General features: G+C 46.6%; 1 protein-coding gene, 2 long non-coding RNA genes and 1 other non-coding gene across 4 annotated transcripts; 3 read left to right on the top strand and 1 right to left on the bottom strand.

Moving 5' to 3' along the window:
- Positions 1-11,920: 11,920 nt before the first annotated feature.
- LOC134760898 (uncharacterized) lies at positions 11,921-46,713 on the bottom strand. Its single transcript, XR_010138963.1, has 2 exons — positions 46,483-46,713; positions 11,921-13,207 (listed from the first exon to the last, which is right to left on the bottom strand). It is a non-coding gene; the product is annotated as an uncharacterized LOC134760898 (long non-coding RNA).
- On the top strand, positions 14,785-33,253 carry LOC129053024 (uncharacterized). Its single transcript, XR_008518157.2, has 3 exons — positions 14,785-15,972; positions 23,013-23,205; positions 31,989-33,253. It is a non-coding gene; the product is annotated as an uncharacterized LOC129053024 (long non-coding RNA).
- A 105-nt stretch (positions 46,714-46,818) lies between the features above and the next one.
- Positions 46,819-52,017, top strand: RPL39 (ribosomal protein L39). The gene is made up of 3 exons (XM_009235208.4): positions 46,819-46,928; positions 48,497-48,600; positions 51,790-52,017. Exons 1-3 carry the CDS (start codon positions 46,926-46,928, stop codon positions 51,836-51,838), a joined length of 156 nt encoding a protein of 51 aa, XP_009233483.1. The 5' UTR covers positions 46,819-46,925; the 3' UTR covers positions 51,839-52,017.
- Positions 51,057-51,188, top strand: LOC112131154 (small nucleolar RNA SNORA69). Its single transcript, XR_002913293.1, has one exon. It is a non-coding gene; the product is annotated as a small nucleolar RNA SNORA69 (small nucleolar RNA).
- Positions 52,018-64,311: the final 12,294 nt, after the last annotated feature.

The following is a 64,311-nucleotide window of genomic DNA, read 5'->3' as shown; positions in this document are numbered from 1 at the left end:
TATGGGAAGTGAGGAGCGCCTCTGCCTGGCCACCCCGTCTGGGAGGTGAGGAGCGCCTCTGCCCGGCTGCCCCGTCTGGGAAGTGAGGAGTGCCTCTGCCCAGTCGCCCAACGTCTGGGAAGTGAGGAGCACCTCTGCCCGGCCGCCCCGTCTGGGAGGTGAGGAATGCCTCTGCCCGGCCGCCACCCCGTCTGGGAGGAAGTGAGGAGCGCCTCTGCCCGGCCGCTGCCCCGTCTGGGAAGTGAGGAGTGCCTCTGCCCGGCCGCCACCCCGTATGGGAAGTGAGGAGCGCCTCTGCCTGGCCACCCCGTCTGGGAGGTGAGGAGCGCCTCTGCCCGGCTGCCCCGTCTGGGAGGTGAGGAGTGCCTCTGCCCGGCCGCCACCCCGTCTGGGAGGAAGTGAGGAGCACCTCTGCCCGGCTGCCCCGTCTGGGAGGTGAGGAATGCCTCTGCCTGGCCGCCACCCCGTCTGGGAGGAAGTGAGGAGCGCCTCTGCCCGGCTGCCCCGTCTGGGAAGTGAGGAGCGCCTCTGCCCGGCCGTCACCCAGTATGGGAAGTGAGGAGCGCCTCTGCCTGGCCACCCCGTCTGGGAGGTGAGGAGCGCCTCTGCCCGGCTGCCCCGTCTGGGAGGTGAGGAGCGCCTCTGCCCGGCCGCCACCCCGTCTGGGAGGAAGTGAGGAGCGCCTCTGCCCGGCTGACCATCTGGGAGATGAGGAGCACCTCTGCCCGGCCGCCCCGTCTGGGAGGTGAGGAACGCCTCTGCCTGGCCGCCACCCCGTCTGGGAGGAAGTGAGGAGCGCCTCTGCCCGGCTGCCCCATCTGGGAAGTGAGGAGCGCCTCTGCCCGGCCGTCACCCCATATGGGAAGTGAGGAGCGCCTCTGCTTGGCCACCCCGTCTGGGAGGTGAGGAGCGCCTCTGCCCGGCCGCCATCCCGTCTGGGAGGAAGTGAGGAGCACCTCTGCCCGGCCGCCCCGTCTGGGAAGTGAGGAGCGCCTCTGCCCGGCCACCCCGTCTGGGAAGTGAGGAGTGCCTCTGCCTGGCCGCCACCCCGTCTGGGAGGAAGTGAGGAGCACCTCTGCCTGGCTGCCCCATCTGGGAAGTGAGGAGCGCCTCTGCCCAGCCACCACCCCGTCTGGGAAGTGAGGAGCGCCTCTGCCTGGCCACCCCGTCTGGGAGGTGAGGAGCACCTCTGCCCGGCCGCCCTCTCTGGGAGGTGAGGAGCGCCTCTGCCTGGCTGCCACCCCGTCTGGGAGGAAGTGAGGAGCGTCTCTGCCCAGCCGCCCCGTCTGGGAGGTGAGGAGTGCCTCTGCCCGGCCGCCACCCCGTCTGGGAGGAAGTGAGGAGCGCCTCTGCCCGGCCGCTGCCCCGTCTGGGAAGTGAGGAGCGCCTCTGCCCGGCCGCCACCCCATATGGGAAGTGAGGAGCGCCTCTGCCTGGCCACCCCGTCTGGGAGGTGAGGAGCGCCTCTGCCCAGTCGCCCAACGTCTGGGAAGTGAGGAGTGCCTCTGCCCGGCCGCCACCCCGTCTGGGAGGAAGTGAGGAGCACCTCTGCCCGGCTGCCCCGTCTGGGAGATGAGGAGCACCTCTGCCCGGCCGCCCCGTCTGGGAGGTGAGGAATGCCTCTGCCTGGCCGCCACCCCGTCTGGGAGGAAGTGAGGAGCGCTTCTGCCCGGCTGCCCCATCTGGGAAGTGAGGAGCGCCTCTGCCTGGCCACCCCGTCTGGGAGGTGAGGAGCGCCTCTGCCCGGCCGCCCCGTCTGGGAGGTGAGGAGCGCCTCTGCCCGGCCGCCACCCCGTCTGGGAGGAAGTGAGGAGCGCCTCTGCCCGGCTGCCCCATCTGGGAAGTGAGGAGCGCCTCTGCCCGGCCGCCACCCCGTATGGGAAGTGAGGAGCGCCTCTGCCTGGCCACCCCGTCTGGGAGGTGAGGAGCGCCTCTGCCCGGCTGCCCCGTCTGGGAGGTGAGGAGTGCCTCTGCCCGGCCGCCACCCCGTCTGGGAGGAAGTGAGGAGCACCTCTGCCCGGCTGCCCCGTCTGGGAGATGAGGAGCACCTCTGCCCGGCCGCCCCGTCTGGGAGGTGAGGAACACCTCTGCCCGGCCGCCACCCCGTCTGGGAGGAAGTGAGGAGCGCCTCTGCCTGGCTGCCCCATCTGGGAAGTGAGGAGCGCCTCTGCCCGGCCGTCACCCCGTATGGGAAGTGAGGAGCGCCTCTGCCTGGCCACCCCGTCTGGGAGGTGAGGAGCGCCTCTGCCCGGCCGCCACCCCCTCTGGGAGGAAGTGAGGAGCACCTCTGCCCGGCCGCCCCGTCTGGGAAGTGAGGAGCGCCTCTGCCCGGCCACCCCGTCTGGGAAGTGAGGAGTGCCTCTGCCTGGCCGCCACCCCGTCTGGGAAGTGAGGAGTGCCTCTGCCTGGCCGCCACCCCGTCTGGGAGGAAGTGAGGAGCATCTCTGCCTGGCTGCCCCATCTGGGAAGTGAGGAGCGCCTCTGCCCAGCCACCACCCCGTCTGGGAAGTGAGGAGTGCCTCTGCCTGGCCACCCCGTCTGGGAGGTGAGGAGCGCCTCTGCCCGGCCGCCCTGTCTGGGAGGTGAGGAGCGCCTCTGCCTGGCTGCCACCCCGTCTGGGAGGAAGTGAGGAGCATCTCTGCCCGGCCGCCCCATCTGGGAAGTGAGGAGCGCCTCTGCCCGGCTGCCCCCTCTGGGAAGTGAGGAGCGCCTCTGCCCGGCCGCCCCGTCTGGGAGGTGAGGAGCACCTCTGCCTGGCTGCCACCCCGTCTGGGAGGAAGTGAGGAGCGCCTCTGCCCGGCCGCCCTGTCTGGGAAGTGAGGAGTGCCTCTGCCCGGCCGCCCTATCTGGGAGATGAGGAGCGCCTCTGCCCAGCCGCCCTGTCTGGGAGGTGTACGCAAGAGCTCCGAAGAGACAGCGACCATCGGGAGCGGGCCATGAGGACGATGGCGGTTTTGTTGAAAAGAAGGCGGGGAAGTGTGGGGAAAGGAAGGAGAGATCAGATGGTTGCTGTGTCTGTGTAGAAAGAGGTGGGCATAGGAGACTCCATTTTGTTCTGACTAGGAGAAATTCTTCTGCCTTGGGATGCTGTTGATCTATGGCCTTTCCCCCAGCCCCGTGCTCTCTGAAACATGTGCTGTGTCAACTCAGGGTTCAATGGATTAAGGGCGGTGCAAGATGTGCTTTGTTAAACAGATGCTTGAAGGCAGCATGCTCTTTAAGAGTCATCACCACTCCCTAATCTCAAGTACCCAGGGACACAAACACTACAGAAGGCCGCAGGGTCCTCTGCCTAGGAAAACCGGAGACCTTTGTTCATGTGTTTATCTCCTGACCTTCTCTCCACTATTATCCTATGACCCTGCCATATCCTCCTCTCCGAGGAACACCCAAGAATGATCAATAAATACTTCATAAATTAAAAAAAAAAAAAAAAAGTCAGGCATGGTGTCACGCCTGTAACACCAGAACTTTGGGAGGCTGAGGCAGGCGGATCATCTGAGGTCAGGAGTTCCAGACCAACCTGGCCAACATGGTGAAACCTCATCTCTACAAAAATAAAAAAACAAAATTAGCTGAGCATGATGGTGGGTGCCTGTAATAGCAGCTACTCGGGAGGCTGAGGTGGGAGAATTGCTTGAACCCGGGAGGTGAAGGTTGCAGTGAGCTCAGATCGCACTGCTGCACTCCAGCCTGGGTGACACTGTGAGACTCCATCTCAAAAAAATAAAGAGGAAAAAAAACCCAAGAGCGTATGGAAAGTAGAAATAAAAAGCCGGGCGCGGTGGCTCGCGCCTACAATCCCAGCATTTTGGGAGGCCGAGGCATGCGGATCACAAGGTCAAAAGACCGAGACTATTCTGGCCAACATGGTGAAACCCCGTCTCTATTAAAAACACAAAAATTAGCTGGGCGTGGTGGCACACCTGTAGTCCCAGCTACTCAGGAGGCTGAGGCAGGAGAATCGCTTGAACCCAGCCACTGCACTCCAGTCTAGGTGACAGAGTGAGAGTCCGTCTCGAAAATATATATATATGGGTGTGTGTTTGTGTGTATATATATTTCTCATAAGCTCCACCAAGGTCAAGACACTTTGTAAGCAGTGATACTAGCCATTTATTTATATATTTATTTTTGTCTCTTGCTCGCAGCACCTAGATACTAGCCATTTCATCCATCCCCAAGGAATTGGAGATCGTGGTAATTTAACCACATCAATGCGATCTTTTTTACATTATTTACTGAAGAGAAATGGTTGCCCTTTACAGATTTTTTAAGATGAGGAAACAAAAAGAAGTCAGAGGGTACTAAATCCTGACTGTGAGGTGGATGCCTAATGGTTTTCCATGGAAACTCTCAAAATTGCTCTTGTTTGATGAGAGGCATAAGCAGGAGCATTGCCGTGGTAGAAAAGGACTCTCTGGTGAAACTTTCCTGGGCATTTTTCTGCTAAAGAGTTAGCTAACTTTCTCAAGACACTCTCATAATAAGCAGATGTTATTATTTTCTGGCCCTCCAGAAAGTCAACAAGCAAAATTCCTCAAGCAGCTCAAAAAGCTATTGCCATGACCTTTGCTCTTGGCTAGTCCATTTCACTTTGACTGGATCACTTTCACCTCTTCAGAGTCATTGCTTTGATAGTGCTTTGTCTTCAGAGTCATACTGGGAAAGCCACATATCACTTCCTGTTACACTTTCCCAGTAGATGCTTCATGATCTATTGGTTGGAGCAAAAGTCATTGCTGTTTTTGACATTCCTTTCAATGGCAAAAACAATAATTAATTTTGCAGCAACCTAATAGATCCTACTTGTTTACAATTTCCATTGAAATCTCTGTTCTTGTCTGCAGCTGATCTGGTTTTGGCACCCATCAAGTGGAAAGTTTGCTCAACTTTTAATTTTTCAGTCAGAATTGTGTAAGCTGAACCAATAGAGATGTCGTTGTTGGCTGTTGTTTCTGCTGTTTATTTTTTTTCTTTTTGAGACGAGGTCTCGCCCTGTTGCCCAGGCTAGAGTGCAGTGGGGCAATCTCAACTCACTGCAACCTCTGCCTCCCGGATTCAAGCTATTCTCCTGCCTCAGCATCCCGTAGTACCTGGGATTATAGGCACGCACCACCAGGCCCGGCTAGTTTTTGTATTTTCAGTAGAGACAGGGTTTCACCATGTTGGCGAGGCTGGTCTCAAACTCCTGACCTCAGTTGTTCCACCCACCTCGGCCTCCCAAAGTGCTGGGAATACAAGTGTGAGCCACCGCATCTGGCCGTGTTTCTGCTGTTAATTGTTGGTCCTTTTCTTTTTTTGAGACAGAGTCTCACTCTGTTACCCAGGCTGGAGTGCAGTGGCACAATCTCGGCTCACTGCAAGCTCCGCCTCCCGGGCACAAACGATTCTCCTGCCTCAGCCTCCCGAGTAGCTGGGACTATAGGCGTGCGCCACCACACATGGCTAATTTTTGTATTTTTTTAGTAGAGAAGGGATTTCACCAGGTTGGCCAGGCTGGTCTCAAACTCTGGACCTCAAGTGATCCACTTGCCTTGACCTCCCAGAGTGCTGGTATTACAGGCATGAGCCACCACACCTGACTGACTCTTCTCAGTTAGGGCACAAAGAGGATTAATTTCTTTCCTTGCAAATTGATGTGGATGTCCTGCTGCTGCAGCCTTCATCTTTAATGTCATCTTTTCCCTTGTTACAAGTTATCCATTTGTAAACTGCTGATTTTTTTAGGTGCATTGTCCCCATAAACTTTTGGTAAAGCATCAGTGATTTTACCATTCTTCCACCCAAGCTTCACCCTAAATTTGATGTTTGTTCTTGCTTCAATTTTAGCAGAATTCATTTTGCTGTGATAGGGGCTCTTTTCAAACTGATGACTTCTCCTTTCTTAATGCCTCAAACTAGATCCTGTTGAGGTATTTTATAATGAGTTAGTACCAGTTCATTTTGGTGCAAAAAGATTTTGAAATCCATGCATAGTTTTTCATAATACACAATTTCCATGGACTTTTTAAGACTTCTGATATGGCTGTTGATATAGTTTGGCTGTGTATACCCACCCAAATCTCATCTTGAATTGTAATCCTCATGTGTCTAGGGAGGAACTTGGATTATGGGGGCAGTCTCCCACATGCTGATCTCGTGATAGTAAGTCTCACAAGATCTGATGGTTTTATACAAGGCAGTTTTTCCTATGTTCGCACTTCACCTCTAGTCTGCTGCCATGTAAGACATGCCCGCTTTCCCTTCTGCCATGATTGTAAGTTTCCTGAGGATCCCCCAGCCATGTGGAACTGTGAGTCAATTAAACCTCTTTTCTTTATAAATTATCCACACTCGGGTATTTCTTTCTACCAGTGTGAAAATGGACTAATACAGCTGTGAAAGAAATGGAGATACGGCCGGGCGCAGTGACTCACACCTGTAATCCTAGCACTTTGGTAAGCCAAGGCTGCTGGATCACCTGAGGTCAGGAGTTTGAGACCAGAATGGCCAACATGGTGAAACCCCGTCTCTACCAAAAATAGAAAAATTAGCCGGGCGTGGTGGTGCACACCTGTAGTCCCAGCTACTCGAGAGGCTGAGGCAGGAGAATTGCTGGAACCCAGGAGGCAGCAGTTGCAGTGAGCAGAGATCTTGCTATTGCACTTCAGCCTGGGCAACAGAGCAAGACTCCGTCTCAAAAAAAAAAAAAAAAAAGAAATGGAGATACATAGGTTAATGGTGTAAATGAAACATTATTTTAAATATGAGAAAGTATGTTTAGAAGCCAAAAGGAAAGCTCTAGAAGGATGAATACCCAAGAGAAAGAGACAACAAATACTGTAGGCTTCTTGCAAAGGCAGGTGTAAATGGAAGCCAAGGTAGAGGATAGAGGAGTTGGCCTTAAGAGAAGCAATTCTCCTGAACCAACAGGCATGAGTTGACATCCCTTGCCTCTTTGTCTAGCCTGTTGCCAGCCATCTCAAGGCCGTTTTTATGTCAGCACCTCCCTCTTCTGTTCTACTTGCCTTGCCTGTCCAGCTCTGGATAAACCACCCGTCCCCACCCCACCCTCTTCAATTTCTGCCATTTGCTCATTCATTTAGCAAACATGTACCAATCACTGACTGTGTGCCAGGCCCTGGGGTCAAGGATTAAAATAAGTCCTTGTCTGTGTTGAACTCATGGTTCAGTATTGGCAAGAGGAAAACAGCAATAATCAGATCATGATGCATAATGTCAGAAGGGTCGCGGTAGCACAGGGTGTTGTGGGAGCCTCTTGCCCCTAAGCTGCAAGTGTCGCTGGAGAAAATCCCTCAGCCAGATCAACTGGTGAAACCACAGGAGGGCCCTCCCTCCTGCTAAGCAATTTTTAAAATCCATCTTTAATTGATATCCTTTCCCCCAATACCACCTTTCTTCTTCTAGTTTGCTCCCTTCCTCTCCTTTCTTGTGTTGTAGGCAGTGGGGGTGAGGACCACTTCCTCATAAAGCATAATTTCATGTCCTTAATAACTATAGGCCAGGCACCGTAGCTCATGCTTGTAATCCTAGCACTTTGGGAAGCCAAGGCGAGAGGATCACTTTGAGGCCAGGAGTTCAAGACAAGCCTGGGGCCAGTGTTGGTGGCTCATGCCTATAATCCCAGCACTTTGGGAGGTCAATGCGAGCAGATCACTTGTCAGGAGTGTGAGATCAGCCTGAAAAACATGGTAAAACCCTGTCTCAACTAAAAATACAAAAATTAGCTGGGCATGTTCGCGCATGCCTATAGTCCCAGCTACTTGGGAGACTGAGGCAGGAGAATCACTTGAACTGGGGAGGCAGAAGTTGCAGTGAGCTGAGATCACACCACTGTACTCCAGTCTGGGCGACAGAGCAAGACTCTGTCTCAGACAAAAAAAAAAAAAAAGGAAAAAAAGAAAAGAAATGGGCCAGGCGTGATGGCTCCTGCAGGTAACCCTAGCATTTGGGAGGCCACGGTAGGAGGATCATTTAACTTTAGGAGTTCTAGAACAGCCTGGGCAACATAGGGCAACCCCGTCTCTGCTAAAATTTAAAAACTTAACCCAATGTGGTAGCACGGGCCTGCGATCCCAGCTACTAGGGAGCTGAGGTGGTAGGATTCCTTGAGTCTGGAATGTCGAGGCTGGATCATGCCACTTGCACTGCAGCCTGGCTGACACAGTGAGACCCTGTCTCCAAAGAAAATAAATTTAACCAGGCATATAAAATAATAATTATGAAATGGTTGCTTTTCTTTGGAGATGGAGAGAGGAAGTGGGCAAGTTGTCATTTACCATGCCCTCATATATTTGGTCTTAAAGCCCTCATATATTTGGTCTTAAATGACTGGGCTTTAGTATATATTAATATATAAGGTATAACCTAAAAATCTCATGTAAAAGCTTAGTAGCATTGTTGTAACAGTAACATATTTCATTGTACTTCAGGATTGTCCATGGATGCAGCGTTACCATCAAGGAGCTCGAGGCCGAGGTCGACTCTGGCACCCTGTTGACAAGTCTAGAGATTCAGCAGTAGAAAGAAACCAGGAAAGTGGTATTAATCTTAGAAAAGAAGGAGGAGAAGAGTGATAAGTCCAGATGGCCTTAGGTGTCCTGACTGTCTAGGCAGCCAAAGAGCACGTTAGGCAATCCAGAGGGCAAAGGAATAGAGATAAAGGGGGCTGCTGTGCTGGTGGGGTACACTGCAGAGAAGTAAGTTTTGTGTCAAAGCGGGAATCTGATCAGAGGTTCAGAATTGGAAGTACTATTTCATTGTTTTTGCAATTTTACAATTTATTTATTTATTTATTTATTTGAGACAGAGTTTCACTCTTGTTGCCCAGGTGGCATGATCTCAGCTCACTGCAACCTCTGCCTCCTGGGTTCAAGCAATTCTCCTGCCTCAGCCCCCTGAGTAGCTGGGATTACAGGCATGCGCCACCACACCGGCTAATTTTGTATTTTTAGTAGAGACGGGGTTTCTCCATGTTGGTCAGGCTAGTCTCGGACACCCAACCTCAGGTGATCTGCCCACCTCGGCCTCCCAAAGTGCTGGGATTACAGGCATGAGCCACTGAACCCGGCCGGTCTACAATTTAGTTTTAAAGTGTCAGAAAAAGGTGATGGCGAGGACATGCGTTGCAATTTACAGGAGAGAAATGTCAAGTGAGGACTTCATCACATATGACACGAGAGAAAAGTAAGAGCTGGTTCTAAAATCAAAAGCTGTTGTTCATCCTGAATTGAATTTTCTAAATTTGGGTGGAGTAGAGTCGCTTTGAAGCCTCGTTCCGATCTTGTTCTATTGCACTGTTAATGATAACTGTTGACTTTCTTTAGTGTAGAAGCAACAAGCATGTCGTTGTAGTACAAGTACGGTGAAGGATAGAACAAATTTTTGTTGATGCAAACATTCATTCATTTACTTATATATTGAGACGGAGTTTCACTGTTGTCACCCAGGCTGGAGTGCAGTGGCGCAATCTCGGCTCACTGCAACCTCCACCTCCTGGGTTCAAGCGATTCTCCTGTCTCAGTATCCCGAGTAACTGGGATTACAGGCACCTGCCACCATGCCCAGATAATTTTTGTATTTTTAGTAGAGATGGGGTTTCACCATGTTGGCCAGTCTGGTCTCAAACTCCTGACCTTAGGTGATCTGCCCGCCTCGGCCTCCCAAAGTTCTGGGATTACAGGCGTGAGCCACCGCGCCTGCCTGATACAAACATTTAAATAGTCATGGTACTTCTGTATCCAATGTCCTAAAGTTTCAGGATTTGTTTTAGTTTTTTGTTTGCTTACATGAGCTTAGGATAAAAATATTGTGAAATATCTCATTTTATCTTCAGCATTTTTTCTATTAAGAGGTGAAATGTAGTCCTTGTTTGACTGTTGACAATCCAGTTTGTTTTATCTCAGGGCTCATGATCTGAGTGCATACCCTCTCCAGGAAGGAAACTGCACCAATGTCTGTTGCTGTTAAATGGCACCTTTTAGTCTCAGCTTGTTTTGTTTTAATGTCAATAAATAGTAACAGCATTTGGCCGTGCACAGTGGCTCACGCCTGTTATCCCAACACTTTGGGAGGCCAAAGCAGGTGGATCACAAGGTCAGGAGTTCGAAACCAGCCTGGCCAATATGGTGAAACCCCATCTCTACAAAAGTACAAAAAAATAGCCAGGCATGTTGGTGCGCGCCTGTAGTCCCAGCTACTCAGGAGGCTTAGGCAGGAGAATTGCTTGAACCCAGGAGGCAGAGGTTGCAGTGAGCCAAAATTATGCCACTGCACTCCATCCTGGGCAACAGAGGAAGACTCCATCTCAAAAAAAAAAAAACAATAGTAACAGCATTCAAGTATGAGGCTAAGTGTAGTGAGTACTAAATAGCTGTGAGTTTTGAGAAATTTTTGATACTGAATTAACCTCTTTGGAGTTTGGAAAGCAGATGAATGATATTAGTTTCTGCCTTCACTAGCATGCCTTTGTTTTGTCCACCAGGGAATGATCAGTTCATGGTTCACTCCTATATTAGGTCGTTCTTGCATTGCTATTATGAAATACCTGAGACTGGGTAATATATGAGAAAAGAGGTTTAATTGGCTCACAGTTCTGCAGGCTATACAAGCAAAACGTCTGACATTCCTCATCTTTTGAGAGACCTCAAGGAGCTTTTACTCATGGTAGAAGGTGAAGCAGGAGCAGGCATCCCACATCACAGAGTGAGAAAGGGAGTGAGTGCAGGGAGAAGGTACCACACTTTACAACAACCTGATCTGTAAGAACTCACTATGGAGAGGACAGCACCAAGCCATGAGGGATCCGCCCCATAACCCCAACACCCCACCAGGCCCCACCTACAACACTGGGGATTATATTTCCATGAGATTTGGGTGGGGGCAAATATCCAAACCACATCAACTATTCTGGTCCCATAAGAACAAAATGTTTAGACAACATCCTTGAGCTTTTGCTTGATTTTCATTCATCCTGCCAGCCCTTCTTGAGCCACCATGTCCAGCCTTATATGGATTTTTAAAAGAACAGAGGCCAAGCACGGTGGCTTCCACCTGTAATCCCAACACTTTAGGAGGCTGAGGCAGATGGATCACCTGAGTTCAGGAGTTCGAGACCAGCCTGGCCAATATGACAACACCCCATCTCTACCAAAAACCAAACCAAAACAAAACAAAATTTAGCCAGGCGTGGTGGCATGCACCTGTAGTCCAAATTTCTCAGGAGGCTCAGGCAGCAGAATGGCATGAACCCAGGAGGCGGAGGTTGCAGTGAACAGAGATCACACCACTGCACTCCTGCCTAGGCGACAGAGCAAGCCTCACCACCACCCCCGCCCCGCCCGGCAAAAAAAAAAAAAAAAAAAGGCCGAGCATGGTGGCGCACTTTGGGAGGCCAAGGTGGACACTTCACTTGAGGTCAGGGGTTTGAGACCAGCCTCGCTAACATGGCAAAACCCCGTCTCTACTAAAAATACAAAAATTAGCCAGGCACGGTGGCAAGGGACTGTAATCCGAGCTACTCGGGAGACTGAGGCAGAAGAATCGCTTGAACCCGGCAGGTGGAAGTTGAGTGAGCCGAGATTGTGCCACTGCACTTCTGCCTAGGCAATAGAGCAAGACTCCATCTCCAAAAAAAAAAAAAAGGAAAACAAAAGGAAAGTTTCTGGAAAATAGAAATAAAAGAAAAAAATGTAAACTTCTCATAAGATCCACCAAGGTCAAGACACTTCTGTAAGCAATGATACTTCCCATTTATTTATTTATTTACTTTTGTCTCTTGCTCACAATTACATACTAGCCATTTCATCCATGCCCTAAGAAGTGGAGGTCCTGGGAATTTAACCACATCAATGAAATCTTTTTTACATTATTAGCTGAAGAGAAATGCGTGCCCTTTACAGACTTTTTAAGATTAGGAAACAAAAAGGAGTCAGAGGGAGCTAAATCCCAAATGTAAAGTGGATGCCTAATGGTTTCCCATTGAAACTCTCAAAATTGCCCTTGTTTGGTGAGAGGCACGAGCAGAAGCATTGCCGTGGTGGAAAAGGACTCTCTGGTGAAGCTTTCCTGTGCATTTTGCTACTAAAGCTTTGGCTTTCTCAGAACACTCTCATAATAAGCAGGTGTTACTTTTCTTCGGCCCTCCAGAAAGTCAACAAGGAAAGTTCCTCAAGCAGCTCACAAAACTGTTGCCATGACCTTTACTTTGACTGGACCACTTCCACCTCTTCGGAGCCATTATTTTGATTGTGCTTTGTCTTCAGAGTCATACTGAGAAAGCCATGTTTTACCTCCTATTACACTTTCCAAATAGATGCTTCATGATCTATTGGTTGGTGCCAACATAATTGCGGCTTTTGACATTCCATGGCATAAACCACAATTAATATGCAGCAACCTAATAGATCTCACTTGTTTAAAATTTCCATTGAAATCTATGTTCTTGTCTGCAGCTGATCTGGTTTTGGCACCCATCAAGTGGAAAGTTTGCTCAACTTTTAATTTTTTAGTCAGAATTGTGTAAGCTGAACCAATTGAAATGTATATGGTGTTGGCTGTTGTTTCTGCCATTAATTGTTGGTCCTTTTCTTTTTCTTTTTTTTTTTTTTGAGACAGAGTCTGACTCTGTCACCCAGGCTGCAGGCCAGTGGCATGATCTTGGCTCACTGCAACCTCCGCCTCCAGGTCCAATGACTCTTCTGCCTCAGCCTCCCGAGTAGCTGGGATTACAGGCACCCTGCACTGCGCCCAACTAATTTTTGTATTTTTCTTAGGTATGGGGTTTCACCTTGTTGGCCAGGCTGGTGATCACTCCTGACCACAAGTGATCTGCCCACCTTGGCCTCCCAGAATGCTGGGATTACAGGGGTGCCACCACGTCTGGCCAAAGCTTTCCAGTTAGAGCACAAACAGGATTAATTTTTTTCTTTGCAAATTGATGTGGATAACCTGCTGCTGCAGGCTTCATCTTCAACATCGTCTTGTCCCTTCTTACAAGTTATCCATTTGTAAACTGCTGATTTCTTTAGGGGCATTGTCCTCATAAACTTTGGGTAAAGCATCAGTCATTTTACCGTTCTTCTACCCAAGCTTCATCTTAAATTTTATGTTTGTTCTTTCTTCAATTTTAGCAGAATCCATTTTGCTCTGATAGGGGCTCTTTTCAAATGGATGACTTCTCCTTTTTAATGCCGCAAGGTAGATCCTGTCGAGATATTTTTTAACGAGTTAGTACCCGCTTATTTTGGTGCCGAAAGATTTTGCAATCCATGCACAGTTTCTTGATAATACACATTTTCCATGGACTTTTTGAAGACTTCTCATATGGCTGTTGATAAGATTGGGCTCTGTGCCTGCACCCAAATCTCATCTTAAATTGTAATCCTCATGTGTCAAGGGAGGAGCTTGGTGGGAGGTGATTGGATTTGGGGTGGGGGGCAGTTTCCCACATGCTTATCTCGTGATAGTAAGTCTCACGAAATCTGATGGTTTTATACAAGGCAGTTTTTCCTATGCTCGCACTTCACCTCTAGTCTGCTGCCATATAAGACGTGCCCGCTTCCCCTTCTGCCATGATTCTAAATTTCCTGAGGTTCCCCCAGCCATGCAAAATGGTGTGTCAATTAAACCTCTTCTCTTTATACATTACCCAGTCTCAGGCATTTCTTTCTACCAGTGGGGAAACCAACTAATACAGCTATGAAAGAAATGGAAATACATAGGTTAATGGTTTTAATGAAGCATCATTTTAAGTATGAGAAAGTAAGTTTAGAAGCCAAAAGGAAAGCTCTAGAAGGATGAATAGCCAAGAGAAAGAGACAACGAATACTGTAGGCTTCCTTCAAAGGCAGGTGAAAATGGTAGCCAAGGTAGAGGTTAGAGGAGAAACAATGTTTCCTGAACCACCAGGCAAGAGTTGACATCCCTTGCCTCTTTGTCTAGCCTGTTGCCAGCCATCTCAAGGCCGTTTTCATGTCAGCACCTCCCTCTTCTGTTCTACTTGCCTTGCCAGTCCAGCTCTGGGTAAACCACCCATCCCCACCCCACCCTCTTAAATTTCTTCCACTCACCCATTCATTTAGCAAACGTACCAATCACTGACTGTGTGCCAGGCCCTGGAAGTCAAGGATTCAAATAAATCCTTGTACATGTGAAACTCATGTTTCAGTGTTGGCAAGAGGCAAATAGCAATAATCAGATCATGACGCACAATGTCAGAAGGGTTGTGGTAGCACAGGTTGGTGTGAGAGCCTCTTGCCCCTAAGCTGCAAGTGTCGCTGGAGAAAATCCCTCAACCAGATCAACTGGTGAAACCACAGGAGGGCCCTCCCTCCTGCTAAGCAATTTTTAAAATCCATCTTGAGTTGATATCCTTTTCCCAGTGCCACCTTTCTTCTTCTAATTTGCTGCCTTGTTCTCCTTTCTTGTGTTGCAGGCAAAGGGGGTGAGGACCACTTCCTCATAAAGCATAATTTCATGTCCTTAATAACTATAGGCCAGGCACAGTGGCTCATGCCTGTAATCCCAGCACTTTGGGAGGCCAAGGAGGGTATGCTACTTGAGGTCAACAGTTGGAGACGAACCTGGCCTAAATGATGAAACCCTGTCTCTACTAAAAATACAAAAACTAGCCCAGCATGGTGGCGTGCACCTGTAGTCCTAGCTGCTTGGGAGACTAAGGCAGAAGAATCGCTTGAACCCAGGAGGCAGAGGTTGCAGTGAGCCAAAATGGCACCACTGCACTCTAGCTGGGCAACAAGAGCAAAACTTCATCTAAAAAAAAAAAAAAAAAAAAAAAAAGAGAAAGAAATAGGCCAGGGATGATGGCTCATGCAGGTAGTCCTAGCTTTTGGGAGGCCAAGGCGGGAGGATCATTTAACTTCAGGAGTTTGAGACCAGCCTGGATAACATAGGGAGACCCCATCTCTATTAAAAATTTTAAAACTTAGCCCAGTGTGGTAAAGCGTGCCTGCAATCCCAACTACTAGGGAGCCGAGGTGGGAGGATTGCTTGAGTCTGGAATGTCGAGACTGCAGTGAGCCCCAATCTTGCCACTGGCACTTCAGCCTGGGTGACACACTGAGACCATGTTGCCCCCCAAAAAAGTGATACCAGCCTTATAAAATAATAATTAGGAAATGATTGCTTTTCTTTGGAGATGGAGAGAGGAAGTGGGCAAGTTGTCATTTACCATGCCCTCAACATTTTTGGTCTTAAATGACTGGGCTTTAGTATATATTAATATATAAGGTATAACCTGAAAATCCCATGTAAAAGCTTAGTAGCATTGTTGTAACAGTAACATATTTCATTGTACTTCAGGATCATCCACGGATACAGCATTACCATCCAGGAGCTCGAAGCAGAGGTCAACTCTGGCACCCTGATGACAAGTCTGGAGGTTCAGCAGTAGAAAGAAAGCAGGAAAGTGGTATTAGCCATAGAAAAGAAGAGGAGAGGCCGGGCGTGGTGGCTCATGCCTGTAATCCCAGCATTTTGGGAGGCCGATATGGGTGGATCACCTGAGGTCAGGACTTTGAGACCAGCCTGGCCAACATGGTGAAACCCAGTCTCTACTAAAACTACAAAAATTAGCCGGGCTTGGTGGCAGGCGCCTGTAGTCCCAGCTACTCGGGAGGCTGAGGCAGGAGAATTGATTAAACTCAGGAGGTGGAGGTTGCAGTGAGCCATGATCGTGCCACTGCAGTCTAGCCTGGGTGACACTAGGGAGGCTCTATCTCAAAAAAAAAAAAATGAAAGAAAAGAAGAGGAGAGGAGTACGCAGCAGAAGAGTAAATTTTGTCTCAAAGCAGGAATCCAATCAGAGGTTCAGAATTGGAAGTACAATTTTATTGTTTTTGCAATTCCTATAAATTAAAGTGTCAGAAAATGCTGATGGCGAGGACATGCATTGCAATTTGCAGGGGAAATGTCAAGTGAGGACTTCATCACGTGTGACACGAGAGAAAAGTAAGAGCTGATTTTAAAATCAAAAGCTGTTGTTCATCCTGAATTGAATTTCTAAATTTTGGTGGAGCAGAGTCGCTTTGAAGCTTTATTCCCATCTATTTCTATTGCATTGCTAATGATAACTATTGACTTTGGGTAGTGTAGAAGCAACAAGCATGTCCTTGTCTGTAAGTACAGGGAAGGATAGAACTTTCATTGATGCAAACATTTAAATAGTCATGTTACTTCTGTATCCAATGTCCTAACGTTTTAGGGTTACTTTTAGTTTTTTATTTGCTTACATAAGCTTAGCATGAAGAATATTTTTAAACATCTCGTTTTGTCTCCAGCATTTTTTCTATTAAGAGGTAAAATGTAGTCCTTGTTGGATTCTTGACAATCTAGTTTGTTTTATCTCAGGTCTCATGATCTGAGTGCCTACCCTCTCCAGGAAGGAAACTGCACCAATGTCTGTTGTTGTTACATATCAACTTTTAGTTTCAGCTTTTTTTGTTTTGATGTCAATACATAGTAACAGCAGTCAAGTATGAAGCTAAGTGTAGTGAGTAACTTTAGTAAACAGCTGTGAGGTTTTTTTTGGTTTTTGTTTTTTTTTTTGAGATGGAGTTTCACTCTGTCACCCAGGCTAGAGTGCAGTGGCACGATCTTGGCTCACTGCAACCTCCACCCTCCGGGTTCAAGTGATTCTCCTTCCTCAGCCTCCTGAGTAGCTGGGACTACAGGCACCTGCCACCCCGCCCAGTTAATTTTTTGTATTTTTAGTAGAGATGGGGTTTCACCATCTTGGCCAGGCTGGTCTTGAACTCCTGACCTCGTGATCCACCTGCCTTGGCCTCCCAAAGTGCTGGGATTACAGGTGTGAGCCACTGCACCCAGCCAGCTGTGAGTTTTGAGAAATTAAATTTTTTATACTGAATTAGCCTCTTGGAAGTATCGAAAGCAGATGAATAATGTTAGTTTCTGCCTTCACAGGCATTGCCTTTGTTTTGTCCACCAGAGAAAGATCAGTTTATGGTTCACTCCTGTATTAGGCTGTTCTTGCATTGCTATAAATAAATGCCTGAGACTGGGTAGTTTATAGGAAAAGAGGTTTAACTGGTTCACAGTTTTGCAGGCTGTACAAGCATGGCATCTGACATTGCTCAGCTTCTGGGAGGCCTCAGGGACCTTTTACTCATGGCAGAAAGTGAAGCAGGAGCAGGCATCTCACATCACAGAGTTAGCAAGAGAGTGAGTGCGGGGAGGAGGTGCCACACTTTACAACAACCTGATCTGTAAGAACTCACTATGGAGAGGACAGCACCAAGCCATGAGGGATCCGCCCCATAACCCCAACACCCCACCAGGCCCCACCTACAACACTGGGGATTATATTTCCATGAGATTTGGGTGGGGACAAATTTCGAAACTACATCAACTGTTCTGGTCCCATAAGAACAAAATGTTTAGACAACATCCTTGAGCTTTTGCCTGATTTTCATTCATCCTGCCAGCCCTTCCTAACATGGCATCTGTTTGCCAGATGCCTGGGCTCAAACAATCTGTTCACTGTATCCTCGAAAAGTGCTGGGATTATACGCATGAGCCACCGTGTCCAGCTTTATATGGATTTTTAAAAGAACTGAAGCCAGGGGCAGTGGCTCATGCCTGTAATCCCAGCACTTTGGGAGGCTGAAGCAGTTGGATCACCTGAGTTCAGGAGTTCGAGACCAGCCTGGCCAACATGGTGAAACTCCATCTCTACCAAAAAATACAAAAAAAAAAAAAAAAAAAAATTGGCCAGGCTTGGTGGAGCGCACCTGTAGTCCAAACTCCTCGGGAGGCTCAGGCAGGAGAATCACTTGAACTTGAGTGGCGGAGGTTCCAGTGAGCAGAGATCTCAACACTGCACTCCTGCCTGAGCAACAGAGTTAGACTCCATCTGCCCCCCTCACCACCACACCCAAAAAAAAGGCCGAGCATGGTGGCACATGCTGTAATCCCAGCACTTTGGGAGGCTGAGGTGGGTGGATCACCTGAGGTCAGGAGTTTGAGACCAGCCTGGGAAACATGGTAAAACCACATCTCTACCAAAAAATAAAAATAAAAAAAAATTTGGCCGGGCTTGGTGGAGCACACCTGTAGTCCAAACTTCTCAGGAGGCTCAGACAGAAGAATCACTTGAACTCGGGAGGCGGCGGTTGTAGTGAGCCTAGATCTCACCACTGCACTCCTGCCTGAGCGACAGAGGGAGACTCCATCCCCCCCACAACAAAAAGGCCGGGTATGGTGGCACATGCCTGCAGTCCCAGCACTTTGGGAGGCCAAGGCGGGCACTTCACCTGAGGTTAGGGATTCAAGACAAACCTGGCCAATATGGTGAAACCCAGTCTTTACTAAAAATACAAAAATTAGCCAGGCACAGTGGCGTGCTCCTGTAATCCCAGTTAGTCAGGAGGCTGAGGCTGGAGAATCTCTTGAACCCAAGAGGTGGAGATTGCAGTGAGCCAAGATCGTGCCACTGCACTCCTGCCTGGGCAACAGAGCCAGACTCCATCTCAAAAAAAAAGGAAAAATAGAAAAGAAATGTTTGTGGAAAATAGAAATAAAAGAAAAAAATATAAACTTCTCATCATAAGATCCACCAAGGTCAAGACACTTTCGTAAGCAATGATAACTAGCCATTTATGTATGTATGTATGTCTCTTGCTCACAACAATTACATACTAGCCATTTCATCCATCCCCTAAGAAGTGGAGGTCCTGGGAATTTAACTACATCAATGAAATCTTTTTTACATTATTAACTGAAGAGAAATGGTTGCCCTTTACAGACTTTTTAAAATTAGGAAACAAAAAAGTGACAGAAGAAGCTAAATCTTGATTGTAAGGTGGATGCCTAATGGTTTCCCATTGAAACTCTCAAAATTGCCCTTGTTTGATGAGAGGCATGAGCAGAAGCATTACCGTGGTGGAAAAGGACTCTCTGGTGAAGCTTTCCTGGGCATTTTGCTGCTAAAGCTTTGGCCTTCTCAAAACACTCTCATAATAAGCAGGTGTTGGCCGGGCACGGTGGCTCACGCCTGTAATCCCAGCACTCTGGGAGGCCGAGATGGGAGGATCACGAGGTCAGCAGTTCGAGACAAGCCTGACCAACATGGTGAAACCTCGTTTCTACTACAAAAATTAGCCAGGCATGGTGATGCGTGCCTGTAATCCCAGATACTCAGGAGGCTGAGGCAGGAGAACAGCTTGAACCTGGGAGGCAGAGGTTGCAGTGAGCTGAGATTGCACCACTGCAGTCCAGCCTGGGTGACAGAGTGAGATTTGGTCTCAAAAAAAAAAAAGCAGGTGTTATTATTCTTCGGCCCTCCAGAAAGTCAATAACGAAAGTTGCTCAAGCAGCTCAAAAAACTATTGCCATGACCTTTGCTCTTGGCCAGTCCGGTTTTGCTTTGACTGGATCTCTTCCACCTCTTCGGAGTCATTGCTTTGATAGTGCTTTGTCTTCAGAGTCATACTGGGAAAGCCACGTATCACCTCCCGTTACACTTTCCCAATAGATGCTTCATGATCTATTGGTTGGTGCCAACATAATTGTGGCTTTTGACATTCCATGGCATAAACCACAATTAATAGGCAGCAACCTAATACATCTCACTTGTTTAAAATTTCCATTGAAATCTATGTTCTTGTCTACAGCTGATCTGGTTTTGGCACCCATCAAGTGGAAAGTTTGCTCAACTTTTAATTTTTCAGTCAGAATTGTGTAAGCTGAACCAATTGTGATGCCTATGGTGATGGCTGTTGTTTCTGCCATTAATAGTTGGTCTTAGTCTCTCACGAAGGCTGGAGGCCAGTGGCACAATCTTGGCTCACTGCAACCTCTGCCTCCCGGGTTCAATGATTCTCCTGCCTCAGCCTCCCAAGTAGTTGGGATTACAGACACCCACCTCCGCACCCAGTTAATTTTTGTATTTTTATTAGAGACAGGGTTTCACCATGTGGGCCAGGTTGGTCAGGTGACCCGCCCGCCTTGTCCTCCCAGAGTGCTGGAATTACAGGGGTGAGCCACCACACCCGGCCGATGCTTTTCAGTTAAAGCACAAAGAGGATTTTTTTTGTTGTTTTTTAAGACGGAGTCTCACTCTGTTGCCCAGGTTGGAGTGCAGTGGCATGATCTCAGCTCACCACAATCTCCGCCTCCTGGGTTCAAGCGATTCTCCTGCCTCAGCCTCCTGAGTAGCTGGGACTACAGGCTCGTGCCACCATGCCCAACTAATTTTTGTATTTTTAGTAGAGACGGGGTTTCACTATGTTGGCCAGGCTGGTCTTGAACTCCTGACCTCGTGATCCACCCGACTCGGCCTCCCAAAGTGCTGGGATTATATGTGTGAGCCACCGCGCCCAGCCTAATTTTTTCCCTTGCATATTGATGTGGATGACCTGCTGCTGCAGGCTTCATCTTCAACATCATTTTGTCCTTTCTTACAAGTTATCCATTTGTAAACTGCTGATCTCTTTAGGGGCACTGTCCCCATAAACTTTTGGTAAAGCATCAGTGATTTTACCGTTCTTCCACCCAAGCTTCATCTTAAATTTTATGTTTGTTCTTCCTTCAATTTTAGCAGAATTCATTTTTCGCTGATAGGGGCTCTTTTCACACTGATGCCTTCTCCTTTTTAATGCCTCAAACTAGATCCTGTCGAGATACTTTTCAACGAGTTAGTACCAGTTTATTTTGGTGCCAAAAGATTTTGCAATCCATGCATAGTTTCTTGACAATACACATTTTCCATGGACTTTTTGAAGACTTCTCATATGGCTGTTGATATGATTGAGCTCTGTTCCCACACCCAAATCTCATCTTAAACTGTAATCCTCATGTGTCAAGGGAGGAGCTTTGTAGGAGGTGATTGGATTATGGGGGCAGTCTCCCACATGCTGATCTTGTGATAGTGAGTAAGTCTCACGAGATCCGATGGTTTTAAACAAGGCAGTTTTTCCTATGCTTACACTTCACCTCTAGTCTGCTGCCATGTAGCAGCATCCCCTTCTGCCATGATTGTAAGTTTCCTGAGGCTCCCCCAGCCATGTGGAACTGAGTCAATTAAACCTCTTCGGCTGGGCTTGGTGGCTCACCCCTGTAATCCCAGCTTTGGGAGGCCAAGGCTGGTGGATCACCTGAGGTCAGGAGTTCCAGACCAGCCTGGCAAACATGGCGAAACCCATCTCCACTAAAAATACAAAAATTAGCTGGGTGTGCTTATGCCCGCCTGTAATTCTAGCTACTCAGGAGGCTGAGGCAGGAAAAGCGCTTAAACCTGGAGGGCAGAGGTGTGGTCAGCCGAGATCGCACCATTGCACTCCAGCCTGGACGACAAGAGCGAGACTACGTCACATTAAAATAAATAAAATAAAATAAAATAAAATAATTAAACCTCTTCTCTTCATATATTACCCAGCCTTGGGTATTTTTTCTACTAGTGTGAAAACCGATTAATATAGCTGTGAAGGAAATGGAGATACATAGGTTAATGGTGTTAATGAAGCTTTATTTTAAATATGAGAAAGTAAGTTTAAAAGCCAAAAGGTAAGCTCTACAAGGATGAATACTCAAGAGAAAGAGACAATGAATACTGTAGGCTTCCTGCAAAGGCAGGTGAAAATGGAAGCCAAGGTAGAGGTTAGAGGAGTTGGCCTTAGAAGCAACGCTCCTGAACCAACAGGCATGAGTTGACATCCTTGCCTCTTTGTCTAGCCTGTTTTCATGTCAGCACCTCCCTCTTCTATTCTACTTGCCTTGCCTATCCAGCTCTGGATAAACCACCCGTCCCCACCCCACCCTCTTCAATTTCTGCCATTTGCTCATTCATTTAGCAAACATGTACCAATCACTGACTGTGTGCCAGGCCCTGGGGTCAAGGATTAAAATAAGTCCTTGTGCACGTGGAACTCATGTTTCAGTGTTGGCAAGAAGCAAATAGCAATAATCAGATCATGATGCACGTCAGAAGGGTCGCGGTAGCACAGGGTGCTGTGGGAGCCTCTTGCCCCTAAGCTGCAAGTGTCGCTGGAGAAAATCCCTCAACCAGATCAATTGGTGAAACCACAGGAGGGCCTTCCCTCCTGCTAAGCAATTTTTACCATCAGTCTTAAATTGATATCCTTTCCCCAGTGCCACCTTTCTTCTACTTTGCTCCCTTGCTCTCCTTTCTTGTGTTGCAGGCAAGCGGGGTGAGGACCACTTCCTCATAAAGCATAATTTCATGTCCTTAATAACTATAGGCCAGGCACGGTGGCTCATGCCTGTAATCCCAGCACTTTGGGAGGCCGAGGCCGGTGGATTACTTGAGGTCAGCAGTTGGAGATGAACCTGGCCTACATGGTGAAACCCCGTCTCTACTAAAAATACAAAAATTAGCCGGGCTTGGTGGTGTGCACCTGTAGTCCCAGCTACTCAGCAGACTAAGGCAGGAGAATCGCTTGAACCCGGGAGGCAGAGGTTACAGTGAGCCGAGATTGCACTACTGCACTCCAGCCTGGACAACCAGAGCGAAACTTCATCTATGCAGGCAATCCTAGCATTTGGGAGGCCAAGGCGGCAGAATCATTTAACTTCAGAAGTTCAAAGCCAGCCTGGATAACATAGGGAGACCCCATCTCTATTAAAAATTTTAAAACTTAGCCCAATGTGGTAGAGCGTGCCTGCAATTCCAGCTACTAGGGAGCTGAGGTGGGAGGATCACTGGAGTCTGGAATGTCAAGGCTGCTGTGAGCTGCAATCTTGCCATTTGTACTTCAGCCTGAGTGACAAAATGAGACCATGTCTCTAAGAAAAATAAGTTGTACCAGGCTTATAAAATAATAATTAGGAAATGGTTGCTTTTCTTTGGAAATGGAGAGAGGAAGTGGGCAAGTTGTCATTTACCATGCCCTCAACATTTTTGGTCTTAAATGACTGGACTTTAGTATATATTAATATATAAGTTATGACTTGAAAATCCCACGTAAAAGCTTAGCAGCATTGTTGTAACAGTAACATATTTCATTGTACTTCAGGATCATCCAGGGATGCAGCGTTACCATCCAGGAGCTCGAAGCCAAGGTCGACTCTGGCAGCCTGATGACGTAACCAAGTCTGGAGATTCAGCAGTAGAAAGAAAGCAGGAAAGTTGTATTAGCCACACAAAAGAAGAGGAGAGGCTGGGTGTGATGGTTCACGCCTGTAATCCCAGCACCTTGGGAGGCCGAGGTGGGCGGATTACCTGAGGTCAGGAGTTTGAGACCAGCCTGGCCAACATGGTGAAACCCCGTCTCTACTGAAAATACAAGAACTAGCCAGGCATGGTGCCAGGTGCCTGTAGTCCCAGGTACTCAGGAGGCTGAGGCAGGAGAATCGCTTGAACTCAGGAGGCGGAGGTTGCAGTAAGCCGTGATCTTGGCACTGCACTCTAGCCTGGGCAACAGAGTGAGACTCCATCTCAAAAAAAACAAAAAAGAAAGAAAGAAAAGAGTAGAGGAGTGTGCAGCAGAGGAGTAAGTTTTGCCTCAAAGCAGGAATCTGATCAGAGGTTCAGAATTGGAAGTACAATTTCATTGCTTTTGCAATTTCTATAAATTAAAGTGTCAGAAAAAGATGATGGCGAGGACATGCATTGCAATTTGCAGGGGGAAATGTCAAGTGAGGACTTCATCACATATGACATGAGAGAAAAGTAAGAGCTGGTTCTAAAATCAAAAGCTGTTGTTCATTCCAAATTGAGTTTCTAAATTTTGGTGGAGCAGAGTCGCTTTGAAGTCTTGTTCCGATCTATTTCTACTGAATTGTTGATGATAACTGTTGACTTTGGGTAGTATAGAAGCAACAAGCATGTCCTTGTAGTACAAGTACAGGGAAGAATAGAACAAACTTTCATTGATGCAAACATTTAAATAGTCATGTTACTTCCGTATCCAATATCCTCAAGTTTTAGGATTAGTTTTAGTTTTTTATTTGCTTATCTAAGCTTGGCATGAAGAATATTTTTAAACATCTCGTTTTCTCTCCAGCATTTTTTCTTTTATTTATTTATTTATTATTATTATTATACTTTAGGTTTTAGGGTACATGTGCGCAATGTGCAGGTTAGTTACATATGTATACATGTGCCATGCTGGTGCGCTGCACCCACCTACTCGTCATCTAGCATTAGGTATATCTCCCAATGCTATCCCTCCCCCCTACCCCCCACCCCACAACAGTCCCCAGAGTGTGATGTTCCCCTTCCTGTGTCCATGTGTTCTCATTGTTCAATTCCCACCTATGAGTGAGAATATGCAGTTGTTGGTTTTTTGTTTTTGCGATAGTTCACTGAGAATGATGATTTCCAATTTCATCCATGTCCCTACAAAGGACATGAACTCATCATTTTTTATGGCTGCATAGTATTCCATGGTGTATATGTGCCACATTTTCTTAATCCAGCCTATCATTGTTGGACATTTGGGTTGGTTCCAAGTCTTTGCTATTGTGAATACTGCTGCAATAAACATACGTGTGCATGTGTCTTTATAGCAGCATGATTTATAGTCCTTTGGGTATATACCCAGTAATGGGATGGCTGGGTCAAATGGAATTTCTAGTTCTAGATCCCTGAGGAATCGCCACACTGACTTCCACAATGGTTGAACTAGTTTACAGTCCCATCAACAGTTTAAAAGTGTTCCTATTTCTCCACATCCTCTCCAGCACCTGTTGTTTCCTGACTTTTTAATGATCGCCATTCTAACTGGTGTGAGATGGTATCTCATTGTGGTTTTCATTTGCATTTCTCTGATGGCCAGTGATGGTGAGCATTTTTTCATGTGTTTTTTGGCTGCATAAATATCTTCTTTTGAGAAGTGTCTGTTCATGTCCTTCGCCTACTTTTTGATGGGGTTGTTTTTTTCTTGTAAATTTGTTTGAGTTCATTGTAGATTCTGGATATTAGCCCTTTGTCAGATGAGTAGGTTGCGAAAATTTTCTCCCATTTTGTAGGTTGCCTGTTCACTCTGATGGTAGTTTCTTTTGCTGTGCAGAAGCTCTTTAGTTTAATTAGATCCCATTTGTCAATTTTGGCTTTTGTTGCCATTGCTTTTGGTGTTTTAGACATGAAGTCCTTGCCCATGCCTATGTCCTGAATGGTATTGCCTAGGTTTTCTTCTAGGGTTTTTATGGTTTTAGGCCTAACGTTTAAGTCTTTAATCCATCTTGAATTGATTTTTGTATAAGGTGTAAGGAAGGGATCCAGTTTCAACTTTCTACATATGGCTAGCATTTTTTCTATTAAGAGGTAAAATGTAGTCCTTGTTGGATTCTTGACAATCTAGTTTGTTTGATCTTAGGTCTCATGATCTGAGTGCCTACCCTCTCCAGGAAGGAAACTGCACTGATGTCTATTCCTGTTAAATAGCAACTTTTAGTCTCAGCTTGTTTTGTTTTGATGTCAATAAATAGTAACAGCATTCAAGTATGAAGCTAAGTGTAGTGAGTAACTTTAGCAAATAGCTGTGAATTTTGAGAAATTAATTTTTTGATACTGAATTAACCTCTTTGGAGTTTGGAAAGCAGATGAATGATATTAGTTTCTGCCTTCGCTAGCATGCCTTTGTTTTGTCCACCAGGGAACGATCAGTTCGTGGTTCACTCCTGTATTAGACCATTCTTGCACTGCTAAAAAGAAACACCTGAGACTGGGTAATTGATAAGAAAAGAGATTTGGCCGGGCACGGTGGCTCATGCCTGTAATCCCAGCACTTTGTGAGGCTGAGGTGGGATGACTACTTGATGTCAGGAGTTTGAGACCAGCCTGGCCAACATGGTGAAATCCCGTCTCTACTAAAAATACAAAAAAATTAACCGGGCATGGTGGCACGCTCCTGTAATCCAAGCTACTCGGGAGGCCGAGGCAGGAGAATCACTTGAACCCAGGAGGCAGAAGTTGCAGTGAGCCAAGATAGCACCACTGCACTCCAGCCTGGGTGACAGAGCAAGACTCCATCTCAAAAAAATAAAAAAAGAAAAAAGAAAAGAAAAAAAATAAAAGAGATTTAATTGGCTTATAGTTCTGCAGGCTGTACAAGTGGAGAATCTCACATTGCTCAGCTTCTGAGAGGCCTCAGGGAGCTTTTACTCATGGCAGAAAGTGAAGCAGGAGCAGGCATCTCACATCACAGAGTGAGCAAGAGAGTGAGTGTGGGGAGGAGGTGCCACACTTTACAACAACCAGCTCTCTAAGAATTCACTATGGAGAGGACAGCACCAAGCCATGAGGGATCCGCCCCATAACCGAAACACCCCACCAGGCCCCACCTACAACACTGGGGATTATATTTCCATGAGATTTGGGTGGGGACAAATATCCAAACTACATCCACTATTCTTGTCCCATAAGAACAAAATGTTAGACAACATCCTTGAGCTTTTGCCTGATTTTCATTCATTCTGCCAGCCCTTCCTAACATGGCATCAGTTTGCCTTTACTTTCTTAATCACCACTTTATGTTTTCCCAGCTTTTAGAAACAAATAGCCAAAGAGGCAGGTACAAGAGCCACCAATAATGACTGAAAGTAAATGATTGTCAACTGGGCAAGAGTACTAAAGGAAGGGAAAATTTCAAGAAGGAGCTTGGCTGACAATGTCCCATGCCACAGAGAGGTTAAGGAAGACAAGAAATGGAAGTGTTCACTGGATTTGGCAGTCGTGATTTCATTAGTGAACTAATGAAACTGATGACCTAAAAGAGACAGAAACCATGTTACAGTGAGGGGTGAATGGCAGGTGGGAAATGGATGTATGTTTGGAACTCATCTCTTTTTAGGTGGTCATTGAAGTCATGGCCATTGATTCTGTTACTTAAGAGGGAGAGTGAAGTAAGAACAGAAGCAGACCTAGGGCCCAACCTCGAAAAACTAACATTACATAGAGGTAAAGAAATGTATCTACAAAAACAGAGAAGGACTAGCCAGAGAGTAGGAGAAAAACCAGAAGACTCTGGGTTACTTAATCTAAGAGAAAAGTGTTTCAAGGAAGAGGAGTGGCCAGCAGGGTTGGATGCCACTGAATGGTCAATTATGATGCCTGACAAAGGCCATGGCATTCAGTGACTTGCAAATCACTGATGCCCTAGAATTATGGGGCAGGGAAGTCAGATTGGGTTGAGAATGGAAAAGATATATACAACTTTTTAGAGAAGTACGAGGGATCTTCAAAAGTTTGTGGACCCTTAGTTCTACTCTGAGGCCTCCTTCACATTCTCCTGAACATATAAATGTGTAATTATCAGAAAGAATCATGGCTTGCAATTAGTTCCTAGGTGGATTTTTTTCTTTTTTTTTTAAACGGAGTCTTGCTCTGTCACCCAGGCTGGAGTGCAGTGGTGCCATCTTGGCTCACTGCAACCTCCACCTCCTCAGTTGAAGAAATTCTCCTGCCTCTGCCTCCCAAGTAACTGGATTGCAGATGCCTGGCACCACACATGGCTAATTTTTGTATTTTTTGTAGAGACAGGGTTTCACCATGTTGGCCAGGCTGGTCTCCAATTCCTGACCTCAAGTGATGTGCACACCTAAACCTCCCAATGGGCTGAGATTACAGGCATGAGCCACTGGGCCTAGCCTGGATATTTTTTTTTTCTTTTGAGGTAAGGTTTCCATCTGTCACCACCACTGGAGTGCCATGGCACCATCACGGCTCACTGCAGTCTTGACCTTCTGGGTTCAGTTGATCCTCCCACATCAGCCTCCTGAGTAGCTGGGAATATAGGCATAGGCCACCATGCCCAGCTAACTTTTGTATTTTTTGTCAAGACAGGATTTTCCCATGTTGCCCAGGCTGATCTCAAACTCTTGGGCTCAAGCAATCCACCCACCTTAGCCTCGTAAAGTGCTGGGATTACAGGTATGAGCCACTGTGTCCAGCCTGATGGTTTTTTTTTTTTTTTTTTTTTTTGAGACTGAGTCTCGCTCTGTCACCAGACTGGAGTGCAGCAGCACGATCTTTGCCTACTGCAACCTCTGCCTCCGGGGTTCAAGTGATTCTCCTGCCTCAGCCTCCCGAGTAGCTGGAACTTCAAGCACGTGCCACCAAGCCCAGCTAATTTTTGTATTTTTAGTAGAGACGGGGTTTCACCATGTTGGCCAGGATGGTCTATGATCTCTTGACCTTGTGATTCATCCACCTCGGCCTCCCAAAGTGCTGGGATTACAGGTGTGAGCCACCGCACCCGGCCATGGATTTTTAAAAGAACAGACGATGGGTGCAGTGACTCACGCCTGTAATCCCAGCATTTTGGGAGGCCGAAGCAGGTGGACCACCTGAGGTCAGGAGTTCAAGACCAGCCTGGCCAACACGGCAAAATCCCACCTCTACTAAAAAAATAGAAAAAAAAATCGCTGTGTGTTGTGGCATGCATCTGTAGTACAAACTACTCAGGAGGCTCAGGCAGGAGAATTGCTTGAACCCGGGAGGTGGAGGTTGCAGTGAGCAGAGATCACGTCACTGCACTCCAGCCTGGGTGACAGAGCCAGACTCTGTCTCAAAAAAAAAAAAAAACAAGGTTTGTGGAAAATAGACATAAAAGATAAAAAATATAAACTTATAAGATTCACCAAGGTCAAGACACTTTTGTAAGCAATGATACTAGCCATTTATTTATTTATTTATTTTTGTCTCTTGCTCACAGCACTTAGATACTAGCCATTTTATCCATCCCCAAAGACTTGGAGTTCCTGGGAATTTACATCAATGCAATCTTTTTTACATTATTAACTGGAAAAAAAATGGTACCCTTTACAGATTTTTTATCATTAGGAAACCAAAAGAAGTTGGAAGGAGCTAAATCCCAACTGTAGGGTGAATGCCTACTGGTTTCCCATTGAAACTCTCTGAAAATTTCCCCCGTTTGATGAGAGGCATGAGCAGAACCTTTGCTGTGGTAGAAAAGGACTCTCTGGTGAAGTTTTCCTGGGCATTTTTCTGCTAAAGCTTTGGCTTTCTCAAAACACTCCCATAAAAAGTAGATGTTATTTTTCTTTGGCCCTCCAGAAAGTCAACAAGCAAAATTTCTCAAGCAGCTCAAAAAACTATTGCCATGACCTTTGCTCTTGACCAGACCACTTTTGCTTTGACTGGACCACTTCCACATCTTCGGAGCCATTACTTCGATTGTACTTTGTCTCCATAGTTGGAAAGCCACATTTCACCTCCTGTTACACTTTCCCAATAGATGCTTCATGATCTATTGGTTGGGGCAAAAGTAATTGCGGTTTTTGACATGCCTTTCAATGGCAAAAACTGCAATTAATTTTGTAGCAACCAACAGATCCTACTTGTTTAAAATTTCCATTGAAAGCTCTGTTCTTGGCAGCTGATCTGGTTTTGGCACCCATCAAGTGGAAAGTTTGCTCAACTTTTAATTTTTCAGTCAGAATTCTGTAAGCTGAACCAATTGTGATGTCTATGGTGTTGGCTGTTGTTTCTGCTGTTAATCGTTGGTCCTTCCAAATTAGGGCACAAAGAAGATTAATTTTTTTTCTCACAAATTGATGTGGATGACCTGCTGCTGCAGGCTTCATCTTCAGCATCGTCTTGTCCTTTCTTACAAATTAACTATTTATAAACTGCTGATTTATTTTGGTGCATTGTCCCCATAAACTTTTGATAAAGCATCAGTGATTTTACCATTCTTCCACCCTAACTTCACCCTAAATTTGACGTTTGTTGTTCCTTCAATTTTAGCAGAATTCATTTTGCTCTGATTGGAGCTCTTTTCAAACTGATGACTTCTCCTTTTTAATGACTCAAACTAGATCCTGTTGAGACATTTTATAATGCGTTAGTACCAGTTTGTTTTGGTGCAAAAAGATTTTGTTTTTGAGATGGAGTCTCACTCTCTCGCCCAGGCTGGAGTGCTGTGGCGCGATCTCAGCTCATTGCAACCTCACCTCCCCAGTTCAAGCTATTCTTCTCCCTCAGCCTCCTGAGTAGCTGAGAATACAGGTGTGAACCACCACACCTGGCTAATTTTTCTGTTTTTTAGTAGAGACGAGGTTTCACCATGTTGGCCAGGCTGGTATCAAACTCCTGACCTCAAGTGATCCACCAGTCTCAGCTTCCCAAAGTGCTGTGATTACAGGGGTGACTCACCATGCCCAGCCCTCAAAAAGATTTTGCAATCCATGCACAGTTTCTTGATAATACACATTTTCCACGGACTTTTTGAAGACTTCTCATATGGCTGTTGATATGGTTGGGCTCTGTGTCCCCACCCAAATCTTATCTTGAATTGTAATCCTTATTTGTCAAGGGAGGAAGTTGGTGGGAGGTGATTGGATTAGGAGGCTGGTTTCCCTCATGCTGTTCTCCTGATAGTGAGTGAGTCACACCAGATCTGATGGTCTTAAAAGTGGCAGTTTTTCCTATGCTCGCAATTCACCTCTCGCCTGCTGTCATGTAAGGCATGCCTGCTTCACCTTCTGCCATAATTATAAATTTCCTGAGGCCTCCCGAGCCATTTGAAACTGTGAGTCAATTAAACCTCTTCTCTTTATATACTACCCAGTCTTGGGTATTTCTTTCTACCACTGTGAAAACAGACTAACACAGCTGTGAAAGAAATTGAGATGCATAGGTTAATGGTGTTAATGAAACATTATTTTAAATATGAGAAAGTAAGTAAGTTTAGAAGCCAAAAGGAAAGCTCTAAAAGAATGAATACCCAAGAGAAAGAGACTACTAATACTGTAGGCTTCCTGCAAAGGCAGGTGAAAATGGAAGCCAAAATAGAGGTTAGAGGAGTTGGCCTTAAGAGAAGCAATTCTCCTGAACCAACAGGCATGAGTTGACATCCCTTGCCTCTTTGTCTAGCCTGTTGCCAGCCATCTCAAGGCCGTTTTCATGTCAGCACCTCCCTCTTCTGTTTTACTTGCCTTGCCTGTCCAGCTCTGGATAAACCACCCGTCACCACCCCACCCTCTTCAATTTCTGCCATTTGCTCATTCATTTAGCAAACATGTACCAATCACTGACTGTGTGCCAGGCCCTGGTCAAGGATTAAAATAAGTCCTTGTCTGTGTTGAACTCATGGTTCAGTATTGGCAAGAGGCAAATAGCAATAATCAGATCATGATGCATAATGTCAGAAGGGTCGCGGTAGCACAGGGTGTTGTGGGAGCCTCTTGCCCCTAAGCTGCAAGTGTCGCTGGAGAAAATCCCTCAGCCAGATCAACTGGTGAAACCACAGGAGGGCCCTCCCTCCTGCTAAACAATTTTTAAAATCCATCTTTAATTGATATCCTTTCCCCCAATACCACCTTTCTTCTTCTAGTTTGCTCCCTTCCTCTCCTTTCTTGTGTTGTAGGCAGTGGGGGTGAGGACCACTTCCTCATAAAGCATAATTTCATGTCCTTAATAACTATAGGCCCGGCACGGTGGCTCATCCCTATAAGCCCAGCACTTTGGGAGGCTGAGACAGGCAGATGACTTGAGGTCAGCAGTTGGAGACGAGCTGGGCCTACATGGCGAAACCCTGTCTCCTAGCATTTCGGAGGCCAAGGCGGGAGGATCACTTAACTTCAGGAGTTCAAGACCTGCCTGGATAACATAGGGAGACCCCCTCTCTACTAAAAATTTAAAAACTTAGCCCAGTGTGGTTGCACCTGCCTGCAATCCCAGCTACTAGGGAGCTGAGGTGGGATGATCGCTTGAGTCTGGAATGTTGAGGCTGCAGTGAGCTGCAATCGTGCCACTTGCACTTCAGCCTGGGTAACAGTGAGATGATATCTCTAAAAAAAAAAAGAAATTGAACCAGACTTATAAAATAATAATTATAAAATGGTTGCTTTTCTTTGGAGATAGAGAGAGGAAATGGGCAAGTTGTCATTTACCATGCCCTCATATTTTTGGTCTTAAATTACTGGGCTTTAGTATATATTAATATATATAAGATATGACCTGATAATACCATTTAAAGCTTATTAGCATTGTTGTAACAGTAACATATTTCGTTATACTTCAGGATCATCCAGGGATGAAGCTTTACCATCCAGGAGCTCGAAGCCGAGGTCGATTCTGATGCCAAGATGGCAGCACCAATCTGGAGATTCAGCAGTAGAAAGAAAGCAGGAAAGTGATATTAACCATAGAAAAGAAGGAGGAAGGGAGTGTTAAGTCCAGATGGCCTTAGGTGTCCTGACTGTCTAGGCAGCCAAAGAGCACACGTTAAGCAATCCAGAAGTGCCTTCAGGGCAAAGAATAAAGAGAAAGGGGGTCGTTGTGCTGGTGGGGTACACTGCAGAGGAGTAAGTCTTGTGTCAAAGCAGGAATCTGATCAGAAGTTCAGAATTGGAAGTACAATTTCATTGCTTTTGCAATTTATACAAATTAATTTTAAAGTGTCAGAAAAAGCTGATGGTGAGGACATGCATTGCAATTTGCAGGGAAATGTCAAGTGAGGACTTCATTACGTATGACACGAGAGAAAAGTAAGAGCTGGTTCTAAAATCAAAAGCTGTTGTTCATCCCGAATTGAATTTTCTTTTCATTTTTCTTTTTTTTAGACAGGGTCTCACTCTGTTGCCCAGTCTGGAGTACAGTGGCACAATGTCGGTTCACTGCAACCTCCACCTCCTGGGTTCAACCGATTCTCCTGCCTCAGCCTCCCGAGTAGCTGGGATTACAGGTGCCCGCCACCGTGCCTGGCTAATTTTTGTATTTTTAGTAGACATGGGGTTTCACCACGTTGGCCACGCTGGTCTTGAACTCCTGACCTCAGGTGATTCCCCCCGCTTCAGCCTTCCAAAGTGCTGGGATTACAGGTATGAGCCACCGTGCCCGTCCATTCCAATCTAGTTTTATTGCATTGTTGATGATAACTGTTGATTTTGGGAAGTGTAGAAGCAACAAGCATCTCCTTGTAGTATAAGTACAGTGAAGGATAGAACAAACTTTTGTTGGTGCAAAAATTTAAATAGTCATGTTACTTCTGCATCTAATGTCCTAAAGTTTTAGGATTAGTTTTAGTTTTTTGTTTGCTTACATGAGCTTAGCATGAAGAATATTTTCAAACATCTGCTTTTATCTTCAGCTTTTTTTCTATTAAGAGGAAAAAGGTAGTCCTTGTTTGATTCTTGACAATCCAGTGTGTGTTTTATCTTAGGTCTCATGATCTGAGTGCATACCCTCTCCAGGAAGGAAACTGTACCAACGTCTGTTCCTGTTAAATAGCAACTTTTAGTCTCAGCTTGTTTTGTTTTGATGTCAATAAATAGTAACAGCATTCAAGCATGAAGCTAAGTGTGTTTATTGACTTCACTAAATAGCTGTTATATTTGAGAAATTAAATTTTTGATACTGAATTAACCTCTGGAGAATTTCAAAAGTGCATAAATGATATTAGTTTCTGCTTTCACTGGCATGCCTTTGTTTTGTCTACCAGGGAAAAATCAGTTCATGGTTCACTCCTATATTAGGCCTGATATTTTTTGGCTGTGCCCCCACCCACATCTCATCTTGAATTCCTACATGTTGTGTGAGGGACCCAGTGGGAGTTAATTGAATAATGGGGCAGGTCTTTCCTGTGCTGTTCCCATGATAGTGAAGAAGTCTCACAAGATCTGATGGTTTCATAAAGAGGAGTTCCCCTGCACAAGCTCTTTTTGTCCTGCTGCCATCCATGTAAGACATGACTTGCTCCTCCTTGCCTTCTGCCATAATTGTAGGGCCTCCCTACCCATGTGGAACTGTGAGTCCATTAAAGCCTCTTTTTCATCCCAGTTTCAGGTATGTCTGTTTTTTTTTTTTTTTTTTTTTTTTTGAGACAAGGTCTTACTCTGTCGCCCAGGCTGGAGTGCAGTGGCGCGATCTCAACTCACTGAAACCTCCACCTCCCAGATTCAAGCAATTCTCCTGCCTCAGCCTCCCTAGTAGCTGAGATTACAGCCATCTGCCACCGTGCCTGGCTAAATTTTGTATTTTTAGTAGAGACGGGAATTCACCATGTTGGCCAGGCTGGTCTTGAACTCCCGACCTCAGGTGATCCACTGCCTCAGCCTCCCAAAGTGCTGGGATTACAGGCGTGAGCCACCGCGCCTCGCTTCGGGTATGTCTTTATTAGCAGTGTGAAAATGAACTAATACAGGCTGTTCTTACATTATTATAAAGAAATACCTGGCTGGGGCCAGGGGCAGTGGCATATGCCTGTAATCCCAGCATTTTGGGAGGCCGAGGTGTGTGGATCACGAGGTTAGGAGTTTGAGACCAGCCTGGCCAACATGGTGAAACCACGTCTCTACTAAAAATACAAAAAATTAGCTGGGCGTGGTGGCACACGCCTGTAGTCCCCAGCTACTCAGAAGGCGGAAGCAGAAGAATCACTTGAACCTGGGAGGTGGAGGTTGCAGTGAGCCGAGATCGTGCCACTGTACTCCAGTCTGGGTGACAGAGTGAGACTCCATCTCAAAAAAAGAAAAAAAAAAAAAAAGAAATACCTGGCCAGGTGCTGTGGCTCCCACCTGTAATCCCAACACTTTGGAAGGCTGAGATGGGCGGATCACTTGAGGTCAGGAGTTTGAGACCAGCCTGGCCAAAATGATGAAACCCCATCTCTACTAAAAATACAAAAATTTTTTTGGTGGCATGTGCCTGTAATCCCAGCTGCTCAGGAGGCTGAGGCAGGAAAATCACTTGAACCCACGAAGGTGGAGGCTGCAATGAGCCGAGATCGCACCACTGCACTCCAGCCTGGGCAACAGAATGAGACTCTGCCTCAGAAAAATAAATAAATAAATGAATACCTGAGACTGGATAATTTATAAGAAAAGAGATTTAATTGGCTCCCAGTTCTGCAGACTGTACAGGAAGTGTGGCACTGGTATCTGCTCGAGTTTTGGGAAAGCCTCAGGGAGCTTTTACTCATGGTGGAAAGTGAAGCAGAAGACATCCCACATCACAGAGTGAGCAAGAGAGTGAGTGCGGGGAGGAGGTGCCACACTTTACAACAACCAGCTCTGTAAGAACTCACTAAAGAGAGGACAGCACCAAGCCATGAGGGATCTGCCCCATAACCCAAACACCCCACCAGGCCCCACCTACAACACTGGGGATTATATTTCCATGAGATTTGGGTGGGGACAAATATCCAAACCACATCAACTATTCTGGTCCCATAAGAACAAAATGTTTAGACAACATCCTTGAGCTTTTGCCTGATTTTCATTCATTCTGCCAGCCCTTCCTAACATGGCATCAGTTTGCCTTTACTTTCTAAATAACTTTGTTTCCTCAGTTTTTAGAAACAAGTAGCCCAAGAGGGAGGTACAAGAGCCACCAGAAATGATTGAAAGTGAATGATTGTCAGCTGGGCGACAGGATTAAGGGAAGGGAAAATTTCAAGAAGGAAATTGGCTGACAATGTCCCATGCCACAGAGAGATTAAGGAAGACAAGAAATGGAAGTGTTCATTGGATTTGGCAGTCATGATTTCATTAGTGAACTAATGAAACTGATGACCTAAAAGAGACAGAAATCATGTTACAGTGAAGGGTGAATGGCAGGTGGGAAATGGATGTATGGATTTGGAACTCATCCATTTTTAGGGGTGCACTGAAGTCATGACCATGGATTCTGTCACTTTATGGGGAGAGAGTGAAGTAGGAACAGAAGCAGACCTAGGGCCCAGCCTTAAAGAACTCTTAACATTACACAGAGGTAAGGAAATGTATCTACAAAGACAGAAAGAATAGCCAGAGTAGGAGAAATACCAGAAGACTCCGGTGTTACTTAATCCAAGAGAAAAGTGTTTCAAGGAGGAGGAGTGGCCAGCAAGGTTGGCCACTAAAAATACGGCTGGGCACGGTGGCTGATGCTTGAAATCCCAGCACTTTGGGAGGCCGAGGCGGGCGGATCACTTGAGGTCAGGAGTTCAAGACCAGCCTGGCCAACATGGCGAAACCCCACCCCTACTAAAAATACAAAAATTAGCCGGGCGTGGTAGTGCACATCTGCAATTCAAGCTACTTGGGAGGCTGAGGCAGGAGAATTGCTTGAACCTGGGAGACAGAGGTTGCAGTGAGCTGAGATCGCGCCACTGCACTGCTGCCTGGGTGACAGACTGAGGCTCTGTCTCAAAAAAATAAACACGAAAAAAAAAAAAAAGAAAAAATATTAAAAATACAAAAGTTAGCCAGGCGTGTTGGCACAAGCCTGTGGTCCCAGCTACTCAGGAGGCTGTGTCAGGAGAATTGCTTGAACCCAGGAGGCAGAGGTTGCAGTAAGCCAAGATCACACCAGTGCACTCCAGCCTGGGCAAGAGAGCAAGACTCTGTCAAGAAGAAAGAAAGGAAGGAAGAAAAAAATGGAAAGGAAGGAAAAAGAAAAGAAAAAAGAAAGAAAAAAGGAAAGAAAGGGAGGGAGGGAGGAAGGGAAAGAAAGAAAAGGGAGGGAGGGAGGGAAGAAAGGAAGGAAGGAAGGAAAAAAGGAAGGAAGGAAGGAGAGAAAGAGGGAGAAAGAGAAAAAGGAGGAAAGGAGAAAGAGAAAGGAAGGAAAGAGAAAGAAAAGAAAGGGAGGGAGGGAGAAAGGAAGGGAAACAAAGAAGGAAGGATAAAAGGAAATAAGGAAAGAAGGAAGGAGAAAGAAAGAGAAGAAAGAGAAGGAGGGAGGGAGGGAAAGAGAGAAAGAAAAGGAAGGAAGGAAAAGAGAGTGAGGGAGGGAAGGAGGAAGGAAAGAGGGAAGGAGAGAGGGAGGGAGGAATGAAAGAAGGAAGGAAGGAAGGAAAAGAGAAGGAGGAAGGAAAGAGGGAAGGAGAGAGGAAGGGAGGGAGGGAGGGAGGAAGGAAGGAAAGAAGGAAGGAAGGAAAAGAAAGAAGAAAGAAAGAAGAGAAAGAAAAGAAAGGAAACAAAGAAAGAAAAGAAAAGAAAGAGAAAGAAAAATGAGCCAGGCATGAGAGCTCTTGCAGGTAATCCTAGCATTTGGGAGGCTGAGGCGGGAGCATCACTTGAACTTAGGAGTTTGAGACTAGCCTGGGCAACATAGTGGGACCCTATCTCTATTAAAAAAAATAAAAAATGTTGGCCTGGCACAGTGCCTCACGCCTCTAATTCCAGCACTTTGGGAGGCCAAGATGGGATGATTGCTTGAGCTCAGGAGTTCAAGACCAGCCTGGGCAATATAGTGAGACCCCACTTCTAAAAAAAATGAAATACTGATTCATGCTACAACATGGATGAACCTTGAAAACATTATGCTAAGTGAAAGAAAGCAGACACAAAAGGCTACATATTATATGTCTCCATTTATATAAAATATCCAGAATAGGCAAATCCACAGAGACGGAAAATAGATTAGTGGTTTCCTAGGGCTGAGAGAAGAGTGGGAATGAAAGAGTGACTGCTAGGCCAGGTGCGGTGGCTCACACCTGTAATCCTAGCACTTTGGGAGGCTGAGGCGGGTGGATCGCCTGAGGTCAAGAGTTCGAGACCAGCTGGGCCAACATGGCAAAACCCCATCTCCACTAAAAATACAAAATTAGCCGGGCGTGGTGGCACATGCCTGTAATCCCAGCTACTTGGGAGGCTGAGGCAGGAGAATCACTCGAACCCGGGAGGCGGAGGTTGCAGTGAGCTGAGATCATGCCACTGCACTCCAGCCTGGGCAACAGAGACTCCATCTCAAAAATAAATAAAATAAAATAAAATAGTGGCCGGTGCGGTGGCTGACACCTGTAATCCCAGCACTCTGGGAGGCCGAGGTGAGCGGATCACCTGAGGTCAGGAGTTCAAGAGCAGCCTGGCCAACATGGTGAAACCCCGCCTCTACTAAAAATACAAAAATTAGCTGGGTGTGGTGGTGCATGCCTGTAATCCCAGCTACTTGGGAGGTTGGGGCAGGAGAATTGCTTGAACTCGGCAGGCCGAGGTTGCAGTGAGCTGAGATCACGCCATTGTACTCCAGCCTGACAGAGCAAGACTCTGTCTCAAAAATAAAATAAAAAAATAAAACGGTGATTTTCATTATTATGTGAATTATATCTCACTTAAAGAATGGGAGAGAAGTTGGAAACAGTGAATGAAGACAAATCTTTACCGGGTTTTGTTGCAAAGGGAAGGAGAAGAAGAAGTAGCTGGCAAGGGGGTTGGAGTAAAAAGCAGCTTTTTTAAGATGACAGCATATTTATTTGTATGTTGATGGGAATAATGCAGTGAACAGCAAGGACAGAAAGGGAAGACTAGTCAGAGCAGGGTTGTTGAATGGGCGAGAGAGGTTTGGATCTAGGGCACAAGCGAGCAGACAGGCTGGACATAGCTCAAACGTTTCATTCACAGTAACAGAGGGATGGGGGAATAGTCACGTGGAGATGTTGGCAGATAGCATGTGTGGATGGGCTGTGGGAGTTCTCTTGTGATTGCTTAAATTTTCTCAGTGACTAGGAAGCCAGGTCCTCAACTGAGTGTGAGAATGGAGGAAGAAGGGTTGCAGGTTTGAGGAGGGAGAGGAGAGTCTTGACATAATTATCTAGGCCTAGGCTCAGCAAATTACAGCCTACGGACCAAACCTGGCCACTGCGTGTTTTTGTACAGCCTGAGAGCTAAGAATGGTTTCTGTATTTTTCAATGGTTGAAAAAAATCAAAAGAATATTTTGGGACACATGACAATTCTATTGAATTTAAATTTTAGTATCTGTAACTAAAGTTTTCTTGGAACCCAGCCACACCCGTTCATTTACATATTGTCCTGCAGCTTTCATCCTGCAACAGCAGAGTTGAGTAGTTGCAACAGACACTGTATGTCATCTGCAAAGCCTAAAATATTTACTATCAGAAAAAGTTTGCTGACCGGGCATGGTGGCTCATGCCTGTAATCCCAGCACTTTGGGAGGCTGAGGCGGGCAGATCTCCTGAGGTTAGGAGTTGGGGACCAGCCTGGCCAACATGGCGAAACCCCGTCTCTACTAAAAATACAAAAATTAGCTGGCATGGTGGTAGGTGTCTGTAATCCCAGCTACTCCAGAGGCTGAGGCAGGAGAACTGCTTTGAACCTGGGAGGCGGAGGTTACAGTGAGCCGAGATCGTGCCATTGCACTCCAGCCTAGGCGACAAGAGCGAGACTGTTTCAAAAAAAAAAGCATACTTGTAACAACAGCCCCCACGAGTATTCTTGTTTCCACTATTGTCCCCATCCCCAACTACTCTCCAGCTGGCCAAAGGATCTTTCTAAAATACTTACATAATTGGCCAGGCATGGTGGCTTATGCCTGTAATCCCAGCACTTTGGGAGGCCCAGGTGAGAAGATCGCTTGAAGTCAGGAGTTCGAGATCAGCCTGGACAATGTGGTGAGATCCCGTCTCTACCAAAAATACAAAAAACTGGGTTGGCAGCACGCGCCTGTAGTCCCAGCTACTTGGGGACCTGAGGTTGGAGGATGGCTTGAGCCGGGGAAGTGGGGGTTGCAGGGAGCTGAGAATATACCACTGCACTGCAGCCGGGGTGACAGAGCAAGACCCTGCCTCCAAAAACAACAACAACAACAACAAATATATAATTGCCACTTACTCTTACCCTTTAAAAGCTTTCAAGGCTCCCAATTGCCTTCAGCAGTAATTTTGAAAATCCACCCTCAAACAAGAAGGGTCCGGCCAAACAATGAAGATGTAAACTGCCCTGTGGAGTCTGTTCTTTGATGTTGTCTCTTTGATGTATTAGCATTTGTTCATTCATTCACCAAATATTTACTGCGCATCTACTATGTGTCAGGCACTGTTCCAGGCTCAGGGAATACAGCAGTGAACAAAATACACAATCCATGACCTCATGGAGCTTACATTCTAGTGAGGGAGTCAAACAATAAATAAATACAATATATGTTATCTCAGGTAAGTAATATGGAGAAAAATAAAGCAGTAGTAGGGGTAGGGAGTGCTGAGTGGGGGCCAGGGGTTGCAAATTTTTTTTAGAGAGAGTCTCACTCTGTCACCCAGGCTGGAGTGCAGTGGCTCAATCACCGCTGACTGTAGCCTCGAACTCCCCAGGCTCAGGTGAGCCTCCCACCTCAGCTTCCTGAGTAGCTGAGACTACAGGCATGTGCCACCACACCCAGCTAACCTTTGCATTTTTCTTGTAGAGGCGGAGGTCTCACCATGTTGCCCAGGATGGTCTCAAACTTCTGGGCTCAAGCGATCTGCCTGCCTTGGCCTCCCAAAATGCTGGGATTATAGGTGTGAGCCACTGCGCCCGACCTGGGGGTTGCAATTTTACTTTATTTTATTTTTGAGACAGAGTGTCCCTCTGTCTCCCAGGCTGGAGTGGAGTGGCACGATCTCAGCTCACTGCAACCTCCGCCTCCCGAGTCCCGGTTCAAGCAATTCTCCTGTCTAAGCCTCCTGAGTAGCTGGGATTACAGGCACGCACCACCATGCCCAGCTAATTTTTTGTATTTTTAGTAGAGATGGGGTTTCACCATGTTGGCCAGGCTGGTCTTGAACTCCTGACCTCATGATCTGCCCGCTTCAGCCTCCCAAAGTGCTGGGATTACAGGCGTGAGCCATCGCGCCCGGCCAAGCTGCAATTTTAGATAGATAGGGTGGTTAGGGAAAGCCTCACTGAGGTGACATTGGAAAAATGACCTAAGGAGACTGATGAAGGAAGCCATGAAGACGTGGGGACATCTAGGGGAAGAGCTTCCACGTAGAGAGAAGAGCAAGTGCAAAGGCCCTGAGCTGAGAACTGCCCAGTATGGCCAAAGCCCAGTGAACCGATGGTGAGAGCAGTGGGAGATGAGGTCACAGAGGTGAGGTGGAAGGGGCTGATGTGGAAGCATATGCCTGTTGTGAGAACTTGGATCTTTAATTTTTTTCTTCTTTTTATATTTTTTTGGAGATAGAGTCTTGCTCTGTTACTCAGGCTGGAGTACAGTGGTGTGATCTCACCTTACTGCAGCCTTGACCTTCCGGGCTCAAGCAATCCTCCCACCTCAGCCTCCTGAGTAGCTCAGACCACAGGTGTGTGCCCCGACATCCGGCTAATTTTTTAACTTTCCGTAGCGACAGGGTCTCCCTATGTCGCCCAGGCTGGGGCACTTAGATATTTACTGGAGTGAAATGAGCCATTAAGAACCACTAAATAGGCCAGGCACAGTGGCTCATGCCTGCAATCCCAGCACTTGGGGAGGCAGAAGGGGGCAGATCCCTTGAGCTCAGGAGTTCAAGACCAACATGGCCAACATACACCCCCATCTCTATTAAAAACACAAAAATTAGCCAGATGTGGTGGCATGCGCCTGTAGTCCCAGCCACTTGAGAGGCTGAGGCACAGGAATCACTTGAACTCAGGAGGTGGAGGTTGCAGTGACCTGAGATCATGCCACTGTGCTCCAGCCTGGACAGAGCAAGACTTAGTCTCAAAAAAATAAAAAATAAAAAGGAGCCACTAAATACAGTAACATGATCAGGCTTAGGTTTTAACAGGGTCATTGACTGCTGTGTTGAGAAGAAACTGTAGAGGGGCAGGGCCAGAAGAAGGGGGAAGAGTTTGAAGGATTTTGCAGTAATCCAAGTGAGAGACGAACGACGGTGGGGGAAATGAGCACTGAATTCGAGAAACATTTTTGAGACAGCTGACAGGATTTGCTGAGATTGGATTAATGGTATAACAGAGAAGAGTCAAGGGTGAGTTTCTATATAAAATGGCTTTTAAAACAAAGAGCCATTCTGTCAAAGAAGTCTGCAAATTACATCGGGCGCGGTGGCTCACGCCTGTAATCAAAGAGCTGGGATCAGCACTTTGGGAGGCTGAGGCAGGTGGATCACTTGAGGTCAGGAGTTTGAGACCAGCCTGGCCAACATGGTGAAACCCATCTCTACTAAAAATACCAAAATTAGCTGGGGATGGTAGCATGTGCCTGTAATCCCAGTCACTTGGGAGGCTGAGGCAGGAGAATGGCTTGAACCCGGGAGGTGGAGGTTGCACTGAGTGGAGATAACACCATTGCACTCCAGCCTAGGCGACAGAGCGAGACTCCGTCTCAAAAAAATAAAAATAAAAGAAAGAAAAAAAAGAAGTCTGCAAATTGTTGGTCCCCAGGATAAAGCTCAGACTCCTAGGCTGGCTCTGGGAGGCCCTGGATACCTGTTCTTAGCATCTACACCTTTGCAAATATAATCGTCTCTCAGTATCCATGAAGGATTGGTTCCAGGATCTCTTTAATACCAAAATCCACTGATGTCCAAGTCCTTTATATAAAATGATGTAATATTTGCATATAACCTACACACATCCTCCTGTATACTTTAAATCATCTCTTGTTTACTTATAATACCTAAAATAGTGTAAATGCTATGTAAATAATTATTATACTGTATTGTTTTTCATTTGTATTTATTTTTAGAGATAGGGTCTCACTACATTGCCCAGGCTGGACTTGAACTCCTGGGATCAAGCAATATTCCTGCCGCAGCCTCCCAAATAGCTAGGACTACAGGTGCATGCTGCCACACCTGTCTATATTTGTATTATTTTTTATTGCTGCATTTTTTTTTCCAACTTTTTTTTTTTTTGAGACAGGGTCTCACTCTGTTGCCCAGGCTAAAGTGCAGTGGTGCGATCTCGGCTCACTGCAACCTCCACCTCCTAGGTTCAAGCAATTCTCCTGCCTCAGCCTCCTGAATAGCTGGGATTACAGGTGTGTGCCACCATTCCCAGCTAATTTTTGTATTTTTAGTAGAGACAGGGTTCTGCCATGTTGGCCAGGCTGGTCTCGAACTCCTGGCCTAAGTTGATCCACCCGCCTCGGCCTCCCAAAGTGCTGGGATTACAGGTGGGAGCCACCACGCCCAGCCATTTTTCCAAATACATATTTTTTAACTTGGATTTTTTGGATTTTTATTGCTCATTTATTTAAGAGCAAGCATTTTCTTTCTGGTGACCAGAAGCAACAGCAAATAAGCTTTTAAGTGCTTATGTCAATCATCCTTTTAATTCTTACTGCTTTATAGAAAGAGCACTTCGTGCTGGTTTTCCTTCTACCTTTCATGCCACCCCTTCTCAATTTTTTTTTTTTTTTTTTGAGATGGAGTCTCCCTCTGTCGCCAGGCTGAAATGCAGTGGCATGATCTCCACTCACTGCAACCTCCGCCTCCCGGGTTCAAGCGATTCCCCTGCCTCAGCCTCCTGAGTAGCTGGGATTACAGGCGCCACCACCACACCTGGCTAATTTTTTGTATTTTTAGTAGAGATGAGATTTCACCATGTTGGTCAGGCTGGTCTCGAACTCCTGACCTTGTGATCCACCCGCCTCGGCCTCCCAAAGTGCTGGGATTATAGGCGTGAGCCACCGCGCCCAGCCCTCAATTGTTTTATTTGTTTGTTTGTTTTGAGACAGGGTCTCACTCTGTTGCTCAGGCTGGAGTGCAGTGGCACAATCATGGCTCACTGCAGCCTCGAACTCCTGGGCTCAAGTGATCCTCCCTTCTCACCTTCCAAGTAGCTGGAGCTACGGGCACGTGCCACCACATCCAGTGGCTAAATTTTGTATTTTTTGTAGAGAGTCTCACTATGTTGTCCAGGCTGATCTAAAACTCCTGGCCTCAACTATTCCTCCTTCCCCAGCCTTCCAAAATGCTGGGATTACAGGTGATAGCCACTGCACCTGGCCCCTGCTTTGCTTTTCTTGATGACACCTCCTTCTGATGTGCCATGTAATTTATATATTTGTTGTCTAACTCCCCACTATAATTAAACTCAATGAAGGCAGAGTTTTTTTTAGACTTGTATTTTGAAATAACAATAGATTCACAAGAAGTTGCAAAGAAAGGGACTGAGAGGCCCTGTGTACGTACCCTTTATCTAGTTTTCCCCAGTGTTAGCATCTTGCATAACTATAGTACAATATCACAACCAGGAAATTCACATTGGCACAGTCCACAGAGCTTATTCAGATTTCACCAGTTATACATACACCCACTGGGGCAGGGGTGGGCAGGGGGGAGTTGTATAGAATTGTTTTTTTTTGTTTGTTTTTTTGAGACAGAGTCTCACTCTGTCACCGAGGCTGGGGTGCAGTGTTGTGATCTCAGCTCACTGCAACCTCCACCTCCCGGGTTCAAGCAATTCTCCCTGTCTCAGCCTCCCGAGTAGCTTGGACTACAGGCATGCACCACCATGCCCAGCTAATTTTTTTTGTTTGTTTTGAGACAGAGTCTCGCTCTGTCACCCAGGCTGGAGTGCAGTGGCGCGATCTCGGCTCACTGCAGCCTCCACCTCCCGGGTTCAAGCCATTCTCCTGCCTCAGCCTCCTGAGTAGGTGGGATTACAGGCACACGCCACCACACTTGGCTAATTTTTGTATTTTTAGTAGGGACGGGGTTTCACCATGTTGGTCAGGCTGATCTCGAACTCCTGACCTCACGTGATCCGCCCGCCTCAGCCTCCCAAAGTGCTGGGATTACAGACGTGAGTCACCACACTTGGCAAATTCTATCACATGTGTAGCTTTGTGTAATTCCCACCACAAAAAAATCCAGAACCATACCATCGCCACAAAACTCCAAGAGGGCAGGGATTTTTGGTCAGATTTGTTTGCTCCTGTACCCCCAGCACGAAGACCCGAACCAGACAGAGTAGGTTCCCAAAATCTGTGTTGAAAAGGCAGTAGAGGGTAGTGGTGACAGCACAGACTCTGAAGCCTGGACTACATGAGTCTGAGTACCGGCTGTGCAACATAGTAGCTGTGTGACCTTGGGTATACAACTTAATCTGTCCCTGTTGGCTCTTCTGTAAAATGAGGATAATTAACCATACTTACCTTGTAGTGTTCTGGTGAGGATTCAAAAGGTCACTGGTAAAACATGGTAAGCTCACAGTAAGGCTTGAATTAATACATGCAGCTACATAGTAACTATCAAGCCCCATAAGTAGCAGCCACTGTTACTTTCATCCTTTTGCATTGCAACAGAACAGATAGTGCTAGGAGCCATAAGAAAGGTACAAATAAACTATTACAACAGTGTTGAAGGGGTGATGATTTCCAGCTAAAGGGAAGAGACAGCATTTGAATTCGGCCTTAGAAGGTGACTGGTGGTGTCACAAGCTAAATTATGTTCCCCCAAAATTCATGTGTTGAAGCCCTAATCCCCAGGACCTCAGAATGTGACTTTAGGCCGGGCACGGTAGCGCACTCCAGTAATCTCTGCACTTTGTGAGGTCGAGGCGGGCAGATCACTTGAGGTCAGGAGTTCGAGACCGGCTTAGCCAACATGGCGAAACTCCGTCTCTACTAAAAATACAAAAATTAGCTGGGCGTGGTAGTGCGTGCCTGTAGTCCCAGCTACTCGGGAGGCTGAGGCATGAGAATCACTTGAACCCGGGAGGCGGAGGTTGCAGTGAGCCAAGATTGTGCCATTGCACTCTAGCCTGGGCAATAAAGGGAGACTCAGTCTTGAAAAAAAAAAAAAAGAAATATGTGCTATAGTAATACATGGGCTTCTTAACATAGTTCTATTTGTGAACTTATAACTAATGTAATTTAAAGGACGTGAGTGTGTAAATAATATCTGGAGACATCTGCATCAACTGTAATGTAATATGAAGCCATCTATGATTTCTATTAGTGACCAAGTCACAACTACTGCTAATGCCACTGTGGTCTGTTGCCTACATTAGTAAATACAGAAAGCATTACATTTCATTAAATTTGGTGAAAATAAAGTTGTATTTTCCCATTCAAGTTCATGGGATCCTCTGAATTCTATACATGGACTCTTGTGGACTCCAGGTTAAAAACCCTTGCTGTAATCCGTTGGTGCAAAAATGCTTGAGGTGACTGCAAATATACATGGAGGTTTTTGCGTTTATTTATTTACTTTTTCTTTTTGAGATGGAGTTTTGCTCTTGTTGCCCAGGCTGGAGTGCAGTGGCTCAACCTCGGCTCACTGCAACCTCCGCCTCCCGGGTTCAAGAGATTCTCCTGTCTCAGCCTCCCGAGTAGCTGAGATTACAGGCGCCTGCCACCACGCCTGGTTAGTTTTTTTGTATTTTTAGTAGGGACGGGGTTTCAACATGTTGGCCAGGCTGGTCTCGAACTCCTGGCTTCAAGTAATCCGCCCGCCTAGGCCTCCCAAAGTGCTGGGATTACAAGCGTGAGCCACCACGCCCAGCTTATTTTTATGTTTATTTTATTTACTCATCAAAAAGGAAAGGTTTTTGCTTTTAAATGGGGAAAAGGATGAAAATGGGGAACACTAGCATCCGAAACGCATGTTATTAATTATTGTACATCTTGCCAAAGGCGGGCTACAATGTCAGGCTGGACTTCCTAGCAGCCAAGGAAGAGGTTCTGTCCCTAACTTTCTGAGTTGAAAACTTTGGCAACCTTTCGCCTAGTCGAAAACCCCTAGGCTTACATAAGCGTCCACGTGGTCCAACCCCCTCCAACTTCTCCTGCTTCCTCCGACACGACTGTCCCTTCCCATACCTCCCAGCCAGGCCGAAATGACTCGTAGCCCTCTGGGAAAATGGCACTTACTCTCCGCCTGCCCAGCTCCGACCCGGCGTTCCCAGTCCCCGGCGCCCGGAGGTGACGGACAATTCCCCTGCCCTTCCTTAGGGTTAGTCCCGCCCAATCGGCTCCTTAGGTTTTCGGAGGGGCTTCTACTTTGGCATTTATCACGGGCTGTCTGCCTCACTTACGAAGCAGGGTGCCCCTAACACACTGCCGGGCCCCTGGGGGAACCCACTTACGGAAGCGAAGCAAAGCTAACTGCATTTGGCAGGAATCAGCGCGCTTTCCCACGGCGCCACGGGAGCGCACCGGTAGGCAGAAAAGGCACTAGAACAGGCGGTCGATGCACAGCGTCACCTCCTAAGCTCCGCCCATCAGAAGCGCCTTCTAAGCTCGTTCTTCCGCCAGCTTCCCCCCTCTTTTCCTTTCTCCGCCATCGTGGTGTGTTCTTGACTCCGTTTGTCGCCATGGTAAGTCCATCGGCCCCCATCGGCCCCGGGGAGGCTTCCCAAAACCCGAGGCCGCTGCCACGAAATGCCTGGGCCGCGCGGAGCGTCGAGGGACGGGAGCCTTTTAAAGGCTTTTTCAAGAAAAGATCCAGTTCGGCCACTGTTTTTCGTGGCCTGGAGGGAAGCTAGTGAGCCAGCGAGGAACCTGGAGAGGGACGGCCTGCGCTGCGGCCGCGGATTCAAGGGGGCTCTTTCTTTGCCCGGCCGCTGCCGAGTCGGGAAGGGATTCCGGTTTCCCTTCGCTTATAGCGAATCTGGTTCTGGAGGCGGGGGGTGGGAGGTGGCAGCCACCCCCGAAATCGTGGCCTGACTGTGGGCTGCGCGTGGCATGCGCAACGTGGAGGGTAATCAGGAGGGTAATGTGGGCTACTGGTTTTCGAAAAGGATTTAGCTTGGTGTGGAGAAGCGAACCTCATTTTTAGATCCCAGGACTTTTGTTTAGAGGACGTTTATTCAGAGACTTGAGCGTCACCCCGTGGAAGCGCCTAGAACAAGGGGTGTTTTGTGAACCTGTGTGTCATTCTGGCCTTCTTAGTAAATGGCAGCAGCGAACCAGTCACTCTTTACTAGGAGATGTAAAATGTTGATTTCTAGATATGGAGGCGATAAGTACTGGTATTTTATTACTTGTCAAGTAATAGTTTATTACTTGACAAAATTTACAACTGCTACTGTGGATGGGGGGCGGGGTGTAATCTTTGCCTTCTTTGTATTGGCTCCCATTATTATGCAAGGGTATGTTCGTCCGGGTTGGCCAGGCATTAAACCTGCATCCGTGCCAATTTTGCAAGATTATTCTGTAGATTTGGGGGAGTATTGGGGTTGGCCTTAGATGAAAGCCAAAAGATGCAACTAGAAATTGAGACAGTCATCCTTGGAAAAGTGACATTTCATTTATTTTAAAACTTAAAAGTTTATTTTTTTAGCCAGTGACATTTAGCAGTAGGGATAGAGTTAGGATTAATACCGAAATGGTGAGTAGGTTAGATCTTCTGAATGTCAGGGATTTTCCCTAAGTCTTAATTACCCTCCCAATGACACTTGAAAAGTATGTACCCCTATTTTACAAAGTAGAGCACTGAGATTCGTTGACTTGCAAATGGTAGGTAGGTGGTTCTGTTTGACTCAAAGCTGTGTTCTTCCCAGGAAGCCAGATTACCTAGCCATTCCCAGTGTGGTCGTCTGAGTCCTTGGGGGATGGCAGGGTAAATTGAAAAGTAGCCTCTGGCTGTGGAGCAGAAAGGACCTGGGTTTGAATCCTGGTTCTGCACATTGATGCTCTGATTTTGTGCAAGTTTCTTAACCTCCTGTTCCACTTATTTTATTTGAACGATGGAAACTGTGGTATCTGCCCCCAGAGAAGTTGTGAGGGTCAGAGACTTGCTTGGCTTGATGGCTTAGCATTGAGAAGATTTTGGGGCTGGGGTATGTGTTAAGCACTCAAATGTTGGTTTGAAGGAGTTCTTGACTTTGAATCATTCGGGCAGGCTCTAATATCACTGTCTAAATTGATTGCATTTTCTTCCCAGTCTTCTCACAAGACTTTCAGGATTAAGCGATTCCTGGCCAAGAAACAAAAGCAAAATCGTCCCATTCCCCAGTGGATTCGGATGAAAACTGGAAATAAAATCAGGTAAGACCTCCATCATACTGCTTGTATTTTGCTAAATGTAAGAACCACTGTGCCTGGCCAGGGTTACTTTTTGAGTATAAATACATGATTAAAATTATATGCGATCCAATCCACGCTCTGACAGCATTCTCAAATTCCTTTTTAAAAACTTACTTCCTTTGTTTCTGCACTGCATCCAGCCCACATCTGAGCTTATGGGCAGATATTTCTCCAATCAATACTTGTTAATTTCCTGGTCATCTTCAGTCTGAGCTAGGTCATAAGGTGGAAGGCTGTCTTATACACATCCTGGTGGGGAAGACCCAGTCAGTGTTTTTAGGCTTTTTGTTTTTGTTTTTGTTTGTTTTTTGTTTTTTGTTTTTTTGGTTTTTTTTGAGATGGAGTCTCGCTCTGTTGCCCAGGCTGGAGTGCAGTGGCACAATCTCGGCTCACTGCAACCTCTGCCTCCCAGGTTCAAGTGATTCTTATGCCTCAGCCTTCAGAGTAGCTGGGACTACAGGCGTGCATCACCACGCCCAGCTAAGTTTTATATTTTTAGTAGAGATAGGATTTCACTACATTGGCCAGGCTGGTCTCAAACTCCTGAGCTCAAGTGATCTGCCCCTTTTGGGCTTCCCAAAGTGCCGGGATTACAGGCGTAAGCCATCGTGCCCGGCCTTTGTTTTTGTTTTTTGAGACAGGATCTTGTTCTGTTTTACATGCTGCGCTGACACTATCTCCCTGCAGCCTCTCCCTACCTACCAGGCTCAAGTGACCCTCCCACCTCATCTCTCTGAGTAGCTGGGACTACAGGCACACGCCACCACACCTGGCTAATTTTTAAATTTTTTGTAGAGATGGGAGTCTCTCTGTGTTGCCCAGGCTGGTCTTGAACTCCTGAGCTCAAGCAATCCTCCTGTCTCACCCTACCGAAGTGCAGAGATTACAGGCGTGAGCCATCACACCTAGCCCAGTCTTTTAGATGTTTCTCTTTTCTAAAAAGAGACTAGAAAAGATTGGAAAACTGTCCTCTACTGCAGAAGTAGTTGATCTCAAAGGAAAAACATTACTAGAATTGCTATGAAGGACCTCCAAGGTCATCTAGACTAACTCCAGGGAAAGCTAGGCCTGAAACTCAGTCTCCTGCATGGCTTTTTCAGCCCATCGCTCTTTGGACCTGATGGGCCTTGAGACAGGTTTTGAAGGGAGGAAAAATAAGCATCAAGAATTAGCGAGAGTTGCCCAAGGTTCAGCAGTCGCTCTCTCACCCAGGCTGAGTGCAGTGGTGCAACCCTCCCACCTCAGCCTCCTCCTGAGTAGCTGGGACTACAGGCGTTCACCACCGTGCCTGGCTAATTTGTGTACCTGTTGCAGAGATGGGGTTTCGCCATGTTGCCCAGGCTAGTCAAAGCACTTTCTCTTTTTTTCTTTTGAGACGGAGTTTTGCTCTCATTGCCTAGGCTGGAGTGCAATGGTGTGATCTTGGCTCACGGCAACCTCTGCCTCCCGAGTTCAAGCGATTCTCCTGCCTCAGCCTCCCAAGTAGCTGGGATTACAGGTGCCTGCCACCACACCCGGCTAATTTTTGTATTTTTAGTAGAGACGGGGTTTCACCATCTTGGCCAGGCTGGTCTTGAACTCCTGACCTCGTGATCCACCCGCCTCAGCCTCCCAATATGCTGGGATTACAGGCATGAGCCACCGTGCCCAGCCAGAACTTGATTCGACTTGTATGGCAAAGCTAGTGGGATTGGTTTGCTAAGAAGACTTAAAAGTGTGGCTTCTTAGGGCTAAAGTTGAGGGCCTATTTCCTTGGTTCATTTAGCTAGTTAGATGTGAAAATTGCCACCCATTGTAATGTTATGGGCTAGTTAATTGCTTACCATTTGTTCACTGGATACTAGACACTGTCCTTCATTATTTGATACATCTACTTGAACATGGGTTTCTCTGTGTCCTGCCTGATGGTGGGACCTGCTTATGAAGAAAGAAGAGTGAAAGAAGTATATATAAACCAGGCACAGTGCTTCATACCTATAATCCCAGCACTTTGGGAGCAGGCGGATTGCTTGAGGCCAGGAATTTGAGACCAGCCTGGGCAACATAGGGAGACCACCCCCATCCGTCTCTACCAAAAAAATTAATTAGCTGGACTTGGTGGCACGTGCTTGTAGTCCTAACTATTTAGCAGGTGAAGTGGGAGGATCACTTGAGCCCAGGAGTTCACAGGCTGCAGTGAGCTGTGATCCGGCCACTGCATTGTAGCCTGGGCAACAGTGTGACCCTGTCGCAAAAAAAGAAAAATGTATGTAAAACTCAATGCCTAGTTCAATAAATAACCTGCTATTAAACTCTGTGGTCTCCCAGAATTGGGAAGGTATTTTGTACATAAGATTATATACCCTTGACCCAGATAATTGACCCAATGGAATGATTTTCATTGTCTTAGCTATCTTCCAGTGTTAAAAATGTTTTTGAAAGCAGGTTGCAATTACAGTGCTTCATTTTGTGGAAGTACTGCCATTATCCTGCTGAAAGAAAAGCCGTGTTAATTATTTTTGATTTTGCCTTTGTGAGGGTAAAATCATGACAGATTGACATGGACAGTTCTGGGATTGCTGTTTCCCTGCACTAGACGTGAATGGAGGAGTTGATCAATTGTAAAGATCATGCGAGGCCAGGTGCAGTGGCTCATGCCTGTAATCTCAACTCTTTGGGAGGACGAGGCGGGTGGATCTCGAAGTCAGGAGTTTGAGACCAGCCTGGCCAACATGGTGAAACCCCGCCTCTACTAAAAATACAAAAAGTAGCTGGGTGGTGTTGGGGGGAGCGGGCGACTGTCTCAAAAGAAATATCATGCGGGAGCTTTTATATGTTTGTGACCCATTATGAGGGGGTTCGGAGTATGTCTGTGTACCTCCAGGTCCATTGAATCAAAAGTGGGTGCAAGTACACTTGGAGAGAGTGGGCTTCGCCACTACTCTGATCCCAGTTAAGATCCTAGCCTTGAAATTATTTTGAGAGGATAAAACTTGACTTGGCTAGTTTTTAAACACATAGAGAATCATTTTTTTTACTCTCCAGAAAGAACTCCAAACTTGTTAAAGGAGAGAAAAGCAGTATTTTGTGGTACCTAAAAGGTTATGTGAATGGGAACAGCTGCATTGCTGTCGGACTGCCTTTGTAACTTGACATTTTTTTTCTGTGTAGGTACAACTCCAAAAGGAGACATTGGAGAAGAACCAAGCTGGGTCTGTAAGGAATTGCACATGAGATGGCACACATATTTATGCTGTCTGAAGGTCACGATCATGTTACCATATCAAGCTGAAAATGTCACCACTATCTGGAGATTTCGACGTGTTTCCTCTCTGAATCTCTTATGAACACGTTGGTTGGCTGGGTTCAGTAATAAATATGTGAGGCCTTTCGTTTTAATTGCTGTTGTATTGTGGTTTGTCAAGTACTGAATTCTCCCTTCCCTGCCAAACCTAATAACAACACTATCCAGTAGAACTTTCTGCAATGATAGAAATGTTCTCTGGCTACCATGTGCTTGAAGTGTGTTTAGTGTAAAGGACTGATTCTGTAAATTTTATTTTATTTTATTTTTTATGTATTTATTTATTTTGAGATGGAGTCTGGCTCTGTTGCCCAGGCTGGAGTGCAGTGGTGCGATCTTGGCTCACTGCAACCTCCGCCTCCCAGGTTCAAGCAATTCTCTTGCCTCAGCCTCCTGAGTAGCTGGGATTACAGGCGCCCCCCACCACACCCAGCTAATTTTTGTATTTTTAGTAGAGACAGGGTTTCATCATGTTGGCCAGGCTGGTCTCAAACTCCTGACCTTGAGATCCACCCACCTCGGCCTCCCCAAAGTGTTGGGATTACAGACATGAGCCACCACGCCCAGCCTCACATGATTTTTACAATCAATCAACTCCCCCATTCACGTCTAGTGCAGGGAAACAGCAGTCCCAGAATTTTATTTTTAGTAGAGACGGGGTTTCACCATGTTGGCCAGGCCGGTCTGGACCTCCTGACCTTAGGTGATACACCGCCTCAGCCTCCCAAAGTGCTGGGATTACAGGCCTGAGCCACCGCGTCCAGCCATCTGCTGCCTGTTTTTGTACAGTCTGTGAACTATATGGTTCCTACATTTTTAAATAGTTGAGAGAATATTTTATGCCATCTGAAAATTGAAATACAAATTTCTGTCCATATAAAATGTTCTTGTTTCACAGCCATATGCATAACTTACGTATTATGTATATAAATGCACCCTTGTGCACAGAGATAATGTGGGCTGCAAAGCCTAAAATATTTACTACTTTGCTCTATGGAAAAAGATTGCCAACCCCTGTTCCTGGATTCAAGAGAGTTCACTTGTTTAAAAAAAATCTAGGTTAATTGTTGACATTGTAACAGGTAATGCCATTGCCTGACTTACTGAAGAGCTACAGCTGAGTGAATGTGCACGGTGGAAATCTTGTGGATTTGAGCTTTTACCGGGTTAGTGCAGCTTCTTCGGTACCCCTTGCAGTTTCCCTGGCTGACGAATCACCAGGGAATTATGTTTAACATCTCAAAGAACCAGTAGCAACTTCATATTTAGAGAGATGCGTTAACAAATTATTGGCCACCTTTGTGTCAGGCACTGTTCTAGGTACTTGGGATTCATTGATAGATAGACAAATTATGTGGCATGTTAAGTGGTAACAACGAATAGGCCAATATACAAGCCTTAGAAGATATTTTCTGTAGAAAACATGAGAGGGAACAAAGCTCCCCCAAATACCAGTGGAATTAGGATTGAAACTGTGGCAACAAGGGAAAGAACAGGGTTTGGCTGTAACTCCCTGTCCAGTCGATAGGGGGCCTGTGCTGCCTGGACATAGCTGAGAAGGCAGGTGGCAGGAGATGTGGGCTGCTGCATAAAGTGTGCAAGTGGTAATAGTGGGATTGCACAGCAAAGGGGTCCCTGCCTTACAACCACACTAGGAGGTTCAGATGAAAGCAGTTCCGGCCGGGCACGGTGGCTCACACCTGTGATCCCAGCACTTTGGGAGGCCGAGGCAGCTGGATCACCTGAGGTCAGGAGTTCAAGACCAGCCTCGCCAACGTGGTAAAGCCTCGTCTCTACTAAAAGTACAAAAATTAGCCGGGCATGGTGGCGCGCGCCTGCAGTCCCAGCTACTCAGGAGGCTGAGGCAGGAGAATTGCTCCGACCCAGGAGGCAGAGGTTGCAGTGAGCTGAGATCGCCCCACTGCACTCTAGCCTGGGCAACGACAAGACTCTTGTCTCAAAAAAAAAAAAAAAAAAAAGCAATTCCTAAGAGCATGGCGCTCACCAGAAGTGTGAAGAGTGAGCTCCAGAATACCAAGGAACTTAGGAGCTTTAAAGGGATCTTTGGAACCTGTCTCCTGAACCCCTAGACTGCAAATATTTTTTTTCTTTTTTCTTTTTCTTTTCTTTTTTTTTTTTTTTTTTTTTTTTGAGACGGAGTCTCGCTCTGTTGCCCAGGGCTCGCTGCTACCTCTGCCTCCCAGGTTCAGGCAATTCTCCTGCTTCAGCCTCCCAGTAGTTGGGATTACAGGCGCCTACCACCATGCCCTGCTAATTTTTGTATTTTTTTTTTTTAGTAGAGATGGGGTTTCACCATGTTGGTCAGGCTGGTCTCGAACTCCTGACCTCAGATAATCCACCCACCTTGGCCTCCCAAAGTGCTGGGATTACAAGTGTGAGCCACTGTCCCCGGCCTGACTGCAAATATTTTTTCTTACTGCATCAGTGATGCCTTCATATTCAAAGAAAGCTGCCACTGTGAACAGCAGTTGGTAAACATTAACATACTTAAAAATGTTACTCAAGGCTGAGTGCAGTGGCTCGCCTGTAATCCCAGCACTTTGAGGGGCCTAGGCAGGTGGATCGCTTGAGCCCAGGTGTTTGAGACCAGCCTGCACAATATGGCAAAACAAAAAATTGGCCAGGGTGGAGTGCACCTGTAGTCCTAGCTACCTGGGAGGCTGAAGTGGGAGGATCACCTGAGCCTGGAAGGTCGAGGCTACAGTGAGCCGTGATCACACCACTGCACTCCAGCCTGGGTGACAGAGTGAGACCCTGTCTCAAAAAATGATACTCAAGTCCAAAGGAGAGGGACTTGATAAAATTAACTGACAGTCACAAGACGGGGACATTTCTAACCATTTCAGAGCATTAGAAAGCAGTCTTCTGCTTCAGATTAGGTTGGATGTTTGCTAACAGAGCCCAAGGAGGTTAAGTGACAAGGCCAAGATCTAATTAATGGCATAGCCAGCTTTCTCTACAGACCTCGAATAGTTGGGATTACAGGCGCCCAAGCATTGCACCTGTAATCCCAACTACTCGGAAGGTAGGATTAGGATTTGGAGAAAGGGAAAATGACATGGACACAGGGTTAGCCGTGTGTGAGGGGTTTATTTGGAGCCTGGGAGTTGAAAGCTGTGGGGTCTGGATCCAGTGGCCCCTCGCTATCTTGTACAATTGCCAGTACCTGTTCCCCCATCTATGAAGGGAGTTGGGTTAGATCAGTGCATCTTGAAGGAAGGAATGGGAACTTGCGATGTATTTTAAGATTTTAAAAAGGTACTGAAATAGTAAAGAAGGGAAGCATTAGATGACAGGTTTGGAAAGACAGGAAGTCACGCTTGTGGTGACACTGCCCATCCCTTGACCTACTGAGAGGCAGGCAGCAGACTGGTGGTTGAGTTTGCTGCTGTCTGTGTATCACCAGACTATAGTCCGGATTCATTAAACCCTGCTCCCGGGCCGGGCATGGTGGCTCATGCCTGTAATCCCAGCAGTTTGGGAGGCCGAGGCAGGTGGATCATTTGAGGTCAGGAGTTCGAGACCAGCCTGACCAACATGGTGAAACCCTGTCTCTACTAAAAATACAAAAATTAGCCGGGCATGGTGGCACATGCCTGTGGTCCCAGCTACTTGGGAGGCTGAAGCAGGAGAATCGCATGATCCCGAGAGATGGAGGCTGCAGTGAGCCGAGATCGTGCCATTGCGCTCCAGCCTGGGCCACAGAGTAAGACCCCATCTCAAAACTAAACAAAACAAAACCCTGCTGTCCACCAGTCACCAGTTGTAAGCCCTCAGCATCCTCATCTGCAAAATGGGGCCTCCCTCAGAAGGTTGTGAGGATGAAATTTAATAATGCACCAAAGCACTTGGTTCAGTTGCCTGACTAGGAAAAGGAGATGAGGTAGGGAGTGAGCAGGAAGAACGTTTTGGTGTCAGTCCCCAGCACAGATGCACCATATGTTGGCACAGGGAGAGGGAGGTTGTGATGGGAGGCTGAGATAAAGTCAGGCCGAGCTGCCATAGAGTTGGTGCTCAACATAAGCTGCTAGATTGATGCCAGTTCTCTTCCAACTCCAGGGTTTTAATTTGGAGGGACAGAGTAACCCGTCAAGGCCTTGCAGGCAAGCCTAGGGTTGCATCCCAGCTTCATCACTGAACCAACTGTGAGACCTTGCTCTCTTAGAAGACTTATATCCAGAGTCATACCTGACTACCTCACGTTTGTAAGGATTGAATGATGTCTGTAAAGGATTAGTTCCAGGAGTGTATTTTCAAGGTAACTTCAGTCTATGCTCCCAGGTAAAAAGGTTTTGTTTTTGTTTTTGTTTTTGTTTTTTGGGACGGAGTCTCGCTCTGTTGCCAGGCTGCAGTGCAGTGGCGCGATGTCGGCTCACTGCAATCTCCGCCTCCCGGGTTCGAGTGGTTCCTCTGCCTCAGCCTCCCGAGTAGCTGAGACTACAGGCACGCACCACCACACTTGGCTAATTTTTTTGTATTTTAGTAGAGACGGGGTTTCACCATGTTGGCCAGGATGGTCTTGGACTCCTAACCTCGCGATCTGCCCATCTCAGCCTCCCAAAGTGCTGAGATTACAGGCGTGAGCCACTGTGCAGAGCCTTGTTTGTGTTTTTTTTTTTTTTTTGAGACAGAGTTTTGCTCTTGTTGCCCAGGCTGCAGTGCAATGGCGCAATCTCGGCTTACTGCAACCTCCACCTCCCGGATTCAAGCGATTCTCCTGCCTCAGCCTCCCAAGTAGCTGGGATTACAGACCTGCACTACCATGCCCAGCTAATTGTATTTTTGGTAGAGACAGGGTTTCACTATGTTGGCCAGGCTGGCCTAGAACTCCTGACCTCAGGTGATCCACCCGCCTCGGCCTCCCAAAGTGCTGGAATTACAGGCGTGAGCCACCATGCCTGGCCGTAAAAAGTTTTTAAAAAGAGAAAAGGATCAATTCCACTAGATATTCTTCCATTTTACAAGTAAGAAAAAGGTAAGCTGGACGCGGTGGCTCACGCCTGTAATCCCAGCACTTTGGGTGGCCAAGGCGGGTGGATTGCTTGAGCTCAAAAGTTCAAGACCAGCCTGGGCAACATGGTGAAACCCCGTCTCTACCTCAAATACATAAACTTAGCTTGGCGTGACGGTGCACACCTGTGGTCCCAGCTACTTGGGGGGCTGAGGAGGGGAGGATCACTTGAACCCATGAGGTAGAGGTTGCAGTGAGCCCAGCTTGCACCACTGCACTCCAGCCTGGATGACAGAGTGAGACCCTGTCTCAAAAACAAAACGAAACAAAACAAAACAAAGAAAGTACCACCTCCCATTCCCTTGTCCTGGAATGTTCTCCCTCTTCATTTGGTTAACATCCATTCATCCTTCAGGTCTCAACCTGCTTGTCACTTCCACAGGGAGACCTTCCCTGACTTCCCCCTCTCTTCTTCCAGTCCAGTTAGGTTCTTCTGCTTACTACCTCTTAAATTACCCTGTAGTTTTCCTTCACAACTGTAACTATAAGGTTACATATGTGGTCAATTAATTGATGTCTGCCTCCTTTGCTAGATTGTGAGCTCCACAAGGATAGATCCAGAAGGGTATGTCTTGCTCGCTGCACTTTGCTTTCAACAAACGCAGCTGGCATGAAGGAGGTTCAATAAATGCGTTTGTTGGCTGGGCGCAGTGGCTTATGTCTGTAATCCCAACACTTTGGGAGGCCAAGGCAGGCAGATCACGAGGTCAAGAGATCAAGACCAACCTGGCCAACATGGCGAAACCCTGTCTCTACTAAAAATACAAAAAAAATTAGCTGGACGTGGTGGTGTGCGCCTGTAATCCCAGCTGCTCGGGAGGCTGAGGCAGGAGAATCACTTGAACCAGGGAGTCGGAGGTTGCAGTGAGCCGAGATTGCACCACTGGACTCCAGCCTGGGCAGCAGAGCGCGACTCTGTCTCAAAAAAAAAAAAAAAATGCATTTGTTGAATGACCAAATGAGAGTGAATGAATGAATGAATGAACGAATGAAAGAATGAATAGAGGGGAAGATGGACTTGCAAGTGAGCAACATCAGTATAAAATGTGTGCTTTGGGCATGGTGGCTTACACCTGTGATTCCAGCACTTTGAGAGGCTGAGGTGGGAGGATCGCTTGAGCCCAGGAGTTGGAGACCAGCCTGGGCAACACAGTGAGACCCCATCTCTAAAAAAATAAGTTATCCAAGTGTGGTGGTGCACAACTGTGACCCCAGCTACTCTGGAGGCTGAAGTGAGAGAATTGCTTGAGCCTGGGAGATCGAGGCTGCACTGAGCCATTTTTGTGCCACTGCACTCCAGCCTGGGTGACAGAGTGAGACCCTGTTTCAGAAAAGACCTCACTGGGGTTCACAAGAAAGGAGACAAGGGGTGCACATGTGTGTGTGTGTGCATGCACAGTGGGTAGGTACCTGGAGTTTAAGGCACTAGGGAAAGGATATAGAGAATCAGGTGGGGCAGATCATGAAAGCTCAGGTATCCTGGGAGTTGGGAGTGATTCTGTTCTTCGGGGCTTCAGACTAGGAAGCTAGTCGTTGCCTCTCTTCCTCCTCCTCCACACTGCTGAGCCAGCCCCGGCACTTGAAATATGATCACTGACAAAGCCACTTGGGGCTGCAGGTCCAAAGCTGCTGATAGGGACATGGCAGAAGCACCAAGCCAGGACTTGGCTCTCAGCCCTGACTCTAAACAAAAATGTGTTCTTCTGATCAATTTGAATAACTCAGATTCCAGCAGAACTGATAATATAGATAGTTTTGAGATGTTTCATAAAGATGAAAATAGATACATATAATAGTAGCAGTGAGGGAAATGATAGTAAAACGCCAAAAAAGCAAACACCAGCAGCATAAGCCAGACCAGAGCCATTTTCTGGAGGAAGGAAAGAAAAAGAGAAAGTTTAAAAGTTAATCCTCCCGCTGGGCACAGTGGCTAATGCCAGTAATCCCAGCACTTTGGGAGACCAAGGCGGGTGGATCACGAGGTCAGGAGTTCAAGACCAGCCTGGCCAACATAGTGAAACCCCGTCTCTACTAAAAATACAAAAAATATTAGCCAGGCGTGGTGGCGGGCACCTATAGGCCCAGCTACTTGAGATGCTGAGGCAGGAGAATCACTTGAACCCAGAAAGCAGAGGTCGCAGTGAGCCGAGATTGTGCCACCGCACTCCAGCCTGGGTGACAGAGTTAAACTCCGTTAAAAAAAAAAAAATGTTAATCCCCCACCACACCTCCCCCAACTCCCATTATTATCAATATTGGAATTATAGACTATTTTCTTTTTTTTTTTTTTTGAGACAGAGTCTTGCTGTGTCACCCAGGTTGGAGTGCAGTGGCACAATCTCAGTTCACTGCGACCTCCGCCTCCCAGATTCAAGCGATTCTCCTGCCTCAGCTTCCCAAGTAACTGGGATTACAGGCTGGCACCACCACACTCGGCCAATTTTTGTATTTGTAATAGAGACGGGGTTTCGCCATGTTGGCCAAGCTGGTCTCGAACTCCTGACCTCAGGTGATTCACCCCACCTCAGCCTCCCAAAGTGCTAGAATTACAGGCATGAGCCACCGTGCCCGGCCGCCTGGCTATATTTTTAATGTTTTTGAAATACAACATTCATAAAGAAGAGTGCATTTTTTTTTTTGACAGAGTCTTGCTCTGTCACCCAGGCTGGAGTGCAGTGGCACGATCTCGGCTCACCGCAGCCTCTGCCTCCCAGGTTCAAGCGATTCTCCTGCCTCAGCCGCCCGAGTAGCTGGGATTACAGGCACCCACCACCACGCCTGGCTAATTTTTGTATTTTTAGTAGAGACGGGGTTTCACCATGTTGGCCAGGCTGATCTCAAACTCCTGACCTCAGGTTATCCAACTGCCTTGGCCTCCCAAAGTGCTGAGATTACAGGCATGAGCCACCGCGCCCGGCAGAAGAGAGCACTTACACGCGTAGATAGCTTGATGAATTTTCACAGGGTGAATCCATTCGTGTCACCAGCACCCAAATCAAGAAACAAAACATGATCAGCATCCTAGATGCTCCTCCTTGAGCTCCCTTTAGTCACTGTCACCCCCCAAGTGTAACCACTGTCCTAGCATCTAACAGCATACATTAGTTTTGCCTGTTTTTGTGTTATTTATGAATGGAATAATGAACTTTGCACTTTTATGTCTTGCTTCTTTTGCTCACTATCACATAAGATTGATCCATATTGTTGCATGCAATTGTAGATAATTCTGTATCATGTTCCAGTGTGTGAATACCCCCTGATTTATTTCCCCACTTTCCTGTTGACAGGCATTTGGACAATTTCCAGTTTGGGGCCTTTATGAATAGTACTGCTATGAACATTTGTGTACATATCTTTTGTCCAATGTGTGTACACGTTTCATTGCAGGTGATTTGGTTTTCATTTTATGCTTCTCAGGATATATAAACATAACGAAAATGTATCTCATAGTGAGATGAAAGGTAATTAAAATGTCCACAATGAGCATGTATTTACAATCAGATGAGATTAGGCAAATTCAGGGTGGCATGGCCACAGACTGTACTTATAATCAGAAAAAGATTTTTTTAAGAACAGGAAAATCAGTGGGAGTTGAACAATGAGAACACATGGACACAGGGAGGGGAACATCACACACTGGGGCCTGTCGGGGGGTGGGGGGGCAAGGGCAGGGATAGCATTAGGAGAAATACCTAATGTAGATGATGGGTTGATGGGTGCAGCAAACCACCATGGCACATGTATACCTATGTAACAAACCTGCACGTTCTGCACATGTACCCCAGAACTTAAAGTATAATAATAAAAAAGAACAGGAAAATTAAACTTAACTTTCAGGGTTAGAGCACAGCCATTCACAACTGTCTTTTTCTTTTTTTGAGATAGATCTTGCTCTGTCACCCAGGCTGAAGTGACGTGGCGAGATTTCAGTTCACTGCAGCCTTGACCTCCTGGGCTCAAGCGATCCTCCCACCTCAGCCTCCCAAGTATCTGGGACCACAGGTGCATGCTGCCACGCCCAGCTAATTTTTGTATTTTTAGTAGAGACAGAGTTTCACCATGTTGGCCAGACTGGTCTCAAACTCCTGGCCTCAAATGATCTACCCACCTCAGCCTCCCAAAGTGCTGGGATTACAGGCGTGAGCCATTGTGCCCAGCCATCTTTTTTTTTTTTAAAAAAAAGAGGGTAATTGAACACAAACCTTCAAAGATGTCTCATGAAATCCAAGGGCAGGAGGCAGCCAGGCTTCCAGAAGAACCAGAACCAGGGCCTTGAAAGCCACTGAGAAGTCAGGCAGGCTGCTCTCACTCTCTGGGCCTCAGTCTTCTACTCAGCTTCTTTCTGTGTGTCTGTCTCACTCTTGTTCTTGGCAGACCTGCCTCCTCTGCTTCTCTGAACACAAGGCAAAAAATGGCCTCCTCTCTGTCCTCAGGTCAGGCCACCAGTGGAAATGGATGGGAATCGCTGAATCCCAACAGCAAGATCATGAGAGGGAGAGGCCAGTGGCTCAACTTGGGTCATGAGTCCAGTCAAGAGTCAGTAACTATGGACCAGGCGCGGTGGCTCACACCTGTAATCCCAGCACTTTGGGAGGCCGAGACGGGTGGATCACCTGAGGTCAGGAGTTCAAGACCAGCCCGGCCAACAAGGTGAAACCCAGTCTCTACTAAAAATACAAAAATTAGCCAGGCATGGTGGTGTGCGCCTGTAGTCCCAGCTATTGGGGAGGCTGAGGTGGGAGAATCGCTTGAACCCAGGAGGTGGAGGTTGCAGTGAGCCAAGATCGTGCAGCTGCACTCCAGCCTGGGCAACAAAGGGAGACTCCATCTCAACAAAAAAAGAGTCAATAACTATGGCTGAGAGGACAGGGTTATGCATAGGCTTGACTGCCCTGTGGGTGGGCTGGTGCCCAGAGAAAGCAGTATGGGCTTAGCAGATATCCCCAAGAGCATCTACTCCAAGGGAACTCTGAACGAGAGACCTGTCTGTGTACTAGTCCTGGTGGCGTTGCCTCAAGTAATCCCTTACCTCTCTAGGATTTTGTCTTCATCTGTTTGCTCCTGTTCTCTTGGTGCTTCCTACAGTCCTTTATGTTGATTTTTGTTTAAGTTTGCTTTTCTGTGGGTAAATTTTCAGGGGCTCCCAAGGATACTAAGACCTGGGAAAGATGTCATATCAAACAAACAAAGGATAATTTCGAAAGAAATTCGACAAGCTTATGAATTGTGGGATTTGAAAAAAGACATACCCTTTTGACTCAAGACCAAATTCTTGGGTTTGGGCTGCAGGCCAGTTAGCAGTCCAAGCTGGAATAAAACATTACCTCTCTCCGGAAACTCGGGATAAGATGTTACCTCTTTCTGGAGACTCAGGATGACTCCCACTTTCTTATCTGAAGCCGCTAGTTTCAGAGGAAGTCTTTGTAACTGCCTTATGCGTTACGGCCTGGCACCTGTCTCTGAGTGTTCTCTGAGATACATATTCCAAACAGCACAGGGTAGAGGCAACTTTTTCTATTGTTAATAATTCATTACCACAGTTATGATTTAAAATATTTAAAAATAGGCCAAGCGCGGTGGCTCACGCCTGTAATCCCAGCACTTTGGGAAGCTGAGGCGGGCAGATCACAAGGTCAAGAGATCGAGACTATTCTGGCCAACATGGCAAAACCCTGTCTCTACTAAAAATACAAAAATTAGCCGGGCATGGTGGCACACACCTGTAGTCCCAGCTACTCGGGAGGCTGAGGCAGGAGAATTGCTTGAATCCGGGAGGCAGAGGTTGCAGTGAGCTGAGGTCCGTGCCACTGCACTCCAGCCTGCCAACAGAGCAAGACTCCGTCTCAAAATAAATAAATAAATTAAATTAAATTAAATTAAATATTTAAAAATAAAGTAACCATAGGAAAACTGGGTGCAGGCTATACAGGAACTCTCTAATATTCTTGCAACTTTTCTGTAAATCTAAAACTATTCTAAAATATAACTTTATGACTTTATTTTAAAATAAAATAAGGGCAGGTAGAGGGACTTACACATGTAATTCCAGCACTTTGGAAGACCGAGGCAGGAGGATCACTTGAGCCCACCAGGAGCTTGAGACCAGCCTGGGAAACATAGTGAGACCCCATCTCTACAAAAAAAATCCTTTTAATGAGCCAGGTGTGGTGTCACACACCTGTAGTCCTTCTACTTGGGAGGCTGAGGTGGGAGGATCGCCTGAGCCCAGGAGTTTGAAGCTGCAATGAGCTAGGTTTGTGCCACTGCACTCCAGCCTGGGTGACAGAGTGAGACCCTGTCTCAAAATAAATGAAATGAATATTCATTTATGAAAATAACCAGGCAAACACCTACACCTGAAGTGAAATTGATGAAATATGCATTTTAAAGTGTGGCACTCAAGAAGGCATGCTGATGGTAGAGTGAGTTCCTGGTTTATTTACAAATCACCAAAAGTGGATGAACTCCACTGATGATGTCTGCATCATAAACACTTACCTTAAGTTGTGTCTACATAGGTCAATTCCGCATAGATTGATAGAGAAAATGTCCTATTCATAGGATGTCTTGTCTTAGCAAAACACTTCGTGTAGGTGCTTTGGTTAACTGCATGGGGACAGCAGAGTGACATGGAACGCTCACAAAGCTATGGAGCTGGCCGGGCCTGAGTTCACATCAAATACATACCTCTCACTTAGTAGTTGTGCGACTTTATTTTCATTTATTTATTTATTTATTTTGAGACGGAGTTTCACTCTTATTGGCCAGGCTGGAGTGCAATGGCGCGATCTCAGCTCACCCCGCAACCTCCGCCTCCCGGGTTCAAGCGATTCTCCTGCCTCAGCCTCATGAATAGCTGGGATTACAGGCATGCGCCACCACACCTGGCTAATTTTGTATTTTTAGTAGAGATGGGGTTTCTCCATGTTGGTCAGGCTGGTCTCAAACTCCCAACCTCTGGTGATCCGCCTGCCTCGGCCTCCCAAAGCGTTGGGATTACAGGTGTGAGCCACTGCGCCCAGCCTAGGCGACTTTAGAGGAGTTACTTAACCTCCCTGAGCATGAGTAAAATGGGGTAAATATTGTGCCATAACTTGCTTTGGCAATTAAATGAGATGGTGTGTTAAAATTGCCTGGCCTACTGTATAATAGCAATCTTTAAGAGTGTCTGGTATAGGCCCAGCACAGTGGCTGATGCCTGTAATCCCAGCACCTCGGGAGGCCAAGATGAGAGAATCGCTTGAGCCCAGGAGTTCGAGACCAGCCTGGGCAACACAGCGAGACCCCCAATCTGTATTTAAAAAATATATATATATAAAATAGAAAAAAAAAGAGTTTCTGATATAAACCTAAAACT

This window comes from Pongo abelii, chromosome X, assembly GCF_028885655.2.
Source record: "Pongo abelii isolate AG06213 chromosome X, NHGRI_mPonAbe1-v2.0_pri, whole genome shotgun sequence".
NCBI classification, from domain to species: Eukaryota; Metazoa; Chordata; class Mammalia; order Primates; family Hominidae; genus Pongo; species Pongo abelii.
Note: the sequence above shows the minus strand (reverse complement) of the source record. Positions and strands in the feature narration are given on the sequence as shown.

Bases quoted from the DNA above. Each gene is read 5' to 3' on its own strand.
- RPL39 (XM_009235208.4), top strand. The intron at 48,601-51,789 runs GTAAGACCTCCA...TTTTCTGTGTAG, and splicing joins AAAACTGGAAATAAAATCAG to GTACAACTCCAAAAGGAGAC.